This window comes from Ambystoma mexicanum, chromosome 5p, assembly GCF_040938575.1.
Source record: "Ambystoma mexicanum isolate Mex_15411 chromosome 5p, UKY_AmexF1_1, whole genome shotgun sequence".
In the NCBI taxonomy this organism is placed as follows: domain Eukaryota; kingdom Metazoa; phylum Chordata; class Amphibia; order Caudata; family Ambystomatidae; genus Ambystoma; species Ambystoma mexicanum.
Window position 1 is genome coordinate 1,121,693,206 of NC_090930.1, and position 72,089 is coordinate 1,121,765,294.

The window sequence follows — 72,089 nt, forward strand, 5'->3', positions numbered from 1 at the left end:
ATTGCATACAAGCATCTGCAAGCTTTAAAACAGGAACTCTGGCATTTTGTGGTTTCAGCACTGCTACAGTCAAGCTAATGAACAAACATAATAAACTATGTGTAAATGTATCTGTCCTCTAATCTCATAGAACTGACTCATGCATACTTCATGTATGTGGGTGTATGATTATGTGCCGAGGTGCTGTTGGCATATTCTTCATGTCTAAGGTGGCGATGTCATGAGGCCTCTAACATCACTGTGCACTTCTTCTTGGCACTTTCATTCAAGACTGTTAATTGTAGTGTATTTTACAGCATACAGAGGCTCTTCATCTACTCTGGGCAAGGTTTGTGTTGCTTTTAGGTTGTAGGGTTGATGGAGTGGGTACCCTGCAGCATAACTGTCACCCATGAGCGCATTGGGGACTGGTTCAGAATGTTGCGTGCAAGCATAGTTCTTTCTGTTTTTCTTCCAGCTCATTGGTCTGGGTCAGGGGGAAGCAGGGGTAGATTTTGACCTCCCCTCTTCAGTCCTCCCTCTGGTTGACATGTCAACCACATCACAAAAGAACCATTTGTTTTCTTCTGGTCACCATATCTTTGTCACTCCTCCGAGGTGTCCATAATAGTTTACATGATCATCAAAGGACCAGTACATGTAAGCGCATGCTCCTTCCGGGTTGCACCAAACCCACTTCCCTTCATACTTCCTTGGGTCATGGGGATTGTCCATCTTCATTCCTGCTGGAAACAGGTCACTTATTGCTATCTTCTCCCTTAGTCTGTCTCTTTCTTTCCCAATGTCATCCATCGCTCCTCCTGTGCTCAAGTTCATTAGGATTTGCATTCCGATCGCTTCTTCTGCTGTTTTCTTGCATCTTGCAATGCAGATCTTGATTCCGCACAGGGATGCTGCTCTTAGCACAATTGCTCCAGTTATCACCTTCAGTCCATCAGCTAGCCATAATGGCATCCATGACCATAGATACACTAGCCAGCTCTTGTCCTTCCCCATTCCTCGTGCTTCGTCCTCCATCTTCGCATGCATCTGTGCCAATTGTGCAACTGCATCTGAGAGCGTTACGTTATCTTCATCGTTAGCAGGAAGGAACGTGCAACATGAACTTCCTATTTTTTCACAAACTCCTCATTCCATTGCCGTGAGGAGGTCCATAACATATCTATTCTGGAGCACCACGAACCTTAGTGCTTGGAGCTCTTCTTTTATGGCGTTGAACCCATTTACTGTTGAATTTATGGTGACCATTGTTTTCCAGTGTGTAATCTGTAGCCATTTGGCATTTGTGTATGTCTTTATTACTGGTATTAGTGATGCAAAGAACATTTGTGTCCTGCTGAATAGTCTGTGCTCTGCCGATATTTCATCCAGGGCCACTTCTGATTTGCCTGAGAAGTCATTCCCTCCTCTTTTCACTCGTCTCAGTCCTGTCTGATTCTCTTCTTCCTTTATTTGGGCTGTTGGTGCTATCTTCAGTGATCTATTCTCCCTTCTGCTGTTCCCTGTTAGGGAGAATTCTCAAGAATGTGATAATTTCCCTTACCTTTTGAGACCCCCAGCAACTTTTCTGGACTTTCCAGGATTTTAGTTTTTACCTGGAAAGAGTGTGAGCCTTTTTTCCCACTCTTTCATGTATTTTGATGTGTGTTTTACTTTTGTGTTCTTTGGATATGGAGTTTTTAAAACAACTGCATAGGCATCATCTTTTTCTCGTGTGTCACACAGCACCTTTAGTGCAATTGCACAGGGGTGTCTTTCAGACTCCCCAATGTTTAAATACCTTCTCTGGGACTGACTACTGTCTCCCAGAGCATGTAAAGTTAAATTGACTTTACTAGTCCTTTTAAATGTACAGACCCAGCACACACTATCTTCCTATAGAGTGCTGGAGGGGTTGCTTAGCAAACTGAGTCTAAATACACATGTAAAAGTCAAATGTAACCCTTTCCTCTTGAAATGGCTGTTGGCAGTGGTTTTCCAATGAACTACCATGATTTTTTCCGACCGCGAACATCGGTAGCTAAAAATAGGGTCAGCCATGTTTTCCAATATGGTGCCCAAGACTTATCTGTAAAAACAGACTCCGGTCAACTTTTTTTTCTGTTTCTTTTAGGAAAGGTCCTTCTAGTGTTTGTCTCTGCACGCCAAACCAGGTTTGGCCCCTTTGTTCGTTGGCCTTCGGTGGGCTTCAGTGCTGAAGCCCTCCTCTGGCGCCTGAGTGTCTGGGGTGGACAGGATGTGAGGGAGGTGCCCGAAACTCCCTGTGCTTAGTCTCCTAGGAGACCTGAATGCACTCTGGTGTGATTGGCTGGCTGGCTGTCCGGCAAGGACAGACACCCTGCTATGTGAGTGACAGCTAGGCTGGAAGGAATGGGAGAAAACTGTTTAAAAGCAGGTCTCTGGGACTTGGAAAGCAGAGTCAACCACTGGAACAAAAGAATCGAAAACGAGCTGAAGGAAGATGACTGCTGCAACTCCTGGTCCACTGGTGAAGCTATGCTGCAAGTCCGAATTGCCTGAAACTCCATCAACAAAGAAGCCCTTGAAGGTTAAATTCTTCCCTTGAGTTTGGTGGGAAGAACCAACTCGCAAGCCATCTGGACACCATCCTTAACTGTTTGAATTTTCTTCAGAGTGCTGTTGAAAACCAGATAGCCAGTGGGAAGGAAACCAGCTTGTGGACCTTAAGGCACTCACACCTTAAACCGACATTTTGCCAAGCTTGTGGCCTCTTCCGTGGGCAGTGCAGGAACCTCCCAACGTCCTCCTTCTTGTCCCCACGACTGAAGCTCAGGAACAGCGAGATCTGCAGGAACTGCCAGGAACAACTGCCTCAGCTACAGCTTTTCTTCATTAAAAAGGTACTGTGCAAGTGCGGCTAAGAAAACCTTTCTGCCGCAGTGAAAGTTTGTGAAACTTTCCTAACTTTGGAGGCTTGCCCTCCCCTAACCTGAAATATAACTTTTCGTCTGACCAACTACTTCTAAAAACAGTGGCAAAGACTTAACCGTTTACTATCAGAACTGTGCTATCCTATCCAAGACAATGGACCATTGACGTTTCCCAGGCCAATTGAATTGAATTGCTGGTTGTAGTGAACTGAAACTCTTTGCCCTGCCTCTGAAAGTATTTGTGCTTTAATTCTTGTAACCTTGTCTTTTTACCCCTTTTAAAAGTAATGGAAGTGCCATTTTGCTCCCACTTCAGGGGAGCTGAACTTGTTCAGAAACTTATTGGTTGTGTATTGTAATGTATTAGATTGTGATATTGAGCTAATTTTTACTAGTGGAATGTTTTCCAAATGACTGTGTAAATAAATGTATATTCTTTTACCGAGAAACCATGAGTAAGTGTTTGTTTGAACCACTGTGATTGCTAGTCCTTTGTGTAACCTCTTGTACTGCTCACTTTACTCTTGAGATAAGTGTGGCTGCTCAGCCAATGCTACCACATTACTGTGTAGTACAGGCTTGTACAAAAGGTGAAATTGTACTTACACTTGTAGTCTTAATTTTGTGTAGTGTTCCCAAAGGGTACTGCATGTGATTCTGCCTAACATTCTCCATTTTGGGGAAGTCGTCAAGCTTCACGTCTTTCTTGGGTACCACCAACAAAGGCATGTTGATGTGCACCAAGGAACATGCTCCTCCCCAATTTGGTGGCAGTTTCTCGTATGCTTTAGATCCACATGCCCATAGTGGTGCATGAGTACTGCTGTTCCTGCCCCCATCGCCAGAATGATCTCAACCATCTTGCATCCTACATTTTCACCAACTTCTTCATCACCCTTGTGCTGGTAACACAGGGCCGGTGTCTTCAGGAGAATTATTGGCATAGGTCCAGCTCCATTCTCCACCCAAGTCACTAACTTCGCACTCCTTTCCCATTCTTTCAGGCACTTCTTCTTGTACTTTGCTCACTGGTGCTTTAGTTAACGTCAGTGCTTAGCTTCACACCACTATGTCTTCCCAGCCATCATCAGTGTATACACATCCATAGATCAATCAATATCTGTGGTCTTTCCCAACATCCAGGTTCTCTTCCTATCCCATTTACTCTCGTCCATGGGCATGGCAAATCCTTCAGTGTGATAGTCTTTGTTTCTCCTTTCTCTGGCCCTTCTGTTTTATACTGCAGTCCTTCATTGAGCGCCAGTAATTGTTCATCATGGGTATCGTCTTGATGTAACTATCTTCATATGGGAATGTTCCCATGGACATCCACCTTAATGTTGCTGTCTTCCCTTGGAATCTTCCTTGCGTTTGGAAGATTGTGAGATATAGCAAGCATTGTGGTTTTGCTCAAGGTATTTCAGTTGCAATGAATGTTCTCAAGGCACTCAAGGCTTAGGGTATAAAAAAGAGCAAACATAACTACGCTCTCCGGTGGTGTCCCTACTAAACATGTGTTTATACCACATGTTGTTGGTTACTCGTGCTGCATCTGTGAGATATGTGTTTACTCCCTTCATGTCTGCATCAACACTGCACTTACCTCTCCTTACCTTGGAAGCAGTCTCTCCTCTTCCATCTGAAACGGTAGGCCCTCCTGCCTGGGTCGGGGTAATATTAGTAGAGGGTACAGCGGTAATGCTCATCATCACAGATAATTGCCCTAGAACCATCCCCATGATTGCACTGATGATTAATAGACCCACCACAATGATTACAGTCTCTGTTAACTTTCCCATAACCACTTACGCTGCTGGATCCTGGCAGCTAATGATTTGATAAAGCTGCCCGCCTGCAAATCGCAAGAAAGGTGTTAATAGGTTAGTATTTGTCAGTAACTTCAAGTTCTGCAAACTAAATACTCACTAAGGGCAAAAATGAAAATCTCCTCCCAGTTCTATCTTATTGAGGGATCTCTCAACATGGGTAGGATGGGTAATACACTGTGTTCAAGTTGGGGAAAGGCTTGGTTTTGGTACTCAATGAAAACAAGGAAGTATACCTCAGGGGGCCGTGCTCAAAAGAGTCTGGATCTTCTGACAGAGTGGACAAACTGGTTGGAAAATGATTCAGGGCGATCAATGGGAGGTAACATTAGGATAACTCTCTAAACAGTTCTAACAACAGTCACATCAACCTGCATGTGCGAGAAAGAAAAGAGAAAACAACCAAAACAGTGTTACAGCTGTCAGGTGCATTAAATATCAGTTATTGCTTCACAACCTGTGTGTGCAGAAAAAAAGGGTTAAGTAACGTAAAATGTCTTTCAGCTGTCGATGCACACAACAGTTCCTATCTCTACTTTTGCTGCTTGGGAGCGTCGGACCATGGGATGGCCAGGTTTCCCTAAATCTGGAATGTTTATGCGCTCTTGCAGTTCATCGAGATCTGTTGCATTGGCCCTGTTGATCGGTGCTCCCTCGTTGCCAGGTGTGGCCACCGCTTTGTAGGGCTTGACGTCTTCAGCATCTAACAACGTCTTTTAGGACAATCAAGTCTTCTACTTGCACTCAATATTTTGATGCAGTCTCCAGTTCTCCGTTATTGGAATTTACTTGTTCGTTGTCTTCAGGCCTGCCCTGGGTCCTTTGTATCTGAGAGATAAAAGAGGCGCTTGAAACCAGGGAATTGACATAGTCGTATATTTCTTGACCTAACATCTCTGAGCTTCTTTCACAATCTTTAAGTGCCCTAGTGGGAAGAACCAGGGGTAGATGCATGTGCCATCCTGTCACCACCTTGTGGTGCGTTACATTGTCGGACCCTGGCTTGTTGTGCAATTCAGAATCTACCTGGAAAATAGGCAGACAACCCCTATCACGTAGAGGTATCCTTGACACACTTGGATCATGTCCACAAAGATGTGGGACCCCATATCTACACTTTTGTAGATATGGGATTTGACAAAAATTGGATTGTGTCTTCCACTAACTATGAATAGTACTGTATGATATGATCAACTGTACAAAAATGAAAATAATGGATGTGTCCCTTGTACATTTGATTACACATGAAATATTTGCTTGATTTTCTTCGATTGATCCTTTTTTGAAGACCACTATTTGGTGGCTTTTTACATTGCTTCTTAATAAATTGTATTTTTCTATCTTTCCGGTATCTACCGTCTTTGATATATGTTTAGAAAGATGTTTTTTTCCACATTACTGGTTTGATTACAAGTCCCCAACTATTGCTACATCCAAGGGTAGCCAACTCAGTCTCTGTCTTGTACTTACATTTTTGACCTCTCCCAGGTTGGCCCCCTATAAAAAAGAGGACCCCCTTATATATGCTTGTTTAAGCTATCTACTCCACTCACAACTCTCAGGTTGTGCCCAGCAGTGAACTGCTGGCACGTTAAACAGGTACTAATGAAGTTTGCTACATGCTCATTCAAATTTAGACAAAACCATTATTCTTCAACTTGTGCAGCAATTACCTCTTTCCGTGTGTGTATTTTGGGCAATGCATTTGCCAGTGCTGTGTTCAAAAGTGCAAGTGGCATGACCACTTTCCCTGTGTTATTCTTTTGCCACAAGGTGTCTTTAGGGGACATGGAACACCCTCTCTTTACCCAGAGTTCTCTCTCTCGTGGCGCAGCTCCCTGCAGTCCCATGATTTGTTTCTTTGGAAGGTTGTTGTACCCCTCTCTCATCACCATGTTTCTCACTCCTCCCGGGTCGTTGGGTCTCTCCTTCAGTTGTCTACGCTGTGTTCTAGTGACAGTATGAGAGCCACTAGTTCTGCTGCTTATGCTGAGTAATGAGATGGCAATCGCGCACCTACAACCACCCCATTTTTCCCGTCATCTTTTAGTCTTACTACAGCAGTTCCTGTCCTTCTGACCCGATCAGTCTGATCAATGGTCGATGAACCATCAATGTACGGCACATCTTCCCCCTCAAGTGCATATTTCTCCATCTTGTGTGTCTCACTGAATTGCTCTATGTTCTTTGCACACTCCTGAGCCCAGTCTCCTTGGTGAAGGATGTCTGCTAAGAATGTAGCTGAGGTTACTGTCTTGCAACGCACTATCTTCAGGCACCCCCCTCTGTACTGTGCTCCCACAATATGCCTGAACAATCTGTCTTATATTCAACATATGCATGCCTGGTGTTGAGCAAATTATGCCTTTGTCGGTGAATGAAATGGTCATGTTCAGTCTGCTCATGATGTCACAAATGTCCCTCCCCAGATGCATGACCTAGTCGCCCCAGTGTCAACAAGAAAGGAAATATTTGTGTCACCTATCGCCACCCGAATGCTATGTTCCTCTAAAGGATTGGGTGTCATTTAGAGGATGGGATACATCAAGTTAATCTGTGGGCTGTCCTTTTGTGGATATATGAATAATCCGTTCCCTATGAAAGCGTTGTTTGGGTGCCAACATCTTGTGCTAATGTTATCCATTGATGCATCGTCCTAAGTTCACGTTCACTCACGGTAAGAATACAGATCGCTCGCCCCACAAACTGACATCACTGGAAGCTTTTGCCCCTTTTTAACAATGTCAATGCCCCTCTCGTGTCAACGTTCGCTGTGAGCAAGCTATTGATGGGTCACCATAGAAATACCAGGACGCCTCTTTCCTCGACAAGTATAAAGAGACCCTTTCTGAGCAGACAACATTGCAGTTGCTTTTTGATTTGTCTCACTGTATTTAGTTTTAATCGCCCATGACTTGTTTCTGCTCTGTTCAGATATCTTCCTAGTACGACATCCCGTGATCAGATACTTAAACCAGCAGAAGTGCTTTAACTCGGTACTTGCATTTTATTTCTCATATTAGGCACTAATGTCTTCACTAAACCTTATTTAATTCCTATGTTAACATCTGATAATGCGATTGTGCAATTATTTGCTCTATTGGTATTTTGAACATTGCAATGTATTTTCTTCTCCTTCTTTGACAGTATTTGCTACGTACAAAAAAATCATTTTTATTTTTCTGACTGTGGATTTTTCACTTATTCTATTTTCAGGAACAACGGCAATAATACAGCCCTACCAGTACGAGCCAGAATATTTGTGAAGAGGAACTAATTAAAAGAGAAAGATGCGTAAATGATGGGGAATCAGATGATAGTTGGGAGGATGAATCACCAGAACCCTAGCCTAGTCGCATGCAAGACGTTTCAACCTGGTGTACCTGCAATCATTGCAAGGTCATGCAAACCAAGGTGGAGAACTGCTGCTGCCAAGAAAACTCTGGAGGCTTGGCCTACATTGCCGAAGCAGAAACACCACTGATGTGCGTTATCAAGCTGCTTGACTTTAGGTCAGTCTGCCTCACAAGGTCTGTTTTGCTGATTTTAATGGTGCTTATGCACAAACTTCACGCAACTGTACGCCCCTGGAATCCAAGTAACGAATAAGTATACTCTCGGTGTGATGTAATTTTGACCACTGAGACGACTAACATTTCATGTTGTTCTCCTACATTGTTGTAACCTTGATCAATCGCTGACGAATGCATTTAGTCTGTAAATAGAATGCATTTCTCATACTTAATGCAAATCAGAGTGTTCATCGCTTATGTGTCTTTCAATATTTCCCTATGGCCCAAACTGTTCTGGCTTCAATGTGTGTTCACTTTTGTAATTTGTCGATACTTCAAAGCACAAGTAAATTTTTTCGGAAAGCTACTTTTTAAGGGCAACCTTGCCATCAAATCTAGGAAGCATTTTCAAGTAAATTGGTACACTTGGCTGGTGAAGGAGTAGCTGGGGGGCTCTGAATAGCTGGGGGGCTCTGAATAGCTGGGGGGCTGTGAGTTACAGGGGTTTATTAGCTTAGTATGCACATGTAGTGTTAGTGTAGGCTCACATACAGAAATATAAACATATGCACAAGTAATACATTGGTTGTCAATGCAACCGCCGCGCAACGCCAGATGGGAAATCCACAGGGTGCAGAAATAGAGCGCATGTTTTAAAAGTGTTATTATTTCAGGATGATATTTCATTTGACTGGTTTGCACTAAACCTAAATACTAATATAAATGATCATGCTTACCCCTTCTCATTAACCTGTAACATTTTCTTAATACCAATTAGTGTAAATTGGTCCAAATGCAAATAATCAGAAGATGATTTTGAAAAATGTTCTTCTAAAATGAGGTTTAAATGTGCAGTTAGGAGTTTGTGTGGCAGGCTGAAAATGTGAGATTCCGCTCTGCTGAAAAGGGCCATTGTGGAAGCGAAAGAAAGAGATGTAACATTTGTTGTACATTAGGTCAGTTATTTTCAATCGGGAAAAACACTGAGCAGGTCGGATGATGTGGGCATGATCTAGATGGGAGGCATTTCCTTTTGAGTGGCAGCGAGAGGTCATAAAAAGGGCTGTGAGTGGGTGTAGTCAGGCAGTCATTCAGAAACATCCTGAGAGAGACATCCAGGGATCTTTGAATGCTGGGATGGGCTGGCAGGCAGACTGGGACACTGTCCAGAGGGACGGTGATTTGCAGCAAGCTGGCAGGCTGATAGACTCCAGAGATGAGGGCTGTTACTGGGCTTATCTGCGCGACCTAGGCTTCCCTGCCAAATTGGGACAGAAGTAACACCGTCAGATCTAGGTGAATATACAGTCAAAATTGAGGTGCAAGCAGTGTGCTTGGCAAGCAGTCAGATAGGGAGGCCGATCATTTCATGTGTAATGTTTATCAATATTTAAAGCGTAAGCATTGTCAAATGTTTATGTAGGAATTCGCACTGTTGTTCTTTCTTTCTCAAATTGCATTTCATGCCAGTTTCTTAGTGGCCAAGGTCGGATGGTAAGATTGTGCACAGCTGGTTGTGTGCGAACACTCTAATGAACAGCATTATGCATTCCTATGTACAAGCAATTTGTACCACATAATACAATTGTCTGAACAGCTTTGGATTTTCACGTTTGATAAAAACTAAAAGGTTTATAAACAAACTTGGTTGCATTCTCATTACATGACTGCATTTTATTAGTACATAGATTGAGGTCCAATAGGGGATAGGCTTATTTTACCATAGGTGGTAATACATATTGCTGCATGTGGGAACATCTGAAATAGATTGTTTTGGTAAGTGAGTTTTAAGTGTGCCAGACGTGTGTGTTTACAATTATTTGTGTATATATATATATTTCTGAGGCTTGTGGAATCTGCTTAGATCACATGCTGTGCATAGGCCGACATCTAGTGGAAGCTGCAGAGTATTACAGTTTGTTTTTCGAAACTCGAAAATGGGCGTCGACACAGGGCGTGCCAGTAATACTATCCCTAGTGTGACATCCACTGTACCCAAGATCCCTCACGCGTCTAGGATCCTCAGATTGTTTTTTTCCGCCATACTGGTCGGAAGCATTTTGCGGAGTCCCCTGGCCTTAGCCATACTTTTGCTAAAATATTTGCTAAAATATTGATTAATTGACATCCTTCCCCATCCCAACGTCGAACTTCGACACTCGACGCCGGCTGGAGAAGAAATCGACCGTCGGCTGCTGCACGACGGATTTGGGCCTCGGAAGGCCTCTGGCCTCGGCCCGGGCCTTGGAAGGCCTCTGGCCTCGGCCCTGCAAGTAGGGAGAGTGGGGGGTTGGATATACTCTACACTCTTGGTATATAGGTACACCTTATACATTTCCTACACTTAACAGCCCGCTGCCTCAAGGTGCGTATGGAGGGTACCCCTTTTCAATTCTACCCCAAGTGCAATCGCAAATACCCTTGGTTCAACAGGCACGTCACGTGCAATCTCTGCTTGCCGAGGGACCACCCTGAAGTGAACTGCAGAGCGTGTAGTAGGTTTAAACCTAAGACACTTAAGGACCGTTTGACGAAGCGTTGGGCCCACCACGCCAGGCAGGCGGCCATGGCAGCAGAGGGCGCCTTCAGCGATGGCAGCGACGCCGGGCTTTCGGACGGCAAGGGCATTACGGCATCGAAAGACAGCCGAGCGCAGGTCCCCGACCTCGGAAGGTCGTCCGACAGGGTGGCTATGGGGAAGACCCCCGGCGACACAGGCGCTTCACACACCACCCACACTAAACACACAAAGTCCAACCGAGACTCAACGACGTTGAGTGCTCGGGAAGAGGCACAAACAGAACGGTCCGAATCGGTGTCCTCTGGATGTTCGAGATGGAGATCGCCGCATGACTCCAGGCAATCATCCACTCTTGCCAAGAGTGCCTCGGTCCCTAGGCTAACGGAAGTTCGATCGTCGGAAGACGAAGACGACTTCCACCCCCAGGCCGCACTCCAGGAGTCGGAGCCCGCAGACAAGATCAGCACGGCCCCACGTTCGAAGGACAGGGACTCTACCCCCGTTCCTCGACGCCAGGCGTCGAAAACATCCAGAGCCACAAAGGGACAGGGCAAACACTTTTCCACTCACGGGGAGGGGGGAAAACAGCAGAAGAAGCAGCCTCTGCACTCTTCCACACCTGTGAAACACTCCACTCCTCCTAAACAGGCAGACAAGATCAGGTCTGCTGATATTTCAAAGAGCAAATCTACTCAAGATAAATCTCCAAAACTTTCTGAGAGAGTCATTCCCAGTTCCAAAAAATGGTCCAGTGATGACATAGATAGGGTCATGTCAAGAATGTCTTCTTTTGCAGACTTTTACGATAAAAATCCAGACCATTTCCTTTCATGTGATCCACAAGGGGCTACACCCTCAGGCTCTAATGATCCTATCCCCCTGAGTAAGAAGCCCCGGTTTGAGACACCAATGAGGTCTACAGACCCCTTTGAGGTACAACCATACTCACGACCATACTCACTATATCAAGGAGAGACTTCCTTTGGTGAGGACCAAGATTTTGGCATGGTAGAAGAGCAAACTGGGACAGGCTACTATGGGGACGATGAGGACCAAGAAGAGGAAGACCCCGAAACCTACAGAGTAGATTCCCCGGTAGAAAAGGAAGCCCCGGTTACCGACTCCCCTGTCGATAACCAACCCCTCCTAAACGAGGTTCTCGCACGTGCAGCAGAACATTTCCATATTGACACCCACGGTGTCCAGGAGGAGAGGGACTTCGCCGAGGAGTTAGTAGGAGAAAGGAGGCCTGTTGCCCAGACCATCCCTATCCTCAAGTCTATTCAGCGAAGAATAGACCCGCCCCTGGTGAACCCGGACCTCACCAGAGCAGTCAATCCCAGAGTTGAAAAACTTTTCAGGGCAGTCCAGTCTGACCCTCTCTATATAAGAGGACATCTGAAGCCAGACTCCCTAGTTGTGACTAACACTCGTAAGAGGGCTGGAACAACACCCTTGTCATCGTCCGAAGCTCCTCCAGACAAGGAGAGCAAAAAACTATATGGTTTCGTCAGGAAAGTAGCCTCAACGTCCGCCTATCAGGCAAGGATTGCAAACTCCACCACCCTGTTGGCCAGCTACAACTGCCATCAGTGGGAAGAAGTCGCGGCACTCATAGCCTCTGCACCAGAACCCTTAAAGGGCCAGTTAGCTCGGATTTCCGCAGAGGGTAGAGCCGTGTCTGGTTGCATTTTAAAAGCAACCTTTGACGCCGCGGACAACGCAGGCAGATTGATAGCAGAAGGTACTGTTATCAAGAGACATGCGTGGTTACGGCAGTCTGGTTTTAAGGCAGAAACCCAGGCATCATTGTTGGACAAACCGGTGGAAGCCGAACTGTTGGTTGGTAAGGTGGTCGAGGACGCACTGAAGAATGCCAAGGACGAATACGAGACACTCAAGTCCCTTGGCCAGTTAACCAATAAACCCCCTAACTAGAGAGGGAATAGTAATTTTCGTCACCCACGCGGCCAAAATTCCCAGAGAGGATCTAACTACTCCCAGGGGCAGGGTACACAGTGGAACAACAGTCAACAGTCTACCCAGGGTTACGGCAGGGGTAATAGGAAAGGACGTGGTAAAGGCAGAGGCAGCCCCAGCAAAGGAGGCGGCACGCCTCCACCAAAGCAGTGACGCTCAGTTCAGGGTCCCTTCTCACGCAACCCCAGTAGGGGGACGCATTTCCAACTTCACCCAGGCTTGGGAAGGGATCACATCAGACAGATGGGTGCTGTCAACAGTATCCACAGGGTACTGTATAGAACTACTGCAGCGTCCCCGGAACCATCCTCCACGACAAAGAGTACACTCTTTAGAACATCAAAAGATTCTCCTCGAGGAGATCGCCATTCTGCTAGCAAAGGACGAGATAGAACTCGTCCCGGGACACCAGGTAAACAAGGGTATTTATTCAACTTACTTCCTTGTGCCAAAAAAAGATTTGACAATGCGCCCAGTATTGGACTTACGGCCTGCCAACAAGTATGTCAAGCCCCAAAAGTTTCGTATGACTACGCTACAAGAGGTAATACCCCTCCTAAAAAAGGGGGATTACATGGCAACCTTGGATATGAAAGATGCCTATTTTCATATTTCCATGTTCCCAGCGCACAGAAGGTACTTGTGCTTCAAGGTGGATAGTCGGCACTACCAATTCAAGGTCCTGCCCTTCGGGATAGCTTTGGCACAAAGGGTATTCACCAAGGTATTGGCGGTGGCGGCTGCACACCTACGCAGGGAGGCAATCCCGGTGTACCCTTATCTGGACGACTGGCTCATAACGGGGGAAACCCCAGTAATTTGCAGGACAAACATTCAAAGGACTATCGACCTCCTCCACGAATTAGGCTTCTCAATCAACGAGAAAAAGTCAAGCCTGGTGCCAAGCACCTCCAAACAGTTCCTAGGAGCAATCCTAGATACTCAAGAGGGCTTGACCTTTCCTTCAGAGGAAAGAATTCGGAATATACTACTGCAAATTCCGCAATATCATTCCGGTCACCAAATAACGGTACGCAAAGCAATGCGTTTACTGGGCATGATGGCGTCATGTATTTACCTGGTCCCCCACGCGCGCCTGCGCATGTGTCCCATGCAGGAATGGTTGGCGAAACAGTGGTCTCAGGCAAGTGGTCAGTGGGACGATCTAGTGGTCGTTTCGCCAACACTAGTACAAAGCCTTCACTGGTGGACAAGAGAGAATCTTGCACAGGGAAAACCCTTTTACGATCCCGAAGTACAGGCAGTAGTCACTACCGATGCATGTCTGATGGGGTGGGGAGCTCACCATCTCCACCACACAGCTCAGGATCTCTGGTCTCCCTCAGTGGCCAAGAACCACATCAACCTGCTAGAGCTTCTGGCAGTATTCAGAGCGCTTCAAGCGTTCGAGCCCCACCTACTAAACCTGTCAGTGCAAATCCGGACGGACAGCACAACAGCCATGTTCTACCTGAACAAGCAAGGAGGGACTCGTTCGCCAAATCTGTCCAAGCTTGCCCAGAAAATCTGGATATGGGCACTCAGATGGAATATCTTCCTGTCATCACAACATGTTCCAGGGGAGCTCAATTCCCTAGCGGATGCTCTGAGCAGAGACTCCCTCCCAGAGGAACACGAATGGGTTGTACACAGAGAGGTCGTAGAAGATATCTTCTCTCAATGGGGTTTCCCCACTATAGACTTATTCGCCACAAGCGAAAACAGGCAATGCCCAGGATTTGCATCCAGGTTCCCCCAACCAGACTCCCAGGGGAACGCCCTGTGTATGAACTGGTCAGGGATGTTTGCGTACGCTTTTCCACCAACTCCTCTCATCAGGAAGGTGGTGAACAAGATGAACAGAGAGTCGATGACGCTCGTCCTGGTTGCTCCCATGTTGGCAAGACAACCGTGGTTTCCACACCTATGCAGGATGGCGGTGTGCGATCCCATCAAACTTCCAGCCTGGTACAACCTACTGTCCCAGCACCAAGGTCAAACAGTCCATCAGCAACCCAACTCAATGAACCTGGCAGCATGGCTCCTGAGGTCATAGAGTTTGGACATCTCGATTTACCACAGAGGTGTATGGACATCCTGAAGTGGAAGAGATTCGTTATCTGGTGCCAGAGTAGACAAATCAACCCAGTCCTTCCACTATTGTTACATACATGCTCCACCTGCTAGATGCAGGATTGGTTTTTAACTCACTGAAAGTACACCTGGCAGCCCTGTCGGCATACACCACTTCCCATAACAAGGTCTCGTGGTGGAAAGTACCAGTAGTTAAAGCCTTCATGGAAGGAGTAAAGAGACTTCACTCCTATTTCGAACCCACCACCAGGGTGGGACCTTAATGTGGTGCTATCTAAGCTCATGGGACCCCCTTTCGAGCCCATGCATAAAAGCAGTCTCAAACACCTGACTTATAAAACGGCCTTCTTAGTAGCTATTACTTCTATAAGAAGGGTCAGTGAAATTCAGGCTCTGTCAGTGCAGGATCCCTTCTTTACTGTCCATAAAGACAAGCTGGTTTTACGCACACACCCTAGGTTCTCACCTAAGTTTATATCTAAATTTCATGTGAACCAGTCCATCGAGCTTCCGGCTTTCTTCCAGGACCCTCAAAGCTCGGCTGAGGTGAAACTACACACCCTAGATGTGCGTAGGGTGGTCCTCTACTATGTAAATAAAACCAGACCGCTAAGGAAAACAGATCAACTGTTTGTCTCTGTAGCTACAGGCAGAGAGGGGGATCGCGTCTCTAAAGGTGCCATCTCGAAGTGGATTATTAACTGTATCCAGCTGTGTTACTCACTCTCTGAAAGAACTCTGCCTTTCACGCCAAGAGCCCACTCTACTAGAGGCATTGGGGCCACTCTGGCTTTCATTGCAAATGTACCTCTTGACACCATTTGCAAAGCAGCTACTTGGAGCTCTATTCACACTTTTACTCAGCATTACTGCATTGACACCCATTCCAAGGCAGATACACAAGTGGGACAAGCGGTTCTAAGACACTTATTTGCTCATGACCCTTTTCACATCCCACCTCCTTCTTCAGGTACTGCTCGCTAATCTATGCACAGCATGTGATCTAAGCAGATTCCACAAGCCTCAGAAGGGATACATTACTCACCGTAATCGTATTTCTGATGCTTGTATCTGCTTAGATTCACATGCGACCCACCCTTCCTCCCCTCTGAGAGAAGGCGCATGGTTGCTTGTAGTCTTACCTTTCTATCTATCTGCTTGGATTATCTGTACTCACGCTACTCCTCATGCTACCTCATGTCAGAAAAAATACAATCTGAGAATCCTAGACGCGTGAGGGATTTTGGGTACAGTGGACGTCACACTAGGGATAGTATTACTGGCACACCCTGTGTCGACGCCCATTTTCGAGTTTCGAAAAACAAACTGTAATACTCCGCAGCTTCCACTAGATGTCGGCCTATGCACAGCATGTGATCTAAGCAGATACAAGCATCAGAAATACGATTACGGTGAGTAATGTATCCCATATATATTCAAAATTCCAGCCATAAGGGCATACAGCAGCATTGTAGATAAAATGATGTATGCTGTGAGTGGAAATAATAATTACCATAATTACCATCACCCCACTGAGTGTATAAAGTCCAGTATCTGGTGAAATGAGTAACCCTGGTAATAAGTATAGTTGTTAGGCAATATTCTGAAGAGAGTATTACCACTGTAAAAGGGAATATACAAATGAATTACCACTCTTTATCACCATAATAGAATACCACAAAATGAGGTGTAGCTCCCCCAAAAATATATCTAACACTGGTTCAGTCAATTTAAATATTTCTGTTATTCTTACACAGGTGGTACAGGTTGGTGGCCTACCGTTTGTTTACTTGGTGGATTCATGGGAGGCTTGGATTCCGCATTCGATAAGTAATACTGAACTGTGACATTTGAGTCATTCGTGCCACATTCCCCAGTGCCCGCAGACAGTAGAGGGTATTTTTAAATACTGTGCCGCAGCCTCATGTATACAATTTGTAGTTTGTTTGTGCCATCCACATCACCAAACTAAATCAAATACAAATAAGCTAATTGGAATAGTAGATTGAATTATTTCACTGAGTCAGCAGAAGAGGCCCTATCATCTATGAGGGTGAAGGAAGAATGTTTGGTGCCCATTTGCGCCCGCCTCATGCCCATCCAACCACGCTCCAGTATCAAAGGCAGTTTGCACCAGTGGCTGTGTGCTCGCAAGGGGGTTGGGCGCGTGGGATCACTCCATGTGCCAAACAGCATATACATCTCAAATGGATCTTCCGCACAGTAACTATTGTTCACATGGCCACCCCAGACCCAGTGTCTCCAGACCCCTTTCAAGATCCCGTCCCAGTAATCAACATAAGTTTCTGTCCCTTGAGCAGTGTTTTAAGTCTTTTGCACTCACCTCATGCCCATCCATCCCTCCCTCCCTCCAGTATCAAAGTCAGTTTGCACCACTGGCTGTGTGCTCAAAAGGGGTTTGGGGGGGGCACTCAAGGTGCCAAACAGCATGTACATCTCAAATGGATCTTCCACACAGTTACCATTCAGGATTTTGGCCATGTGTGGTAGATGGGAACTTGAGTGACTGCTTTTTCGGGGATATGTTTCTGGAGTGCACCCTGCACTGTTTAGGAGTTGGATTACCTGTTTGTATAGAGACTTATTGCTCCATCTTTCCGAAAATGTTCACTTCGGGAACATGTGTCCCATGCAACGTCAGTGGCAGTAAGTCCATACTCTAAGGCTGTGGAATGACTCAAACTGTAACGGTTTATTGAGAAGCCACACTCAACACAGGGAGTTCCCTCCCCACTCAAGGTGAGACACAACAAACTATTTAACAGATTATTTTCTTCAGCCCTACTTCAGACACATATAATGCCTCTTGCATCACTCCCCCTGAGCTACCAATGAGCCAAGAACCAGGCCAGTGTACAGGAAATATATTTGTATTTCTTTAAATTAAAAGTAACAGAAATCCCACAACTACACATGCCACCTTCTTTGTGACTCACCATTAACTTCTTGTTGCACAAATCAATTATACAAATAAGTTAAGAAAAAAACACAAATCACAATTCTTTACTTTCTACCAATTCCACTTCAAGAAATAATTAAACTGATCAATAACCAAAACAATTATAAATGTAGTGCTGTGCAATGTTGATTTTCCTGATGGCTTAAAAGGCTAGCAGTAGGGTCTCAAGATTGGTACACATACAAATGGCAGTTATGATTTCACCCACACTTTTGGTTTCAAATAAACACAGGGTGATTTCACGTTTTTTCTTTTTTAGACCCCCCTACTTTGGTCTGTGTGTGTCAGGCTCCTGTTGTCTGGCGCAGAGGCAGCACAAACACCTGCCTCCCCGTTGGGTCTTAGCACCTGGGATGTAAAAACCACAGGCCACCTTGACCCGCCGGGGAAAGAGGGTTAGGGTCCGTTGGTTTGGATGGGTAGACGGAGTTCAGGATAACCGGAAAGAGGGTTAGGAGGCTGTTATGGATAGGTGGGGGTTTTTAGGGAAACATACTCCTCGGCTCCTGTGCGCCGCTCCGATGGACGTACTCCGCCCATGCACTCATGCACCTCACCCACACTGTGTGCCCTTCGGAGGGGAGCCTTTGTACTGGAGCTCCTGAACCAGGACACTATGGGCCTCATTACGACCCAGGCGGTAAGGGGTTTACGGCAGCGTAAACAGCGCCGACCCTTACCGCCTGAGTACGAGGTCCCTTAGCGCCATGGCGGATTTAACACCTGCTTTTAGCAGGTGTTAAAATCCATGGCGCTAAGGGACCATGGAGTTAATTACGCCACCGTAATTTACGGTGGCGTAATTAACGCCTTCCCCACTCCAATTATGCCCTATGGGGCAAAAATGGGAATGGGGAAGGGTAAATGGGGATTGGGGACTTACCGCCCTGCCAAGTTCGGAATGGGGCGGTAAGTCCGCCAACCACCATGGCGTAAACGTAGTTTACGCCATGGTGGTAAAGTCACGGCCCAGGCGGTAACTTACCGCCTGGGTCGTAATGAGGTTTTATGACGTTAAAGTGCTGACCATTGTAGCTGCTCCGCTACTAACTGCAGTGTCGCAACATAAATTACACCGGCATTTACTCATGCAGCACGCTTTCCCAAATCATGTGCGTGATCACCAACCCCCCTCGCATTATTCTCATACAGGGTACAAACAAATAACAGCACTTAGCTCTGATTGCTGGCTGGTGCCTCCGATCCTCCTGACTTGTTCGTGTGCTCAGCCAAAGTACGCTCAGCTTTCACTGCAAAATACCAAAACACATTGTCAGTGCGGGCGAAAACAACTCGTAGTTGACTTCACTCCGAGTTGCCTCAGTAATGTTTTCCCCGCATTCCGTGCGTGGGCAATTAGTCACGGCATTGCCCAAATCATGCGGGGTCTATGTATTGATTCCCAATTTACAGGGGACTCGTGCGCGATGCTTCTCGTGCCTCTGCCCCAGTTTGCGGTTCGGTATCTAAACCGTGATCCCTGCCGAAAGTACAGCTGACAACAAGTACTTCTAAAAGAGGAACTTATCTTTTAGTTGTGCGCGGGGCCTGAGGTGTTCAGGTGGGAGCTTGTGCCCCGCGTAGGCGTGCCTGCCGGAGCTCGGATGAAACACGTCTTCTCTCCTCTGCATCCGGAATTGCGAGCGTCGTCCCGATTGCGCGGCTCGCGCATGCGCATTAGCGCGGGCGTGGCATTTCCTGACAGCAGGCTCGTGCAAGGCACGGCCTGCTGGGAAATGTAGTTCCAAGGCGGTTCTCCATCCCAGGGACTTCTTTCTGCAAAAGGGATGGAGAACCCGCCTTGAGTACTGGGTAGGGCTTTTCGGGGGGCTCTCACCCCTTCTGCAGCCCCCACAGTGGCTGCAATCTGCCTTTTGGCCCCAACACGTGGCCCAGCCCTGACAGTACTCCCCCTCCCTCTCGCAGGCCCTGGTTTAGCGGGGTACCTAAGATGGAATTGGCGAAGGAGTCGAGGAGCATGAATGTTTTGTGCCGGTTCCCAGGATTGATCCTCAGGGCCGTACCCCTCCCAGTCAATGAGGTACCATAGCTTTCCCACTCTAAAACTTGAATCCAAAATAGCCCTTACTTCGTATTCCGGATAACCATCCACCAACATGGGTGGAGGCCGTTTTGTTTTTACAGAAGCCGGGGCTGGTTTTAATAAGGCCACATGGAATACCGGATGTACCTTCATATGTTGTGGTAATGATAGTCGGACCGCCACTGGATTGATGATTGACGTGATCGGGAACGGGCCAATGAAACGAGGTTGGAATTTGCGAGGCCCTTGTAGGTGGAGGTTTCGAGTTGAAAGCCATACGCGATCCCCTGTCTTGTAGGGTGGGCTCACTCTCCTTTTCTTGTCTGCATAATGTTTATATGATGATTTTGCTGAGTTCAAGGTATGTTGTATGGAATGCCAAAGGGCTTCAAGCTGTCTTTTTCGTTCCTGCGCAGCTGGTACTTCCGGTACATCAACCTGTGGTAATGGCTGGAAAGGTGGATGGTATCCATATGAACCATAGAATGGTGTTACCTTGGTTGACGAGTGGACAGCGTTATTATACGCTAGCTCCGCCAGCCAGATGACCTCCGCCCAGGTATTGTCTTTGCCTTGAATGAGACAACGCAGGTATTGCTCCAGTGTCTGGTTTAGCGTTCCGTTTGTCCATCCGTCTCTGGATGGTAAGCAGTGGACAAACGTATACTCATTCCTACAGTACTACAAAATGCTTGCCAAAAACGCGAAGTGAATTGTGGCCCTCGAGATTACATTATATGGGATTCCATGCAGTCGGACTATGTTCTGCAGGAACAGACCAGCCATTTCACTAGCTGTTGGCGTGCCCTTACAGGGTACGAAGTGAGCCATCTTGGTGAGGTAGTCTACGACTACAAGAATGGATGTGAATCCGTGGCTAAGGGGCAACTCCACTATCAAGTCTAGAGAAATGGTATGCCAAGGAGTTGGTGGTGTTGGCAATGGTTGCAAATGTCCCGCTGGTTTCTTATGTTCGGATTTGTTTCTCATACAAGTATCACAGTTGGAAATGTAATGTTGCACATCCCTCTTCATACCCGGCCACCAGAAGTGCCTCCTTAGTAGTTCTATGGTTTTCGCCGAGCCGGGATGACCTACAAATGGCGAGTCATGACACCACTGAATTGCTTGTCGTTGAAGTGGGGTAGTGGGTATGTATAGGGCCGTTTTGAAAAAGGGCAATCCATCCTTGATTGTCCGATCTGAATCCTGCGCCGTCCATTGCGCTAAATCTTGTACAGACATCGCTTTCCGGATATCTTCAAACATGTTGTCTACTACAATGCTTCCTACAATGCAACTTGGTTTTATTATTGGTTTGACTTCTTCCTTTGGTTCTGAGTGTTCAGTGTTGGGCTCGGGATATCGTGACAAAATGTCCGCTTTCCTATTGTCTATCCCCGGACGATATGTTACAACAAAGTCAAACTCTGAAAAGTACATGGCCCATCGTAGCTGTCTGGGACTAAGGGCCTTGGCCGACTTCAAGAATTGTAAGTTACGATGGTCAGTAAATATAGTGATGGTGTGTCGGGCCCCCATTAGGTAATGGCGCCATTCCCCAAAGGCTGCTTTGATGGCTAACAGCTCCTTGTCAGCTATTACATAGTTCCGTTCTGCGGGTAACAATGTCCTGGAGTAATAGGCAACGGGGTGCAACTGTCCGTTGTCATCACGCTGTGACAGGATGGCGCTGATGGCATAACTTGATGCATCAGTCTCTACTACATAGGGTTTGGTTGGATCTGGATGCATGAGAACCGGAGCTGTGATGAATGTGTCCTTCAGGGCTTGGAATCCTGCTTCTGCCTCTGCATCCCACTGGAATGGTATTCCCTTTCATAAGAGACGGGTAATAGGCTGAACCTTTTTAGCAAATCCCTCTATGAAGCGGCGGTAGAAGTTTGCGAAGCCTAGCACCGTCTGGACGTCCTTTACTGAGGTTGGGGATGGCCAGTCGATGATAGCTTGTACCTTCTTCTGGTCCATATTCACTCCTTGGGGTGACAAAACGAATCCCAGAAACTCTACCGTGGATTGATGGAACTCACATTTTTCTAATTTAGCGTAGAGCTGGTGTTCCCTCAATCTCTGCAACACTGCCCTCACATGGCCCCGATGTTCTTCCATACTTTGTGAATAGATTAGTATATCGTCGATGTACACCACCGCGAATACATCCAGATACCCTCGTAGAACCTCGTCCAAGAAGTGTTGAAATGCGGCAGGGGCGTTGCAAAGTCCAAAGGGCATAACTTGGTACTCGTATAGGCCGAATTTTGTGCGGAAAGCTGTCTTCCACTCATCCCCTTGTCTTACTCTCACAAGGTGATATGCCCCTCGCAAATCAAGCTTCGTATACACCGTCGAACCTCGCACCTGGTCCAATAACACTGGGATCAAAGGAAGAGGGTAGCGGTTTTTGATGGTAATGCGGTTGACCGCTCTGTAGTCAATGCATGTCCTGAGTTCTCCAGATTGTTTGGGCACGAAAAACAAGGGCGATGAGACTGGAGATGTTGAATGCCTAATAAATCTGTTTGCCAAGTTGGTGTCAATGTATTCTTTTAGATGTTCATTTTCTGACTCCGTAAGGGCGTAGATTCTACTGCAGGGGAGGATCGCACCATCCTCGAGATCAATCCTGCAGTCAAACGATCGGTGTGGAGGCAAAGTCTCAGCCGCCACTTTACCAAAAACATCCCGGTAATCTTCATATACTTCCGGCAACACTGTCTCCACGCCTCCTATGAAGTGAGACGAATCCCCCGGCGTTCCGCAGGTCCTACGGCAATGTCTTGACTGGAACAGCAACGTTCCCGCACTCCAGTTGACGGTGGGGTTATAGAGCCTTAACCATGGTAACCCCAAAATGAAGCCGAACTGTGGAGCGGCGATAACATCGAATTGTATTGTCTCTTGATGAAACTTTCCGCAATCCAGGCGTAAGAGATGGGTTTGCTGTGTAATGGGTCCTGAGATCAGGGGTGAACCATCCACCGATTTAACTTCTTCTTTCAGTGCCTTGTTGCTCAATGGAAGACCCAATCTTAGCGCTACCTGCTCATCTACGAAATTGTCCGTAGCTCCAGAATCTACCATTAAAGACACAGGAATGTGTTTACCTTGCCAACTTAGATTGCCTGCAAGCATGACATGTGCTGCCTGGTTGTGATGAGTATTGGCCAGTAGTCTCGGGGTGTTTTTAGTTTCGCTCGCCCTTGCCACCCTCATGGGCGAGCTGCAGCGTTTCCCGAACCCCCTTCTTTAGATGGTTTGGCAGAACATTCACGTACGAAATGGCCGGCCTTACCGCAGTACAAGCATAATTTTTCTCGTCTTCTTTTATCCTTTTCCCCCTTGGACAGCGGGCCGCGAACCGTCCCGATCTGCATGGGTTCGTCAGTAGCCCTTTCCACCGCTCTGTAAGTTTTCTGCTGATCCAGTCGTGCCAAGGGTTTAGTATCCCACTTACGTTTATCCTGCCGGCGTTCATTCTGCCGTTGATCCAGGCGGAGTGCTAAATCTATCACTGTAGAACATGTTTCAGGCTGCGGGTCCACCTGAGCAATGAGGTCTTTTAGATCTTCCCTGAGGCCTTGATAAAACAGAGCCATTCTTTTGTCCTGTGGCCAATCAGTCTCCATAGCCAATCGGTTGAAGGCTGTCACGTAAGACACTAGGTCTCCGTTTCCTTGCCTTAAAGTGAGTAATTCCCTGTCCTTAATCAAGGATGCTGAGCGTCGATTAAATATTTTGCCGAACTCCTCCAGGAACATGTCCCAACTCTATAGCAGGGCGTCATCTTTACGAACCAAGGGTGTGGCCCAAGAAGCAGCATCTCCAGGGAGGTAGGAGATTACAAACGCCGTGCGCGCTTGGGCTGTCCTGAACACAGCTGGTTTAGTCAGAAAGTGCAATTGGCACTGCATGATGAATTGGTTGAATTGTTGGGGGTCTCCATGGTACCTCTCTGGGGCAGCTAAGGGTAAGGGTGGCTCCGTGGACACCTGCACCTGCACGGGGGTTGGAGGGGAAGCTCTGGGTAAGGGGGTTGCTTTGACCTGAGTTTGAATCGTCAAATTGTGTACTTGCCCCGCCAGGTCTTGATAGTCCTGTCTAGTTGCGGCTAATTCCGCCTTTAGTTCCTGAAGTAGGGTCACTACGTCAGCCATGGTTGTACTGCCCGGGCGCCTAGTATACTTGGGCTCGCAATTCTGTCAGGCTCCTGTTGTCTGGCGCAGAGGCAGCACAAACACCTGCCTCCCCGTTGGGTCTTAGCACCTGGGATGTAAAAACCACAGGCCACCTTGACCCGCCGGGGAAAGAGGGTTAGGGTCCGTTGGTTTGGATGGGTAGAGGGAGTTCAGGATAACCGGAAAGAGGGTTAGGAGGCTGTTATGGATAGGTGGGGGTTTTTAGGGAAACATACACCTCGGCTCCTGTGCGCCGCTCCGATTGACGTACTCCGCCCATGCACTCATGCACCTCACCCACACTGTGTGCCCTTCGGAGGGGAGCCTTTGTACTGGAGCTCCTGAACCAGGACACTATGACATTAAAGTGCTGACCATTGTAGCTGCTCCGCTACTAACTGCAGTGTCGCAACATAAATTACACCGGCATTTACTCATGCAGCACGCTTTCCCAAATCATGTGCGTGATCACAAACCCCCCTCGCATTATTCTCATACAGGGTACAAACAAATAACAGCACTTAGCTCTGATTGCTGGCTGGTGCCTCCGATCCTCCTGACTTGTTCGTGTGCTCAGCCAAAGTACGCTCAGCTTTCACTACAAAATACCAAAACACATTGTCAGTGCGGGCGAAAACAACTCGTAGTTGACTTCACTCCGAGTTGCCTCAGTAACGTTTTCCCCGCATTCCGTGCGTGGGCAATTAGTCACGCGGGGTCTATGTATTGATTCCCAATTTACAGGGGACTCGTGCGCGATGCTTCTCGTGCCTCTGCCCCAGTTTGCGGTTCGGTATCTAAACCGTGATCCCTGCTGAAAGTACAGCCGACAACAAGTACTTCTAAAAGAGGAACTTATCTTTTAGTTGTGCGCGGGGCCTGGGGTGTTCAGGCGGGAGCTTGTGCCCCGCATAGGCGTGCCTGCCGGAGCTCGGATGAAACACGTCTTCTCTCCTCTGCATCCGGAATTGCGAGCGTCATCCCGATGGCGCGGCTCGCGCATGCGCATTAGGGCGTGGCATTTCCTGACAGCAGGCTCGTGCAAGGCACGGCCTGCTGGGAAATGTAGTTCCAAGGCGGTTCTCCATCCCAGGGACTTCTTTCTGCAAAAGGGATGGAGAACCCGCCTTGAGTACTGGGTAGGGCTTTTTGGGGGGGCTCTCACCCCTTCTGCAGCCCCCACAGTGGCTGCAATCTGCCTTTTGGCCCCAACACGTGGCCCAGCCCTGACAGTGTGGACAGAAAAATTGGAATGATTTGGGGAATTTAGATTTCAGACCCCCCCCCCCCACCATTGACAGGCCTGCGTTAGGGGAAAGTCAGACAACACAATTGGACTGATTTAAGAACGAAAACACCCATCTTCAATTAAATTATAGGCTATAGTTTTTCAGCGCACACTGGGAAGTGAGCTTTGTTAATTTTGAATTTTAAAAAAAATCACCCTGTAGTGTTCAACCAAATGAGGAATTAATTAAATTAATCATTTAGATATAAATGAAGGATATACACAGTTTTGTCCCCCACCCACTATAAAGGGAAAGGATTTAAGGCAAGCAGACTCCCCCACCTTTTGGTTACAAAGGGCTCAAGTCTATTTACATTGAAAATCTCTGGAAATATAGGGCAGGTGTCTGGTCACTCCACTCCTAAGGATGGCCTCCCACTCTCCATCAAAGGACCCAGTCAGCTCTTGGGCCTTCCTAGAAATAAACAGCTCCACCCAGATGCACTCTCAGCAATCTCCTCTGGTGTTTCCTTGCAGCTGTCAGATGGTAAGTTTCAGCAGCCCTCCTGATGGTACATTGTGACGGCTCGGTTTCTTCCTCCTAGTACAGTCCTACTTATATAGCAGCGATGACACCATCAATTTTACAATCTTGAGGGAAGTGCCCTGCAAGAGGCCACACAAATAGCATAGGACAGTTACCCTTCTCTCTCCTGCCCACTAGAGCCCCTCTCTACGGATTGGTTTAAGAGTATGGAGCAGACATATGGCAGCTTAATTTACAATCCCCATTTGTTCTCATGTGAAATTTCTGGTAAAAACTAGTTGCGTGGCGAACCTTCATAATTTTACTAATAACTGCCATAATACACATATTTTCTGTTTCAGCTAATCATGGGGAATTAAATAAGATCACAGCCAGGTCCACCTCCTTTTGCATGGCCGTGTGGCACTTTTCTGCCCTTTTCACAAAAAAGCATAACTTACGAATATGTGATTTATTACCCATATTCCTATTTTTATTCTCCACCCATTCACCAACTCTCACATTTTCAGAAACCTAGTTTAACTGTCCATTACAGTTCCCTCATTCGTAGGTGCATGAATTGTAGAGCTTCAAAATCGCCTGGAAATTACCCAAAACATGGTACATAAATGAAGAAAATCCACCTTATGGTTGTGGTGAAAAATGCCTAAGTTTTAATAGTTATTTTAAATTAATTCTAAATCGATATGCACAGCAAATGGACATCTGCTTCCTCGAACCATCCGTCACCCTGGGCCAGCCTGGGACCAGAGGTTTTTTATGAGTCACTTGGAAGTTGGTAGTTTGCTCTTTGAAGTTGTTGCCCCCAGTCTTTACACCTTTTAGTCATGCTCCAGCCAAGGGCAACTGTCCTGCTACAAATGCCTTCAGAGCCATTAAGTATGGGGAACACTGGGTTTTCTACATCTTCCAGACCACACTTTATTGCAGTTGTAATAAGATGGGGGATGTAACCTCCAGACCTGCAGTGGGAGGGTTTGCCTGGGGCCAACAGACACTTTTCCATGGAAAACAAAGTGGATTTTCAAATGTCACTGGTATTTTGTATGTGAAACATAATATACATTACTTTTTGTTAACAAGCACCATGTCTTTTTACTGGACATTTTCTGTTAGCAGTGGTACATTTTCCCATTTAAACTGCAGCCGTTTTTTGGGGTCAGTGTTAAAAATCATGCTTCTCATGTGAAAGGGACCTTCAGTATTCACTTCCAGTCAGAAGCAAAGCCGTTTTTGTGTCAGTGTTGAAAATCCTGCATCTCATGTGAAAGGGACCTTCAGATTTTCCTTGCAGCCACAGATGCAAAGCCGTTTTTATGCTATTGTTCCAAATCCTGATTTTCATGTGAAAGGGACTGTTTGGGGCCTTTGAATGCATCCCACAGAACACGCTGTTTTTGTTTTTGTGGTGACCTAGTAGATTGGGACTTTGAGTATTTCCAACTTAATGACGAGGCCTCCCTTCTTCCACAATGTGATCATAAGGTTTTTAAGGTAAACTGCAAAGTGTGAAATTATTGTGTGGACTGTGATGACCTGCACTGCAAGCTATCTGGGCCCAATATTTGGATTGTTGGGCAAGGAATGCACTTTGGGAATGAAGACTTTAACCATGCCATGCATTGATGAGATGGCCTAAGGGCGTGATCCAGGTGACAAATCTAAACCATCAAACAAACGTTAATATAGATCCACGTTAATACAGTAACGTTGACGACCACACGGCCCCCCACACCTCTCCGAACCAGCAGATGCAGGTCTGGAACAACATTATGATGCTGGCATTTGAGGAACAAAGTATTTATAAATATAGCTTCAAGTCTAGATGCCACATCCGGAAAGAGCATTCATTCACGTCTTTCAGCAAGCCAAGAGAAAAACAAGGTGCCTTGAAAGGAAACAGTGATTCTCCTATGCTCCAGCAATCCATGCGCACCTTATACTTTACAATGACAACAAAATGACACAATGTAATATTGTGCACAAATAAAACTTGCCTTCAGTTACATTGAACACGTTTCTTAGACAAGATCACACATGCAAAACTTCAGGGTCCCTGTCCCACCCACGTGCATGACACAAATGTGTTCTTGACTCCAGGGCCAGCAATAGGTTGCATGGGAGTAGACTTTTTTTTTCCCCAGGGGGGTGTGCAGGCATAGTAAAGGGGGCACAGGAAAAGAGCCAGTGGGCAAAATGTCAGGGAGCCCCATTGCAAAAAATAGGGACTTTCACGCAGATAGCTTTTGCTGTACTCTGCGCCTCTGGGTGCTACATATTTTTAATACTTCGTCGTCTGGCATGGTTCCAGCTAAAATTAAGAGAGATGTGATGACTCCTTTGATGAAAAAGGCCAACCTGATGCTGTGAGACCCATGGGATGTCATCTGATTTTCAAACCTCATGTTTTCAAACAACTGATTGTTCGGAAGCCCACCTTTTACCAAATTAGGCAGTTGCTATCTTTACTGGATTTCGGAATTGGTTTTTCTTCTATCATCCGGGCCTGATGAAAAGCTTGAATGACTGTGGCTCATTGTTTTATGTGCTCTGCCTTCAGAGTCTTTATGATTCCTAAGGCTGGTGTTCCCCTTAGTCTCAGAGAGAGGGCCCTCCCTTTTGGTAAGGTGGCTAGGCTGGTCGTGGCATTTTTGCCTGAGTAAAGTGCTTCCATAAGGTGGACTCCATTTTATCAGGTTGGGAGCTTTTTGACCCTGTATCCATTAGTTGAAATTAAGGTTGTCTTTATTTGCCCTTGTCCCTTGTGTATGAAAGAGGAGGTGGCCATCTTTGAGCACTGTATGTGTGTATTCCAGGACTGGGGTCGGTAGTCAGCCTGAAACCAGTTCTTACTGGCATATTCAGGTGACTGTCTGGGATTGTGAGTCTGACTACTTGTGACAGCATGCCATCTGCAAGGGTATGAAAAGCTTTGGCTTTTTTTATTGTTAGTAATAAAATGATGCCGGTAATTCTGTTTCTCTGGACTGCTAATCAGAATGACCCTTTCATAATGCTCCATGCCCAAAACGGTGCACTCACCTGCCTTTGCTGAGATTCTCTAGTGACGCACCAGTACCAGTCCCACAGTGGCAGCAGGGCAGGTTCAAGGTTTGCATAAGTTCCTAATATCTGCTGGAACACAGCATCGGTTAGCACTCTGGATAGTCGGACTAAGAAGCTCTGCCTCTCCAGAATGACTGAAGGAAACCACAGCAGTGTTCCTTTCCCCTCTTCTGTTTGGGACAACTGTATCACATCCCCTACTCAAATGCCTTGTCTCCCTAAAGCACCAGACTGTGCCTGCTTCACAGAGCCCAGAAGCAGGTGTCCCTGCATCTGCATACCTGAAATCACTTTCCTGCTATCCTTCCATGGCTGGCTCCTATCTGGTGTGACATCCTCAACCGTTATTCAAAATGCGTTCTTCTTTGGAGTATCTCTGAGCCAACCCGATCCTTGGAAGCCAATCCCTGTGCCGGAGGTCGACTTAGCAGCCCTACTTTTAGGACTTCCGGCGACCGCAGCTGACTTGCATTTCCGTTCCTCTGGCTCCAAGCCCTAACATGGGAATCACTCGATCAATTATAATCTCTCTTGTGGAGCGTTGGGGGATCTCACTTACACCATTGCATCTTCTCTGGAGCCTTTGGTGGTTGCTGAACACTGCACACAGCAACCGCGTCAGGAAACCGTTCACCTCCTTCTCCAGAAGTGCTTTATTGGTCCCAGGGTATTGCTTTCTTGACTCTCTGGTGCTGTTGGCCAGTCATTTCTTCATACAATTCTTCATCCCTGGGCCCTTCTTCTTCATGGGACTTTTGAGGGGGCTTTCATCCACCATAACGCCAGGGACTGCTTCTCTCGCTTTTTCACACAAAGACTACCCCTTTCAGCACTACTGCCCCCACTTGTTCTCCACTTAAACTTGCCAACCTAGATATAAAAGCCTTTACATATCTGTCACTGCTTTTTTATTTCTAGGCCTGAGACTCTATTGAAGCTAAATTATTCTTACTTTAAACAGTATTAGCACCTGGAGTGGAGGGAGCAGCCAATCGAGTTCCTTAGATCGTGGGCTGAAACTGCTAATCTCAGCCCACGGTCCATGGAACCCGAAGTCTGCTTCCCCCGCCATCTTCCCCCCACCCTCGCTTATCTTTTATTTTTGCCGTCCCCTCACCCCACTTACCGCTTTTCTTCTGAGGTAGTGGTCTACGTCGCAGCCGCCACGCTTCTGCTGCCGCTCAGTGGCCACCATATGGTACCCCTCCTTCCAAATCCATTGCTGACATCTTGAAACAGTATCTTCATTCAATGAATGGGATGCACGCGGCATCCCATACATTGGATGAAAATACAATTTTCTTAGCACCCCGTGTTTCTAGATTGGAAACCCGAGGTGCTAATAGTCATTGGGCCCTGGGCTGTTAACACCCATTGCAGGCCTTGGAACAGGGGCTTAACGCTATATCACGTACCGGACACATTGAGACATCTTTTCTTTTACTAATTTACTCAGCTGTGAGTATATTGCATTTTCTCTTTGCTTTTTCTTATATAAAGATTGTATTTTTATGAAAGTATAGCGTGTGTGGATGTTTTTTTTTACTTGATATTAATGCAAAATGTTTACTGTGCCTTTGTACTAACCCACCACACTCCACTGAGAGTTACACCTGGGCTGTTCAGTTACAACTATCACGTGGAGAACCTGATGAGCTGAGAGAAGCACTAGCAGTATCCAAGCCAGAAAGATGCATCTAAATCCTGTAGAGCTCTGGCTGTAATTTATTTTCCAATTCTTTTCTCATATGTACGCTACCAATTGTCATATTAAGCCCTGAAAAAGCCCCTTGAAGGCAAAACATCTGTCAGCTTTCTTGATGTTTAAAAAGCCATCCTCATTTGCATACATGTGGCTTTTTTGATGTACAAAAGTGTAGAAAACACCACACAAAAAACAATCCTAGTGGCATAAATGTGTCAATCAACCAGCTTGCAATAGCAGAGCAAGATGAACCCTTAAATGCATTAGAGATAGGATGTAACGTGCATAATCACATAACACTGGTGAACATTTTCTTAACCTTCCTGAATATGCATTCTCTGCACATCAGTTTAAAATCTCTTCGCATAATAGCTTCCTGTAATAATATAAACAGAAACGTGTCCATTCTACAACATTGACGGCATTGGCGCAACCAGTCGATCAAGTGCTAAATATATTGTTATTTTTTCTCAGGGAAGGCAAGATTAGCTCTTTCTTGAGTAGGCATGTAGCAGGGCCCAGTTGGCCAAAATAATTAGTTATTTTCTAGAGTAGAAAATGGGATGTAAAATACTTGGTATTGCTCAGCCGGGCAGCTTTCTTTATTCAGTCTCTAAAACATAGGGCCTCCTTACAAGTTAGCCGGTCTGGATATAAGTGTGCCGGTAAAACCGTACCGGCACTGTTTTCTGGACCGCTTAACTACGAGTTCTGTGGCAATGTGGTGTTACACCACCCAGGTCTGACCTGGCAGGCATAACGCCACCGGCCGCAGACGGACGTGGAAACACCGGCACTATTACCACATGGTGCCAGTGTTTCCACTTCCCCATTCCCGTGGAGTCCTATACTTCTATAGGACTCCACGGGAATGGGGATTTACAGAATGCCGGCTCTGGAATTACTGGTTCATCTGGGCTGTAGTGACCCGGTAATTCCGGCAAGTCCGGAGCCGGTAAATCCCTACGGGTCCGGCGGCAGCCTGCCGGTTTTAACGGCACGCTACTGCCGGACTCTTAATGAGGGCCATACTCTATTGGCAGCTCCATGCAAAATAGCAAAATTACTAATAGGCAATTTTAAAAACTAAAAAAATGACAACATAAAGGAGCCAGGGAGATGAAGACCTACATGCATTGTTTACAGTTAAAGGGAGAAGAGCCACAAGAGGAGAGTTTAAAAGAAACATTTATCAAATAGGTGAAACTATCCAAATGTGAAGCAAGTACATTTTGGGAATTAGCCACCTTGATAGTGAGGACGATGCATTTTTAACTAACCTCTGGGAAGAGAAGCTGAATAAAACCTTAAAGGAAATGCTTAAACTAGTGCATGCAAGTGTAGATGGAGAGAAGAACTTAAACAGAGAAATTGCTAATATGAATCGACAGGTGTCCATGGCTAATAACTGTTACATTTGACTGCATTTTGCAGGAATATCAGGATGAAATCAATATCTGCAAAGCAAGGATTTTTTTTAAACGTTGAAATTAAACTCACAAAAATGTTGGGAGGCGATGAATATGTCATCCATAGCTTCTACACCCCCCCAGCCCAATACAGTACAGGTGAGAAACGTTACTCACTGAGACAACCGTACCGCCCTTATCCCATTCAGGTAGAGCAGGGTGTGGAGACAAATGAAGCTGAAGATGGCAAAAGCATTTAAACTAACGTTGTAACAAGCACATGCATTAGATACAAAGCACACATGAAGAACATGCACACTAGGCAATATATGCTTTTAAACATGCAGAATATTAACATAGCAGACAAGAAGAACACTAACATGATCACTGTATAAGTTGAATGCAACATGAACAATGTGGTAATATAGCTTGCTAACACAGAACCAAGAGTGTAATTGGGCAGCCATCTTCTTAAAAATGGTAGCCGCAACATGCTTTTAAATAAGCAAGGGCCTCACGTCCTGGGGAAAACTCAAAGAGCTGAATCCACAGAAATACAGATCCGTGCAGAGGTCAGACGGTAGCTGACAATTAGTGCTAAGCTTAAAGTAAAATAAGGGAGGATGAGAACAGCAGAAAGATGGCATAAGATAATAATTCCCCAGACGCAAGCAGTGTGTTCACAGAAAAATAAGTCTTATAAGAATGCAACCAGTCTTCGTTAGCCAGGTGCAGTTACACAATAAGCCAAAAACCTCCATGAGAAATAACTCAAGAGTGTCCCTGATGGAAACAGAAAGCATGACAGACATGTTAATATTAGCTCAAATCAAATAACTAGAAGGTGATTCGATTTCATACATTGTCTCCTAACACGTCATCCATAGCTAGAGAACACAGACTATTCATCAGTGGCCAACATAGATGGGACACCTGCAATACTCCCCAAAGGCACACATAGACGCCAACTTCCACAAAAGGTAAATTACAAAGAGATTGCCTGGTCTCATGGCCTAGGAATGAGGGATGGTAATTTTAATTGAACAAAGGGCAGTCCATGGGCTTCTCTCTCCCTACTCCCTGTCTTGCTCATATATTGACGACCTGTCAAGTGTCCAAGGTTGGTTAGCAAGAAGCTAACCTATCAAAATCCCAAGTGTTGTGATGCCCATCAAGTAGTATACCAACCAATTATTCATTATATAGATTGTCATATGGGTGTGTTGTGTTGCCATCCCAAGCATTCCACGTTGACATGTGGAATCTGGAGCGCTTGGGGAACAGAGGTCAGGGAACACGGGTTTGAGAGAGGATCGAGGGGCTGCTGGTATGTTGCATTAGCCTGCAGGCTTTCAATAAACAAAGCTCCCACTCATCTCGACTACTACTCTCAATATTGGCGATGAGGAGGAAGCTGCAGGGGGTTGGCTAAAGCCTGCAGGACCCCCAAGCAGCAGGATATATGGTTCGCGATTGGGTAAGTTAACAGCGGTCAAGAGCAACAAGTGAACCAATGTAACATCAGTGGAGTTAAAATGAACCCAGTAGAACGAAGGACGAGAGCACCCAGGTCGGGTTACATAGCTGAATGCTAACTTACCTGAATGTTCACTCACACGCATAGTCTCTCATCCAATTCGGCTCCCTTCTCACCCTTTTTGTACCACTTCCATCCAACCTACTCTCCTCTTCACCACACTGTTCCTCCTCTCTGGTTCTTCCTCCTCCACAAGGTACCAACCTTCCGATTGACCACACCTCACCACCTTCCACTATAACCACTCCATTCCTGACAGCAGACATTTTCTTGGGTCCTACTCTCCAAACATTTGTGGTTCAACCTGGAATGGCGGATTAGCACCAAATCCCCAACCTTGCAGCCATGCACCCTCTGACTATTTTCATAATGAAATGCATCCTTAAATTGCACCTGTTCTCTCTTGATCAAATCTTGATCACATCTATGATTGCATTCCTGTCCACAGAAACCATGCTAGCAATCCCCAATTACTCTGGACAACCATTGATACCAGGTTCTCTACGTTTCCATGAAACAAAGGGTGATACTTTAGTCACTGAATGAGACATAGTAGGATACCCCCACACCATGTGATTTAACACTAACTCCCACAGCAAACCCAAGCTAGCTGGATATCACCCTTAATTAAACTATTAATCTGCTCCACCAGGCCATTGGCCCTGGGGTGGTAAAGGGTAGTGCGGGTATGCTTAATGGCATAACTACTCGGGAACAGACTCATAGGTTCTGAGCAAATCTCCACACCATTGTTGGTAACAACATCAGTTGGAAACCCCTCCCTCTAAAATACGCCCTCCAAAAGCTCAATCAAAGCCCTTGCAGTCACTTCTCTAATCGCTGTCCATTCCACCCACTTAGTGTGATAGTCAACTAACACAAAAAAGAATTTCAAACCACCATCCAGACCCTGAATGGGGCCCATAATGTCAATAGCAACCTTGCACCACGGCTGATCAGGAACACTGGCTTTTCTTGCACTACCTTGGTTTTATCGCTCAAACAGCATGGCAGACATTCTCTGACCAGTCCCTCTTCTAGACCATCCATTCCAGACCACCAAAAACTTTGCTTCAAACTTCTCTTTGTCGCATTTACACCCATATGTCCTTGGTGTGCTTGCTCAACCAATCTAACTCTCAACCCTTCAGGGGGAATGATACTCATCTGCACTAAAGGCTTATGATCTGAACACACAACAAACTGCTGGACCCTCAAGAAAAGATGCACCGCTCAAGCTTCCCTCTCAATTACTGAATAGTTATTCTCAGCACTCCTCAAAAGACTCAAAGCAAAAGCCACAAGCCGTTCCTCCTTTTCTCCATTATTCTGAGTCAGGGATGCCCACAACCCAAGCATGCTGGCATCCACCATGAGAGCAGTTTTATCCTTGGCACAAAATGTCCCAAGTGATGGCGCCTTCACAATGTCCTCCTTAATCCTTTGAAAAGCTTCCTTACAATCCTTGGACTGTACGCCCTTCAACAATGACCTCAAGGGTGTGGATATCATCACAAATACCCTGAACACATTTGTGATAAAATTCTGCTAAACCTAGAAATAACTTGAGTTTCTCTTTGTTCTTAGATTCAGGTGCTTTGCTGATTGCCTCAACCAGACTCACTTTGAGAGTGATCTCTTATCCAACACACAGTGTCCCAAGTGCTCCAAACTCTCCACAGCTATGCAACACTTCTTGCGCTGGACCGTCAACCCTGCCAACTTCAGTCTATGAAGAACCTTCCTCAATGTATTATCATATTCCTCTCTAGAAGTTGCGTGGACCATCACATCATCTTGAAAGACCACTATGTTGGGATCTCCTTCCAAGAACTTCTCCATTAGTCTTTGAAAAACTGCAGCCACTGAAACCAGACCAAAGGGCATCCTACAATATTTAAAAATCCCTTCCGTGGTGATAAATGCTATGAGATGCTGACATTCCAGAGTCAGAGGGACCTGGTGGTATGCCGCCAATAGATCAATAACTGTGAATAATTTAGATTTGCCCAAGGCTTTCAAAACCTCTGAGATAACAGGTAAGGGATGATGGTCTATCCAAATGTTTTTATTGAGATCTCTCAGGTCCACACAAATTCCCAGATTACCATTGGCCTTGGATACTACAACCACCGGGGACAACCAGACAGAACTCTCCACTTTCTCACTGATCCCCCTCTGAAGCAATGAATCCAACTCCTCTTTCAATTTTCCTCTGATTTGATGGGGGATCAATCTCACTTTGTGAAACACAGGACTGACCTCCACCCTTACTTTAATGGCATGCTCAAAGTCCTTGAGCCTGCCCAAATCATCGGTGAAAACTTCTTGAAGCTCCCTTTCCCGCTTGTCTTCCATTTCAGTTATTGTAACAAGTTCAGTTGAATCCGAACCCCAAGTTCATATTGTTCATCCCAGCCTAGTAATGAAGAGCCTTTGGTTTTCACATACACATTGGCAAGACACCTTCTCCCTCTGTATTACACTTGTGCCGGGAATTTCCCAAATAAATCAATTCTCACTTAACCATAAGCATACAGTTCAATTTTATTTTCTTGCAAGTCCTCGAGCTTTCCTCTCGCTCCTTTTTCATACGTCTCACACGAGATAATAGTCCAAGGTGACCCACTGTCCACCTTCATTTCTTCATGCTGTTTTATGAATCCTGTTTTTCAAGTTTTATAACTTCATGTAAACAGTTCTCTATGCTTCTTTTTGAGATACTATATGTGATATTATGCACATTTGCTTTCCAATAACTATTTTACATTGGACATTGAATGGCAATGTCTGCAGTGTGGACCATATTTTCTTGTGACCACCTTCATTGAGATTACTTTACCATTGACCCTAAAATCATCAAAAGGACCTTTCCTGATGCCATGAAGAGTGCTGATTTCTAACACGTGTTTGGCTTGTCCCAACCCTTGGGTCAGTCCTATTTGCGTTTCTTCTTGCTGGGGGCGATACCCCCCAAAATCCATGGCATCTACAGTAGTTTCTTGGCACACTTGGGCAAATTGCCCACTCTTTGTGCACTTCAGGCAACTTGCATTCATTGCCAGGCAGAATACGTTTGTCGAAAGGTGCCTGTTGCTGCCACACATAAAACACCTTAGTTCTCTGTTTTCGCCCCCTTTTCTGGGAGTTCTAATTGCCAATACCTCTTGACTTTGTTTCTCACCTTTCATGCTTCGCATATAAAGGGAAATTTGTTGCAGCCCTCTGGCCACTTCTATAGCTTGATCTAGAGACAGGTCTTTGGCAGGGAGTTTTACTTGGACTGTCCTGTTGTTAGTGCTTCGCACCAATTGATCTCTTATTAGAGAATTAGTTAACACACCAAACTCACACGTGTGGCTCAAGGTCCTCAATACTGCTACATAACATTCAACTGGTTCTTGAGGCTCTTGGAACCTTTGAAAGAATTTGTGTTGCTCAAAAGTAACATTCTTCTTAGGATCAAAGGGACTTTGCAATTTTTGGATTGCAATAATGTAGTCATCCCATCTCCTTGGCCACCATCCACCTCCTCGGGCAGTCCACCATAAACACTGCGGCCCTCCGGCCCAATGTTTTGTAGTAGAACAGCTTGCTTTCTTGCAGAAGCAAATTTGTCACCACCTATGGCCATCAAATATGTATCAAGTAATCTTTGCTTCTGTCCCACCTGATGGGGGTGCGCCTTGCTCAGCCATGAACTGGGTTGGTGGTGCCAAGCTTGCAGCTGCCATGATTGTGTCTGTGCTTCCTGAGGTTTTTCTTTCAAGTTTCACTCCTTTTAGCATTTTCCAGGGCATAAGAGAAACTAAAATGTCCAAAGTTACACTATTTACCTTACTGGTGACAGCTTTGCTGACCTACTGGCTTGGCACGCACTTGTTTGTGTACACACACAACGTGTTATCAGGGATGCTCCCTGTTGCTGTACGATGCTCCGGCACATTGTAGGGTCATTTTCTCTACGCTGTCATTCCTCCAGTGCTTGCAGGCCGCGTTTCCTCCCCGTTTCCTCTCCGCAGACCACACAGGCTGATGCCAGCAGATGGGTGCCACACAATCCTGGCAGCCCACTGGTCTGTTGGGGAGGTGGCCCACACCATCTCACTGGGTCTCGCAGATCATGATCCATATGTCCTCCTGATTTGGGGGTCCACAAGGCTCTAACTGACCCCCTGCAACTTCCTTCTCGTCGCCAATATTGGGAGTAGGAGCCGAGGTGAGTGGGAACTTCGTTTATTGAAAGCCTATGGGCTAACACAACATACCATCAGCCACTCGACCCTCTCTCAACAGCCGCTCCCCGATCTCTGTTCCCCGCGCGTTCCACATTACACATTCCACATGTCAACGTGGAACGCTCGGGATGGCGACACAACACATGAGTATTCCGGTAAAGTAACATTCAGCTAAGTAACTCGACCTGGGTGCTCTCGACTTTCGTTCTACTGTGTTCATTTTCACTCTGCTGCTGTTACCTTGGTTCACCTGTTGCTCTTGATCGCTGTTCATTTGTTGGTTTTGTTAGGTTAGATGGTCGCTTGTTAGCCTTTTCATCTTGATATCTAGCACTTTTTGTTTTCCCTTGCACGCGGCATGTAAATATGTGCAAATGTGTTGCAGTACTGTCTTTGAATCAGTGCGGTGCCTTCTTGTGGCCAGCGCATATGCATCTTGCCCGCCGTTTCTTTAACCCATCCTGTGTGGTATTTAAGAATTGTGTCCTTATATCAGGGCAATGCTTGAACAGGGATCATATCTGTTAGGCGGAAACCTGTGCAGTTCCCTCTGGGACCACTGCAAAAGATTTAGGACTACAGGTGTTTGGCAGTAAACCCACTTGGTAGCAGTCTGTACCACACAGATTCACTTGGTAGCTGTGGCTGAGCAGTCAGACTTCCCTCAAGAAGAGTTAGTCATTATGTGGAGTATACAAAATAGGGCAATTTACAAAGTAGAACAAGCAAACACGGACAGAGCTTCGGTGTAAAGATATATAGGTATTTATTTATAACAACACATCTATGGAAAACACTCTGGCACTAATACGGCAAACAACTTCAATCACAATTACTATAATTAGATCAATCCCCCTAACAATAGTTCGACAAGTCTAGGTTCAACGGCACCACTTATTTGCAGACAGAGGTGGATGCTTTAACCTAGATGGCACTCTAGTATTCGTAAGGACGGGAGAGAAAAGAAGGCAGGTTATGAAATCAACTCGGTACCAACACTGTTACGAACAAATGCAAGGCAATTAAGGCAGGGTCTACTGCAGATCACAAAGTTCAGAGGCCAGGCCAATTCGGAGAGAGGCAAGGCGATATGTCCCAAAAAGTATCACAGTGGAAATGCACTTCGAGCCTTTGTCGCAAATTGTTATAGGAAAATTGGACCAGTTCAGAACAGAAAGTTAAGAAAGCTTGGAGGCGAGGATTAAGACACCTCACTCTATCCGACACAAGGGAAGCCAGGCGGACACGGTACCTTGTTTGTGGAGAGACAGCTCCGGTGGGGGCAGTTGTTCCTGGTGGTGGATGCATGTCGAGGCTTTGCCAAGAGAAGAGATGATCTCGTCGTCAATGGAAAGTTGAAGATCGTTGCACCACCAGAGAAGAGACCAGCCGCGGAGTGCTCCGTCACAAGGCACCACCTTTTGGTGGCGGTACAGGGGTAGTGGCTATCCAGTTGCCGGGGTGCTCTGCACGGGCAATTCGACCACTACGTCCTGGAACGAAGAAAAAGCAAAGGGGGTCTGGTTGTTCCCACCAGTCAGGGGAAGAAGACTCTCCGGCCGGGAGATCTCCTCTGTCGTCGGGAAGTGGTGAGACGGTTCAGCAGGGCTCCACCGGAGGTGTCGTCGTTGCAGGTCGGCTCAGCGTTACCCTCGTCAGATTCTTAGGTCCTGTGGCGACTTCTGAAGATCCAGTCCCAAAAGCCCTGCTTTTATGCAGAAAACCCCCATTCATTCAGCGTAGCTGTCAATCAAAACACGCTAAGTGGTGAGCAGGGTGGCTCACCGCTTGGGCCAATCACACCATTGTGCGACTTGAGTTGGCAAGGCAACGCAGTCCAGGGTGCCTAAACCCCCTCCCACAGCCCCTGTGGTACCCAGACAGAATGGCACCACTTTGGAGGTCCTCTGTGTAGAGGCCCGCCAAAAGTGGAACAAAGGGCTCAACCTTTGGTTTAGGAGTCACAGAGACAAACACAGACGCCATTTTAAAAACAGAGTTCTGGCAGAAAATACCAACCAATAGATTTATTTAAGATAAATAAACCGGTGGTATGTTAGAGATTAACGAGAAAGAGTATTAACCTCCACCAATGGGAAGAATCCCATAGAGTTATATTCGGGGTCGAATATAACGAGTAGTTTCCACTGCCACCAGCCAAAACTCGACGAGGGGGGACGGGACAGTGCCCCCTCGAATAACAGACCCAGGAGTAATCGAATTACCCCTACTAGTACGTCAACAATAGGATGGTTTGTACTAGTTCTGTTAGTAAATTTAGGTCTAGTAAAACCAATGGTGACTTTACATGCCCGGGGAGACAGTAGTCAGTCCCTGGGTATGGAGTCTATGGTGGGGGTCCTCTAGGACGCCCCGGTGTTACGGCACGGAGGGTGCATTGTAACACACATAGCAAAACATATTAGACCCTATGGAGTAAAAGACCCCATAGGACACATTGACATTCAAAGGAATTACACACATTCATGTCCAAGAGTGGGAGAAAAAGAGTCTCACTCTTGGCAGGATGGAAAAAAACAAACTCCAGAAATCCAGCAAAGCTGCTGGGGGACTCACTAGGTTAGGAAATTCAGCCTAAACAGAGAATTCTCCCTAACAATATCCATTGCATGTATTAAAAGGAGTGGCAGGATACACTAATCCCACATATGCACCTCCCACATACAGCAGTGAAGTCATTATAAGTGGAGAGAAAATAGGTAAATAACGACCAGTGTCCACACATGTAGAATATGAGCGTTGCGACTTAAAAGCAAAGTTAAAGGGAGTCGAGGAAGAGGTCCAGAGACAGAGAGGTAGGCAGAATGACAGGGTTGAGACAGCAGCCATACCAAACAAATGGATAGGAGAGCAGATGATGCTCAAATTGGATGGAAAGGGCATCAATGACTCTGAAGGCAAATGACGTTTGAGAAAGACAGGAGCAAGAAGAAGAGAAACTAGTGGAGGAAGAAAAAGAAAGATCTAAATAGAGATGAGAGAGAAAGGGAGCAACAAAGAGAAGGAAAGGGAGGATAGATAAGACAGAAAAACAAACATGAGAAAAGAAAGAAAGGGCAAGGAAAAGAGAGGAAGAGAGAGAAACGGCAAGTTGTGGAAAAGGAACATGAAAAGAGCTTCGAGAGGCTCACATGAAAGTTGATGACATTATGAACAGACATGCAATGTCAAGTAAAGGGGAAGAAGGTGTCGTGAGAAGGAGAAATTACAGTCCAGACAGAAACAGAAAGGAAAACATTGGAAGTCGGAGAGCAGTCCACCATGGAAGAAGTGATGAATGGAAAGTATAGTGAACAGATCCAAAACAATGTGTAGTTGTGTAAGCACCTTATAAATGACCAATACAATAAAATAAATATAATCCTCTTAGGTGACTAGATTTTGAGGACAGAGAGGATAAGGATGAGGACCTCGTGTTGACAGAACGGGAAGATGACGAAGAGAAAGCTACACAAGCATGGTCTACGGTTAAGTGTGTGTTGAGAGAGGTAGTGTGGTCAGACCTACAAGAACCAGCGATCAGGCCAGAACCTGTTAAATATCGAAGACACCCTAGGGACGTGCAAACAGTTTAGAAGAGAGGACCCCATATTTGAATAGACTGAGAAACGTACCAGGGCGAAGGAGAGTTAAAATGATAGACACAGTGACAAAGACAAACGGTGCGGCCACCATTGGATGGGAGCCGAGCTAAAATAATTTCCCTTATTAGGGAAAGGGGGAGGAGTGCCACAATATATATCATGGCCACAGAAAGATAAAATAAGTTGATTAATAAATTACCATCACTTGTAGCAGGGAAGTGGAGCTATGAGTTGGAGAGAATGACACTGGGTATGACAATGGCTGTGAGCGACATAAGAAGCTTGTTTGCTGCCATATTGCGTCAAACAAACAGATGACATTTTGAAAAAGGCAAAGTATCCTGGGTTGACAGCCTAAAACACAAAACATGGCGAGTTACCTTTTAATAATTGTAGGGCAGATGTTTGGAGGGCTCTTAGAATACAATGGGCCTCATTACACGGTAGGTGGTAAGGGTTTACTGGTACCGGTAAGGGCACCGGTACCGGTAAACCCTTACCACCTTACTACGAGGTCCCTTTGCGGGACCCGACCTTAACGGCTGGTGTAGACCAGCCGTTAAAGTTGGGACCCGCAAAGGGACCTTGGTGCTAATTACGGTACTGCAATTTACGGTACCGTAATTAGCCCCTTCACCATTCCCATTGAGCCCTATGGGGCAAAAATGGGAATGGGGAAGGGCCATGGAGAAAGGGGGAATTGCCGCCCGCCAACCTTGGAATAGGGTGGTAATTCCACTTTTCTCCATGGTGGTACCGGTATGGTACTGGCGGCAACCATGGTGCTGATAGCACCATGGTTTACCGCATTCCGTGTAATGAGGCTCAATATCGTGACACATCAGATATGGGTGCAACCACAGCAAGGAAAATGGGGTCAGATGAAGACCCCTCTGCATATATACAAGACATTCAAGAGAAAGAGACTAGGAAATCATGCAACAAAAACATCACAATTTTTAACACATTTTGAGCAACGGACTCCCCGAAGAGGAACAGAGGCAATAAAAGAAAATTGTGGGGAATCGAGGCAAAAGCATAATCCGAGATACAATTGAACATTGTTCATCATTGTAGATTGAAACAAGAGAAGGACAGAAAGAAAGTTGAGGAAAGAAAGAGGAAACAAAATGATTGCAAAACAAATTATCGAAATTGACCACGGAGGGAGCTCTGTTAACAAGTGTGGGAGCGAAAGAACAACACAATGCAGGAAGCACTGCAGGCACAGCCAGGGCCCAACGTAAATTTTGCTGGATGAGAATATGTTTATTATCCCCAGGGATGATGGATTGCACCCAGAGGAAGAGAGTTCAGTTTCCATGCCTGCAAGGAGGGTTTAATATGGGGCAACCACGATTTGGAGGACCACCACAACAGTGTTGGTCATGTGGGAAGATGGGGCACATTTCACATGCATGCAGAAGTAGGGGAGGGGTACAACTGAATTGGCAACCAATAGACACAAGAGGGGGGGGCAGCATACATACCACCAGCATATTATGCCTTGGATCACACACAGTATCCTGCACAAGCACCACAAATACAGCAGACTCAACAGTGGATGCCACCCCAAACACAGCAAGCACCAATGGAAAAAGAGCAAGCACCAATTCAAACATAGCAAGCACAAATGCAGAGACATGCAAGCACTGATGCAGGTTCAGGCACCTGCACAACAGAACGCAGTGACATCATGGAAAGCAAACATAATGGCACAGGCACCATCATCTAGACTAGGGGGTGTGACAGTAGTGGGAGGGAATCCTTTTACCAGTATGGGACTGAATATGTATCCACAATAGGACAGCCCACAGAAAGATTTGATGTGTCGGTCGGGGTCTGATTGACCTAACACATTTGACCTAATCACATTTGATCGTATTTATTTGACCTTTCTTTGGTCTAAAATGCAGGGGGAGACCCCCGCAACCCCTCCCCCACTTTTCCTCAACCTAATCTATACCCTTAACCCACCCCATATATATATATATTGAATTAAATTTGAGTGAAAACAAGGTTAGAAAAATGTGATCAAATGTTTTTAGGTTAATTATGCTAATACAGATGTGTCCCATCCTATCGATTATACCAGACCCACAAGATTAACCAAGGGTTGGAGTGACCATAGGTGCCAAAACATTTTCCTCTGTAGTAGATACAGGAGCTACCCGATCCTGTGTTAGAGAGGGAAAATTCCCAATATCAGGTATATCCATGGACGCGCAAGGATTTTCTGTGGCAGCTACATGGTTTCCTTTTACAGACAGCTTACCCATAATCATAGGAGAATACAACATGGCTAGACCGTTGTTATATTACCACAAGACACCAGTTAACAAATTGGGGAGAGACTTGATGATTAAACTAAACATGACTATATCATTTACTGAAAAGGGATAATATTTTCTATCCCAGGGATCCATTTTGTGAATGCCCAAGAGTTCAAAAAAAGCATTTTGTGGTCAGAAAGCACCAAGAGGGGTGCCACTAAGCCCGGAAGTGTTTCGTTATGGAGTACACATAATTCTAGCAGGGCTACCAAGAATACACGACAAAATATGGAGACTACCAACTGGGTTTTTGTTTTTGTCCAGAAGTACCCACAGATGTGGCAGAAGGGCAGATAATTACAATTGAGCTAGAAGCAGCTATAGTAAGAGAAAACACTCATTTTACATGGAATAGATAATGAAAGGGTCAATTGGTGTATAGTGATAGCGCTTGATGAGGTTCATAGATTGACTGACGTGACAGATGAAGAATTGTTTACAGATGAGGATGACAAAGTGATTTTTAGCATCCGCCTGATCTTCAGGTAGTGGGGGTAAGACAGCCTGTATTCCCCTTTTCCAATACACCTAACCCATCCTATTTCATAGTATTCGCTGATGTCCCAACTCTCCCCCACCTTTCCACTCAAACAGTGGGCCGAGGAAGAGGGTGACTGAGAGTAACAATGCTAACTCTTAAACATCTCATTGGACATGTTCCGCTAATTGCGTCAGGCGAAGTCAGACACTTGACTCTAAGTGCATACGTCTGACACCAATTAGATCTTGTCATGTGGATAAAAGGTGGAACATAGAGACACACTCTGAGCAAGGTGGAACATGAGTAAGAGCAGAATTTCCGGGGCGAAGGCGAACCTACTGTAGCAGAGCAACGGACCAAGGGACAAGAGTCACAGTTGGAGAACCCCAGGAGTTCCCTGCAGGAGGCTGTTGTCTTCATACAGACGTGAAAGATACGTGGAGAAGGTCGAATCCCAAACAAGAAAGGTGCATTGTTTTCCAAGGATGCCAGTGACTCCCCCCGGGTGAATGGCAGAGTTGGGGAGGCAAGGCCAAGCCTCTGGTACTAACCTTGACTCGGAAATTGGAAGAACGTAAAAGACAAGAAAGAAACACACACATCAGTGAGTTGGCAAGCGACTTGAGAGACTGGTGTGTGCTAAAGACAGAAAGACTGAAGTGGCACCATTATATTGCAAAATTGAAGGCTGCATGCGTGTGGATGAGATGCAAAGAAAGGCAGACCGGCGAATGAACTTTGAAGTAATGATAGCTGAAAAATCAGAAATACGGAGTAACAGAGTGGTCTGGTGAAAGGAAGAAGCCCACTCAAAAGGCACTGTGAAAGGTAAAATGTTTGTATCGATAAAGTGAATGAACTGTAAAAGCATGTGATTAAAGTTAACTTAGAGCTTAGAGCCTCTTTACTCGTTACTTTAAACTCTTTAGTATTTTACATTACAATATTTCATCATCTTGACGCACAGGGTACCCATCCCCAATCTTCCTGCTTTCCTCATGCAATTTATGTCGAAGACTTTCTAAACGGCGCAGCTTTACTTATTCCCATGCCTGACCACTTCGACACTATTTCATTCTGGTTATCGTATGCCTTATACTCTGTTGGCCTTTCCTCAAGCGTGCCTTCAAGCACCACAGCAATTTCTACTTCTTTTTCTCTGTCTCAAATGTGCTCCTTAGCACCCAGACAAGTTCCACTTTCTTGCCAATTCATTTAATCACTCAGTTCTGTTTCATCCGATCCCCATCAGGATCTTGCTTCACTCAATATTCTATTCCGTAGCCTTTACAGTCAGCTTTCACTTCCATTAACTTTATTCAACTCGCTTTTCACTTGGGCGATACTTTGTTTAACTTTCACATTTCACAGAGACTTTCGACAATGCGGTATTCCACAGGACCACTCTGTTACTTTGTTTCATCAGAGTTGACAACAATCAAAGCTTTCTTTCAATGCTTGCTTCTTACGCGTAACCTTGCTTGAAACTTTGTAATCATTGCATCGTTACAACCGGTCTCTTTCATCACTTTGAACTCATCATCTGTACTTTAACAATGCATCCTTGTTAAGGAGAATTCTCTGTTTAGGCTGAATTTCCTAACCTAGTGAGTCCCCCAGCAGCTTTGCTGGATTTCTGGAGTTGGTTTTTTTCATCCTGCCAAGAGTGAGACTCTTTTCTCCCACTCTTGGACATGATTTGTGGTAGATTTCTTTGAATGTCAATGTGTTGGATGGGCTATGGGGTCTTTTACTACATAGGGCCTCATGTGTTTTTCTATGTGTGTTACACAGCACCCTCCGTGCCGTAACACTGGGCTGTCCTAGGTGACCCCCACCATAGACTCCATACCCTGGGACTGACTACTGTCTCCCAGGGCATGTAAAGTCACCATTGGCTTTACTAGACCTAAATTTACTAACAGAACTAGTACAAACCATCCTATTGTGGACGTACTGGTAGGGGTAATTTGACTACCCCTGGGTCTGTTGTTCGAGGGGGCACTGTCCCGTCCCCCCTCGTCGAGTTTTGGCTGGTGGCAGTGGAAACTACTTTTTATATTCGACCCCGAATATAGTCATATGGGATTCTTCCCATTGTTGGAGGCTAATACTTTTTCACGTTAGTCTCTAACATACCGCCGGTTTATTTATCTAAAATAAATCCACCGGTTGGTATTTTCTGCCAGAACTCGGTTTTTAAAATGGCGTATGTGTTTGCCTCTGTAACTCCAAACCAAAGGTTGAGCCCTTTGTTCCACTTTTGGCGGGCTTCTGCACAGAAGCCCTCCAAAGTGGTGCCATTCTGTCTGGGTACCACAGGGGGTGTTGGAGGAGATTTAGGCACCCTGGACTGAGTTGCCTTGCCAACTCAAGTCACACTCTAGTGTGATTGGCCCAAGTGGTGAGCCACCCCGCTCACCACTTAGCGTGGTTTGATTGACAGCTAGGCTGAATGAATGGGGGTTTTCTGCATAAAAGCAGGGCTTTTGGGACTGGATCTTCAGAAGTCGCCACAGGACCTAAGAATCTGACGTGGGTAAAGCTGAGCCGACCTGCAACAACGACAACCCCGGTGGAACCCTGCTGAACCGACTCACCACTTCCCAACGACAGAGGAGATCTCCCTGCTGGAGAGTCTTCTTCCCTTGACTGGTGGGAACAACCAGTCCCTTTGCTTTTTATTCGCTTCCAGGGCGTAGTGGTCGAATTGCCCGTGCTGAGCACCCCGGCAACCAGATAGCCACCAGCTCGTACCGCGACCAAAAGGTGGTGCCTTGTGCCGGAGCACTCCGCGGCTGGTCTCTTCCCTGGTGGTGCAACGATCTTCAACTTTCCTTTGACGACGAGACCATCTCACCTCTTGGCAAAGCCCCGACTTGCATCCACCACCAGGAACAACTGCCCCCGCCGGAGCTGTCTCTTCACTTACAAGGTACTGTGTCCGCCTGGCTTCCCTTGTGACGGTTAGCGTGAGGTGTCTTAAATCCTTACCTTTCCATGGAGTCGCCTCCAGACCTTCTTAACTTTTTGTTCTAAACTGGTCCAGCCTTTCTGTGACAATTTGCTACAAAGACTCGAAGTGCATTTCCTCTGTGATACTTTTTGGGACATATCGCCTTGCCTCTCTCCGAGTGGGCCTGGCCTCTAAACTTTGTGATCTACAGTAGACCCTGCCTTACTTGCCTTGCATTTGCTTCGTAAAAGTGTTGGTACCGAGTTGGTTTCATACCCTGCCTTTTCTCTTTCCGTCCTAACGAATATTAGAGTGCCATCTAGGTTAAAGCATTCACCTCTGTCTGCAAATAAGTGGTGCCGTTGAACCTAGACCTGTCGAAATATTGTTAGGGGATTGATATACTTATAGTAATTGTAATTGAAGTTGTTTGCCGTATTAGTGCCAGTGTGTTTTCCATAGATGTGTTTTTTATAAATAAATAATTATATATCTTTACACCCAAGCTCTGTTCTGTGTCTGCTTGTGCTACTGTGTACATTGCCCTATCTTGTATACTCCACATACTGCCTAACTCTTCTTGAGGGAAGTCTGACTGCTCAGCCACAGCTACCAAGTGAATCTGTGTGGTACAGACTGCTACCAAGTGGGTTTACTGCCAAACACCTGTAAGCCTAAATCTTTTGCAGTGTTCCCAGAGGGAACTGCACAGGTTTCTGCTTAACACTGGTGTACGGCGGTGGGATTTGTATCGAGTATACAGTTTAGAGTGCTTTTCAAAACTTTAGGATAACTAACCACAAAGCTTACCACTAAAAAAGCAACTTTCAAAAACATGTCTACTATGGAAGTTTACAGCCAAGAGTCCTTGTCAGGCGAAAATACTGAGAGTTTGAGAGCTCTCTGTAGACAAAAGGATCTTTCTGTAAGAGGCAAGAAAGTAGAACTGATAGCGAGATTGCTGGAAAACCAAAGACTGGGTACTGGTTCAGAGGAACCAACTTATCCAGCAAATGTAGAAAACAGTGATGGTATTGATCTGAATCAAAGTCTTGATAATGAGTCAGAAGAGGAAAGTGAACCTAATGAAGTTAGCCACTCTGAGCCTCTGTCTGCCTTACCTACTGTACCTACGGGGCCCATACCAGGTCCCACATATAACCCTGCTTATTTTGAACTTGAAAAAATGAAGCTTGAATTAGAGTACAAACGTTTTTTAGCCCAATCTGAAAGAAACCAAGAGCTAGAGTTCAGACGAATGAATGCCCAAGCTGAGCAGAAGCAAGCCGAGTTAAGACTCAGAGAAATAGAACTTAATCATGAGTTGGAAATGAAAAAGTTGTCTGTGGAAAATGCTTCTCTCTCCTCTGGTTCCTCTAGAAGTTCCAGTCCCAAAAGACCCCGGATGCCTAAGGAATTAGTGGGTATGTATGAACCGAGATTGGATGTGTTGGATTGGTTGAAAATGTTTGAATATAATCATGGGCTCCAGGACATCACAGGGAATGAGTTACTTCCCTGGTTGTTCTCTAGGCTTCCCCCTGTTGCAACTGATGTGGTAATGGAGTTGGGGGAGGTGGATAAGAAGGATTATGAAAGTGTGAAACTAGCTTTGATAGCTAGATTCGGGGAGACCCCTTCCCAGTATTTTAAGAGGTTTAGAACCCTCAAAAAGCATGATGGTATCCCTTGGGCTACCTGGGTGAGTGAAGGGTTAAAAAACTTAGAGGGATGGATTAAGGGTTACAAGGTGAACACTTATGAGGGTATGAAGAATCTTTTTATGTTGGAGTCGATATATGATGCCTGTTCTCCTGAGCTCAGACAGCACTTGGCTGATTCGAAGGAATTGGTTTCCAGGAAGCTAACTAAGGCTGCTGACTTGTGGGTTGCCAACAGGGCTACTCATAAGGATTCTGGGGCAACTCAGAAAAAGGATGAGGGAAAACAGCCTAAAAAAGACTCAAAAGAGAATTCTAATAACTCACATTCCAAAGAGGGCCCCAAACAAAACCAGAAGGGTAAGCCACAAGGAAAACCACAGCACAATAGTGTACTTTCGGGTGCCAAACCAGAGGGAGGCCAGAACAAGCCACCATTCCAGAAAGCATTTGGTAAATGCTTTGTTTGTGGCTCTACTGACCATGTGAAAGGAGATCCCAGATGCAAGGGTAAACCTTCAGGGGTCCAGCTTGTCTCCTTAGCCTTCGCTCCAGAGGAGGAAGTCCAAAAGGCAAGTGGAAACTTTCTACTGCTGGCTGATGAACCCACTGGAGTCTCAGCCAGTGTTTCATTAGTGTGTCTGGGTGTGTGGGAACAACAGAATTTAGATGCCTATAATTCTATCCCAGATAATACTAAAGATTATTGTAAGGACAGTGTCCAGGTGAATGATCAGGAGACTCCTGCCATTAGGGACACTGGAGCCAGCATAACAGTGGTGGATACATCTTTCTTTCAGGCTGAGGATGTTGCTAAGGCACCCAAACGCCTCACCAAGTTAGCTGGAGGGCCTGTGCAGATGCTTCTCCAATTACCAGTTCTCATCCAGTGTAACAACATGACTGTGAAGATACCCATCAGCATACTGAGTGAGGTACCAGGACGAGTTCTGTTGGGTAACGATTTAAAAACTCTCGGAGTTGTGTCTCATACCCCCAGACCTCCTAGTAAACGGTTACAGGAGCTAACCAGACCTGCAAGGGAGAGAACCATGAGAGGTACTCCCCAGGAGATGATGAAGAAAGATATCACTCCTGCTCCACTGGAATTGTCAGCTGCTGTTTCAAAGAAATCAGAAGGAAAGGGAAAGCTAAGACTTCTATCCCGAAACCAGCAGCCAGCATTTCAGTGCAGCCAACAAGGAGTTACCCGCGGTTGTCCAAAGTTACACCCGTAACTCCCCCTCCCGCTGAGGCTGAGAGGGTGGTACAACCCTGTGTGGTAGAATTAGACTCTGAGGAAGAGCTAATGGAAGGCCAGGAACTCATTGGAGATCTGGATCCTGTTGACCATCCTGAGCTGCAGTCTTTACTGACAGAAGGTGAACCCAACAGGGGAGACTTCAGTAAGGGACAGAGAGAATGTCCAACTCTGGAAGGTCTTCGCCACCAGGCAGAAGCTCAGACTAAAGGGCAAGAGCCTGGGAAATATAGGTTGCACTGGGAAGATGGCCTCTTCTACAGTGAACCGACTGAGTCTGCACCTGGAGACTACAAATGACTTGTAGTACCCCAAGAGAACAGGCATCAGTTCTTGCAGTTAGCCCACGAGATTCCTTTGGCTGGTCACTTGAGTTTCAAGAAGACTAAGGAAAGGCTCTCTCTCTACTTTTATTGGCCGAAGATGGGGGGCGAAGTAGAAAATCACTACAGGAGCTGCCACACCTGCCAGACCTCTGGTAAGGTTGGCTCCAAGAATGTGGCACCTTTAGTGCCTCTCCCAGTCGTGGGAGTCCCATTTGAGAGAGTAGGGATTGACATTGTTGGTCCCCTTGATCCTCCAACCTCCTCAGGCAACAGGTTTATACTTGCTGTAGTAGACCATGCTACTAGGTATCCTGAGGCAATTCCTATGAGGACTGTTACGGCTCTGGCTGTGGCTAAGGCCCTCCTTGGTATTTTTACCAGGGTCGGGTTTCCTAAGGAAGTAATCTCTGACAGGGGGTCAAACTTTATGTCCCACTACATGAAAGCCATGTGGAAAACCTGTGGAGTTACTTACAAGTTCTCAACAGCTTACCACCCACAAACCAATGGGTTGGTAGAACGGTTCAACCGAACCATGAAGAGTATGATAGGTGCTTTAGAAGAACCCCTTAAACGGAAGTGGGACCTTCTACTGCCATGTCTTCTCTTTGCTTATAGAGAAGTCCCTCAGGAGGGAGTAGGTTATTCTCCCTTTGAGCTCCTCTATGGTCACCCCGGCAGAGGTCCATTGGCCCTGATTAAGGAGGGGTTGGAGAGTGCTCCTTCCCCCAAGCCCTTCAGAGTGACTGACTACGTGATAGGTCTCCAGAGGAGAATGTCGCACATGATGACGGAAGCAAGTGATAACTTGAAAGCTGGACAAGCATTGGTCAAGCACTGGCATGATTAAAAGGCTAACATGGTTGAGTTCACTCAATCCAGCTAGTTATCGTTATGATCCCAATAAGGCAGAGGGCCTTGCAAGACGAATGGATGGGACCCTTCAGAGTTGTGGGTAAACTCGGAGAGGTCAATTATCTGGTGGACTTGGGCAATCCCAAGGAGGCTCCGACAGTCTTCCACACTAACAGACTCAAAGTGTATGTCTCGAGACCTGATGTAGGAGCTTTGCTTCTAGCATCATCAGAGGAAGAAGAGGAGAGTGAAGCTCTCACGGACCTCCTCCGAGGCTTACCTTTAGATGAAAAAATTGAAGGAGTAAATCTCTCTTCAAATCTGACACCTGAGCAACAAGAAGAGTGCAAATCTATGTTGAATCAGTTTGCCTCTCTGTTCTCACTTTCACCAGGCTTGACCCCTTGGGGCCAGCATGACATACTCACTGGTGACTGTCTGCCAGTCAAAAGCAGAGGATATAGAATGTCAGAAAATGTACGAACCCACATCAAAGGTGAGGTCAGCAAGATGCTTGATCTCGGGGTAATAGAGCCCTCTACTAGTCCATGGTGAAGCCCAGTTGTGTTAGTACCAAGGCAGGATCTAAAGAACTTAGATTCTGCGTGGATTATAGAGCTCTTAATGCAGTCACCAAGACTGATGCCCACCCTTTGCCAAGAACAGATGAGTTGGTGGATAAACCTGGTTCAGCCAAGTTCCTCAGCACATTTGACTTGACGTCAGGCTATTGGCAAATAGCCCTGACCGACCATGCCAAGGAGAAAACTGCATTTTCTACCCCCGTTGGCTTATACCAGTTTAAGGTAATGCCTTTCGGATTGAAAAATGCACCTGCTACATTTCAACGGATGGTAAACCAGGTTCTTAATGGGATGGAGGTCTTTTGCATGGAATACTTGGATGACATCGCAGTGTTCAGCAATTCCTGGAAAGAACATGCAACCCACCTTAGAGATGTTTTGAAAGCTCTTGGACGAGCCCATCTGACCATAAAGGCGAGTAAATACCAAATTGGACAGAGTAAGGTAGTCTATCTTGGACATGAGGTAAGAGGTGGAGAAATAAGGCCTTTGCTCAGTAAGATTGAAGCTGTGCAAAATTGGACAACACCTACTACTCTGACCCAGGTGAGAGCCTCACTGGGTATTACAGGAATTTCATTGAGAACTATGGGACCATAGCTTCTCCTCTGAATGTCATCTCCTATCCAAAATTCCCTAAAAAGATTAGATGGAACGAGGAGTGCAATCAGGCTTTTGAAAACCTGAAAAAGGCTCTTTGCCAAGCCCCAGTACTCAGAGCTCCTGATTACCACCAAACTTTCATTGTGCAGACAGATGCTTCAAATGTAGGAATAGGTGCCGTACTCAGTCAACTGGATGGGAAAGGTAGGGAGCACCCCATTTGCTTCATCAGCCGCAAGCTGAAGGATCCTGAAACAAGGTGGGCAACAATCGAAAGACAATGCTTTGCTATTGTGTGGGCACTGAAGAAGTTTAGGGGCATACTTGTATGGTTCTACTTTTGTCATTCAGACTGACCACCAACCCTTGGAATGGTTAATGCAAATGAAAGGGGAAAACCCAAAACTACTGAGATGGTCAATCTGCCTGCAAGGGTTTGATTTCACCATTGAGCACAGGTCAGGGTGTCACCACCAAAATGCTGATGGTCTCTCTAGGATGTATGTCATCGACTAGAGGTATGAGCTTCATCCAGGAGTGGATTAAATCCTCCTGTCCCTTAGTCTGGGGGTGGGGGGCGAGTGTTAGGGAGAATTCTCTGTTTAGGCTGAATTTCCTAACCTAGTGAGTCCCCCAGCAGCTTTGCTGGATTTCTGGAGTTTGTTTTTTTCATCCTGCCAAGAGTGAGACTCTTTTCTCCCACTCTTGGACATGATTTGTGGTAGATTTCTTTGAATGTCAATGTGTTCGATGGGCTATGGGGCCTTTTACTCCATAGGGCCTCATGTGTTTTGCTATGTGTGTTACACAGAACCCTCTGTGCCGTAACACTGGGGTGTTCTAGGTGGCCCCCACCATAGACTCCATACCCTGGGACTGACTACTGTCTCCCAGAGCATGTAAAGTCATCATTGGCTTTACTAGACCTAAATTTACTAACAGAACTAGTACAAACCATCCTATTGTGGACGTACTGGTAGGGGTAATTCGACTACCCCTGGGTCTGTTGTTCGAGGGGGCACTGTCCCGTCCCCCCTCGTCAAGTTATGGCTGGTGGCAGTGGAAACTACTTTTTATATTCGACCCCGAATATAGTCCTATGGGATTCTTCCCATTGTTGGAGGCTAAAACTTTTTCACGTTAGTCTCTAACATACCGCCGGTTTATTTATCTTAAATAAATCCACCGGTTGGTATTTTCTGCCAGAACTCGGTTTTTAAAATGGCATATGTGTTCGCCTCTGTAACTCCGAACCAAAGGTTGAGCCCTTTGTTCCACTTTTGGCGGGCTTCTGCACAGAAGTTACCAAAGTTCTTACCGAATTACAGAAGGAGCCAAGCCTCCTGCATTAAGAAACTGAATTGTGAAGCCACCAGAGACGCTTTGTAAGGTTTTGGCACCCTTTGCCATCGGACCCCTGCATTCTTCTTCGATCAAGAAGGTCTGCCAAGGTGCTTTGCCCCTTTGGAGTAGTTTAAACAACTACTGTCAGCGCCTCATGCTTACCCACTGAACTAGCCCCTTCAGAAGTGTTCCTGGTCCAACCAGTGAAGTGTCCCGCTCTACCTCAGGGTATACTGCAGAATCACTGCCGTTTTGAGTGCAAACCCCGAGACTTGGGTAGTCGCTTGCTTGTGGTCATGTGCATTTTCTTGCCAAATTGCGCACGCCTAGCTCCTCAGAGCCCGAATTAGGAGTATGTGTAATGCTGCGCACATCTGTGATTCCCACGTCACAACCTGGTGTTGACAGTTGCTGCACATCCCCTGCTGTTCTACTCTCTTGTGCCATGAAGCCTGCTGCACCGGAATTTTCTTCATACCTCCTTCGGAAGATGAGAAAAGGCAACTGTCCCATCACGAATGACCGTTCTCCCCCGCAGCAGCGCTGCAAACTGCAGGACTCAAACATACTAGTGACCTCGACTAAACTGGCCACGTTTGGTCCAGACTATGTTGAGGGTCGTTGAGAACCCCCTGGCACACCTGATCACTTTTATGCATGAGCACCCTTTAAAAGGTATTTGAACTTGGCAGGGTTAGTCTGCGCTCCCTAGTTATTCTCACCATTTGAAAAGTGCTTTGCCAACAAGGGCAGGGCCTACTCGAATAGTAGGAACCAATTCTTCATCGCCTCAAGCCCCTTCCTGACTTGCTACAGCCCTCCCAGAAGACCCACTTTTTGCTTCACTTGTTCGATTGTACATTTTTACGCACAACTGTACTGTTGAGCACAAGGCTCCACTCTTCTTAGGGTTGAACTAGAAAGTTAGAGAACAAACTCCAAAGAATTGCCTAATTCTATAACTATGTTAACTCACCCCCTCTTTACAGGTTGTGGCTAGATTTTACAACTGTACTGCATTAGGAAATATCACGTATATTTTGTATAGTATAAGTGTGTGATTCTTGTGTGATAATTGTTTTCGCATTGCTAAAGTTACTTGTGTATATTGGTCCGGCTGACAATAAATGTATAGATATTTTTCATATACAGTTGTCTAAGAGTAATTTGTGGTTCATTGCTGTTTGTGCTCATTGTGGGTTTCTGATCACTCTCACCCCCGTGAGACTTAGACTTGACTGCCTGCTACGCTACCTAGATTGGTCTGGCTTGTCTAGAAGGTTCCCCTGTTTCACTAAACAGATGGTGGCCTCCTATACTTCTGCCCACCAGGTCAGAGTTTAGAAATCCTTCTTAAAAAATTGGTGTACAGCGGTGGGATAAGATCGGAGGTACCCAGTGTTGCACACTGGTAAAATACCCAGGTTACACTTGCCCAAGAGACACAGTGTCCTTAAGTTAAAGTTAACTGTAAGCCACCTGCCTTTACTTATAACACTGAAGCAATTATAGACTTTCCTTTGAGTGCCTCTATATCTGTGACGCTAAGAAAGATTTGTAAAAAAAAGGGGCCGGTCGGCCACTGGTACTAAATCCGAAATGATCCAAAGGATCACAGATTGGCAAGGAATGCGGATTCTGGCTTTGCCCTCCTTTGATAGTGTAGAGGGTACTGTGATAATCCAAAGTAACAGTAGTGTTTTGACTAGGGCTGCTGTAGAGATAAGAAATGCCAATGATAGAAATGTGCCCTCTGTTTCCCTGACCAGCTCTGGGGCTGAGGCCATGCTGTAATTCAAGAAGCAAGAGCTGCTGTTGTGCATTGCTAAGCTAGATTTGGAGAGGGTGGAAAAGCAGAAGGACAGGGACCACCAGTTGGAGCTTGCAAGATTGCAAGGCACCAATGGTTCCACTAGAGGGTCTGGTAATGACTTCCAAAAGATCTGCTTAGTGTATATGATGACAAGAATGACATTATGGACTGGTTAACTGAATTTGAGTATGCATGTGAGGTACAAGAAGTAGTGGATGCTGATAAGATTGCATGGTTGCTCAATCGACTGCCCCATTATGGCTTCATTGCTATTATTGCTATGTCGTAGGCTGACAGAAAAGACGTTTGCAAAATTGAAACAAACTCTGGTCTTAAAGTTTGGGGAGACTCCTGCCCAATACTTGAAAAGATTTAGAGAACACAAAAATAAAGAAGGTAATACTTGGGTTTCTTATGTTGCTGATTCTTTTAAAAACTTGACTAGTTGGGTGGAAGGATACAAAGTCACCACCTTTGAGGGTATGATGTATTTGGTCATGCTTGAACATATTTCTGCTTCTTGTTCCCCTGAGCTTAAGCAGCATTTGGCTGACTATAAGGAGATAGATCCCAAGAAGCTAGCCATTGCAGCAGATTTATGGGTGTCGCACAGAGTGTTCCATAAGGACAAGCCTGCTTCTGGGAAGCAGGAGGAGGGGAACAAGTAGAAGGGTGTAGAGGGTGGGGGAATCTGAAAAATCTTCCTCTCAGAAGGGCCACACACATTAAAAAGGGTAAGTCACCTCAGAACAGTCAGAGTAGTGGTGTTAACCCTCCCAAGCATATGTCAGGTTACAGTATGAACACAGTTCACAGACCCAGCGGATCTTGTGTGGCTTGTGGTGTAAGTGACCATGTGAAGGGGGCGCCAGATGTAAGCTCACTTCCTTGGGGGACCACTCTGTGAGTCTGGCCTTCCCCTCCTATGAGGAGGAAACATTATCACAGTGGCATCCTTCGCTTCAGTTTTCTTCCCCAGTGGGATACAATCTCAGGTAGTCTTCGTTTTCCTAGGTCCCTGTGACCAAAGCTTATGCTAGGATACCTGACAATACCAGGCACTACTTTAAAGACAGTGTGGTGATCAATGGAGTAGATACTCCTGCCCTTAGAGATAGTAGAGCCAGCAGAACTGTGGTGGATGCCACACTGGTCAACCAGGAGGAGCTTGCCAGAGCCCCCTGATGCCCACCAAGTTAGCGGATGCTCCCCTCTCAAGTTGCAAGTAATGCCTGGTATTCTAACCATCAATGGTACAGTGGTACAGTAGTGAGAATTCCTGTGAACATACAGAGGCAAGTCCCTGAAAAGGTCCTGCTGGGTAAGGACCTCAGAGACTTGTGGGGGACACAGCAGAGAGACCCTGCTCAAGGTCACAACAAAGAGCTGCTGCCCTGGCCAAGTCCAATGCTGAGCAAAAGCCAAAGGGGAAACCCAAGGTTAATGGAGTCAGAAATCAAAAAGAGGGAAAGAGAATATTCCCCCAAACTCACCTACCACTGAGGTGGAGGTAGTTGGCCAAGCACCTGAGCCTGATGAAGAAGAGGTGCTGCCTGAAATACTCAACCCCCATGACGATCCTGAACTCCAAAGTTTATATCCAACGCTTTCCGTATGAAACAGCACTTATAAATTATATGCATTTTAGACTAAATCAATTTCATTTGGCTGAGAGGATAAAGCACTGGAAAGAGCATACTATCCATCTAGGGAGCAACCCTGATTGTAGATTTTGCGGTGAGAAGGAAATGTTCGAAACTCTGAAGGATCTTGTTACAGGATGCCCCTATTTTGAAAGTAGGCGTAGGCTATGCTTTAAAGATCTGGGTGTTGGCAACACAGGGGTGTATATGAAAATGCTTTGGTGTCAGCTGATGTGGGGTACTAATGTATCTCTTATTTTGTGCCTGAATAATTTAAACTATCTAACCAAAGAGTTGGATGCAAAGAATGGGACTAGTAATGTGCAATTACATTTTATTTGTGATGTAATGTGATGGATTTAATTTTCCATGTTTTCCTTAATTTTTTATTTTATTTTATTCATTATATGTGTATATTTTAATGTTTGTTTTGTCTTGTATGAAATATGAATTTTGTATTTTTTATCATTTGTACTATGTTGCGTAAGGTTTCTTGTAACCCGTAAATCCAGCAATAAAAACATTTAAATAAAAATGCCAAAGTTTATTGGTTGAATGTGGTCCTGACAGGGAAGAGTTTAGTAAGGGCCAACATGAGTGGCCCATCTTTGGAAGATCTAAGGCTAAGACCTTCTCCCACCTTGAGGGTGAACCTCCTGGTAAGCAGAAGATTTATTGGGAAGTTGGGCTCCTGTACAATGAGCCCACAGAGTCTACTGAAGGAGATCATAGGAGGTTGGTGGTCCACCTTCAAGTAAGACCCTTCCCTCTGTAATTGGTAAATGAAGCCCCCCCTTGCTGGTCACCTTGGGATCAGGAGAACCAAGCAAAGGTTATCCATGCATGTTTACTGGTTCAAGATGGGGGGGCAAGTAGAAAGCCATTGCATGAGTAGTGCCACTTGCCATATCTCTGGAAAAAGTGGTGCATCAATCCAGGCTCCATGGGTGCCACTCCCTGTGGGGGGGGAGTGTCATTTGAGAGGGTAGGGATTGACATTGTTGGTCCTCTTGACCCACAGATATCCTCTGGCAATAGGTTTATCTTGGTGCTGGTGGACCATGCCACCGGATATCCTGAAGCCATCCCATTAAGACATTGACTGCAAAGTCATTTGCTAAAGCTTTGCTTGGCATATATACTAGGGTTGGTTTCCCTAAAGAGGTTGTGTCTGACAGACGCAGCTACTTTATGTTCAAGTATATGCAAGGCATGTGGAAGGAGTGTGGGGTCACTTTTAAGTTTACATCAGCTTATCATCCACAAACAAATGGCTTAGTTGAGAGGTTTAATAGAACTCATGATTGGGGCTCTGGAAGAACCCCAGAGGAGAACATGGGATCTCCTGTTACCATGCTTACTCTTTGCCTATAAAGAGGTGCCTCAAGAGGAGGTTGGCTTCAGCCCCTTCAACCTTCTTTTTGGTCAACCTGTAAGGGGACCACTGACCATAGTCAAGGAAGAGTGGGAGCCTCCACTCCTCCTGTCACTACCAATGTAGTAGAATTTGTGCTGGGGTTAAGGAAGAGGATGGTCCTCCTGATGGCTCAGGCCAGTGACAAGTTGAAAGATGGGCAGGTATTGGTAACACATTGGAATGACCAGAAGGCTTCACTTGTTCACTTCACCCCAGGTCAAGAAGTCCTGATCATGAACCCTATAAGGCATCGAGCCCTAGAAGATAAATGGTCAGGCCCTTACACAGTTGTGGGGAAGCTGGGTGAGGTAAGCTATTTGGTGGACCCTAAAAGGCCTGGACAGGCCCCAAAAGTGTTTCAAATAAATAGGCTGAAGGATTTCATCCCTAGAGTTGAAATAGCTGCACTGCTACCGCATCAGACATGGAAGAGGAGGAATCTGAACCTCTGCCTGACTTATTCCATAGTGGTCCTTCAGATGGCTCCATTGAGGGTGTCCAAGTGGACCCTCACCTGACTTCTGACCAACAAGAGGAAGTAAAAACTTTGCTGAGGCAGTTCTCCTCTTTGTTCTCACTGACTCCAGGTTTGACATCTTGGTGCAAACATGAGATTGACACTGGAGATAGTGTACCTACCAAAAGTAGTGGCTACAGAATGTCAGGTGCGCATTGAAGCAAGTGGCTGAGAAAGTGGCTGTTACGGCTGAAGCATGCTGGGAGGACCTAAAGTCGAATTTGTTTACAAGCTGGTACGCTCCTATGGAACAAAGGAATGTTGTGGAATTTGACCAATAATATATGTAAAGTTATAGACCTCCCCTAATTTCACCTTTGTTTGTCATTTAGGTGTAAATATATACCTACAGAGCCAAAATACGGCCCAGAAAATTAGCCCCGCCCACTTTCTAATTTAAACAGCAGCGTGCGTGCATTGGAACACGCGCATTGAAGCAAGTGGCTGTTACGGCTGTTAGGGCTGGAGGCTGGGGCTTGGGCACCCTTACTTGGAGACTGGGTACATACTTGGTTGAGTTGTAAAGTTTCCTGCAGCCCTTGTAAGCGTGAACAATACTGACTTAACTTATAACTTTGTTCTGGCCTAGGACAAGCACGGGTTAAGCCGTTGGTAAAGTCGCCAGCTGGTGGCTAGGTGGAAAAGGCTAGCCCCCCCATTATAAATGAAGATATGTGCCTTTGATGAACTAAGAGCGGATAAGCTGTGATTTTCTAGCTCTTGGCTACTCGCCGCACGTTCTATGTTGATTGGCGTGCACAGCTCCTATTAATGCTTCCTCTACTGCATGATATTGAATTGCTGTTTTTTTTCTTATTGAATTAAATTGCTCTTTTATTCTATAATTTGTGTTTTTATATACTGTGTGTTTTAAATTGAATAGTATCGAACCGATCAATTTAAAATAAGTATTTACCAGATAGCGGTGGGATATCATTTGGAGTCCTTAAGGTTAACAAGAGAGGCATACTCTTATAGGAAAGACAGTTGCTTTGGTTCAATTAGTTTTATAATCTGTGTATGTTTGGACTATTTGTATTGTATTTTTGGGGAGATCTGGTAATTAAGAGAAGATGGTGCCTAAATTAAGATCGAATAACGTAAGAAAAAAAAGGGGAACTAAAAATAACACTCCTGTCATTACCTCGAACACTAAAACTCCTGTTTTGAGAGAATCAAATGAATATGAGGGGAAAAATGGATTCCCTGATAGTTACAGTGGATATCCTATTGGGGATTTGTACTAAACTCATAAATGGGCAGCAAATTGTGAAGGATTTAATAACTATGGTGAATGAAAATATGAAGGTAGTGTTGAATGTGATTCCATCAGAGTGGGAACTTTATATGGTACCTACCGTGCTTAATGGACCAATTGGAGAGCAGAATGGGGAGCTTAGTGAGTTGTGTATTTTGGTAAATGAGGAAGATAAAGAGCAGATAGGCATTGATGATGATATGATAGATTTGAATGATAAAGTGGACGAGGAAAAAAGTACCAAAACGTTTGAGGCAGACAATGAGAGAAGTCCAGTACAATCTCAAGGCCATAGACGTAGACTGCATTGTTAAAGAAATTATTAAAAAGGAATTAAAAGTAAAAGTAAAGTGGGAAAACCCAAAAGGAAAGATAGTATTAAGAAGAATAGCTTGGCTCTAGCAGATACCTCCTTAAATGACCTGGAATGTATTGAGGTTGCAAATAGATTTGAATTAAATCAGAATCCTAAAGAACAAGATGGGGGAAAAAATAAATCCAGGTTAAAAATAAAAGGTATGGAAAAATGGCTTATAGGAAAAGGCAAGCCCGTTGCCCCCGAGGAAATAACGGTTCCTCCAGATAGTGAGGATTAGAGTGATCTAGAAGAAAGAAACACATTAGTTGTAAAACTCTTGGATGTACCTGTTAATATAGAAAGGGCATGCCTTAATGCTAGAGAAAGGGAAGTTTATACTTCGGAAATGGAAAGACTGGCTATGAGGCGAAATAGTAGGGATAATGAAAAGGGTAGCAGTGGGGTAAATGGGGAACAACAACTGCTGGTAGGAACCAGAGGTAAAAGCATTAAAATAATAGAGAAAGCACCTAAGGATGATAGCCCATTCTTAAATAGAAATTGGCTATTGGAGTGTCTTAATTATACCTCAATTCCAGTGTATAAAGTGCTCACATATTGAAATAATTATTTTACCAGAGGTGGGGAGCTGGAATAATTGGGTGATTGTACAGTTTGGTACTGCAGTGATTGGGGAATTACTTAGAGAACACTCCAGCGTGGTATGGAATAATGATTTTGAAATAATTGTGTGCAATAACTTTGGAAATGTTAGTGAGGAAAAAGAGAAATTGCTGAGATCAAGAGAATAGTTGACCGTAGGTCTGGAAAATCAAAAGAAACCTGAGAATGGATTCCAGATGAGAATTATTTGGCATCACACTGAGATACGGAGCTGGAAACTGACATCACTATAATTTCATGGAATAGTAGAGTTTTTCAATCTTTCCTACAGAAAGAAGGCACACAATTGTTGAAAAGTAGTGATCTATTTTCCCTGCAAGAGACGTGGGATCGGGGTACTATAATCATGGACGGGTATGACATTCTAACAAAATCTGCTATAGCTGGGGACAAGGGATGACCGATGGGGTGGGGGCTTTGTATTGGAGTTAAAAGCCCTTTAACCATTAGAGAATATGGAAAATTTGGTTTGTCAGATTCTGTAATGTGTGCTATTATAGGGAAAATTGCTTTTCAAGAGGATGTGCTATTGATAAATGTATATTCCCAGCCAGGGGGGAGCTGCCTAGAGGGGGAGGGAAAGATCATTATGGATACAATAGATGGTTGGTTAATGGAATCTCCTAAAGCTCACGTCATGTTGGTCGGAGATTTGAATTCCTACTGTGACGTGGCTTTGGGAATAATGGAAGAATGGAATGATAGGTGTGGGGATTACAAGATAGTCCCACCTGTATTGTTAGGGAATATGGGCATTGGTCAAAAGCACTCCCCGCAGATTGCATTATAAATGCCATATCATATCAACATATCATATCCTATTATATCATACTAATGGGATAGTGTGGCTGAAAAGGTTACAGAGCTGGGGTTTAACCTTCTTAGCACCGGGTAATACTGGTGGAAAACATCCAACTTGGACCAATGGGAAGGTGAGTTACAGAATTGATTGTAAATTGTGGGTTGTTAAGTAAATTAAAAGGTTTTGAACACATTGCCACCCCACTTAGTGACCCTAAAATATTGAAATGCTGATTAACAGAGACTTCAAACGAGGAATGATAGAAATGGTGAAAGTTTGAAAATCCAATGTAATGGTGGGGCCAATACGATATGCTGGACAGAAAATAATTTAGTTAAATTTGATCAGATGTTTAACATATTACACATTAATGGACAAGAGATTGCCTGGAATGGTTTAAACGTGATTGGAGATCTATTGGGCATGATAAGTCAAAAAATATTATAATTACCCTGACCCAAAAGACAGGGAAACACATAAGAATATATATGATAGCCAGATAAAGAAAGGAAGTAGAGGATTAAGGCTGATATAAATATGATTTAAAAAGACATGAATATGAAAGAATCTGTGAAACTCCAAAGTATCATTAGCCTATGTGTGAAATGTAAGAACTTGTTTAGGGCTCATAGAAGTAATATACATAATGCCAAATGGAGGATTATTCTGACATTATCCCATACTCACAATTCGAAAAAATGTGGTATCTATATAGGCAATACTTAACAAGGAAGTGTCATGATTTACAAATGTTACGAACGAGCTAAGGCAGGTGTGCCACAGATTAGACCACTTCACTCACTGTGCATGCAGTGAATACGAAGTACACAGTTGCACATACGGCAAAGGCTAGTTTCAAAAGACAAAGTTAAGACTTCTACTGTAGCCGATATATTGCCATTGATGCTTGTGGTTTCAGCTAAGAAGCAAGTGGAGAGCTTCCTAACCACAGAATAGCAGCCTCTTGTCTTCAACGGCTTAATGCTGTGAAAATACACGATCATAGTAAGAAGCTATGGATGTTCTCTGAGCAAAAAACCCACATTCACACACAATGCTAGTGTGGCTTTCAAAAGACAGAATCAGACACTAACTGTAAAACTCACATAGCTAATATTGTGATCAAACACAACCCTTTGAAGTGGGCAGTGATACTGTTGGAGCTATATTCATGCATATAGAAAAGTGGCAATATCCCAGAAAGCTGGCGTAAGAAAATATTTATACCAATCCATAAGAAAGCACATAGAAGCTGTCCAAAGAACTATCAGTTGTTGGCGATGGTGGATTTGAGCTGTAAAATCTTTTGCTCGCTATTACTCCACATTATTAATGCATGGAGTAAGGAGAATAAGTTGTTACCATCTTTCCAAACAGGCTTTAGAACAGGCTTCAGCACTCTTGATAATATGGTGGCATTAAATTACATAATAGCAGGCACACACAGGATTAAAGCTGCACATTTGTATGTATGTTTGATAGACTTTTATAGAGCCTTTGATTGTGTGATCATGGATAAATTGTGGAGTAAGTTAGCAAATTGGAATATTAACCCATTAGTGTTGCACCTTTTAAGAGAAATGTATAGAGACACAACTGTCACTATTTCCTTGAACAAAGGGATTAATAAATCTTTACCGATTTCAACAAATGTGTGTCTGAAGCAGGGTTGTGTAATCTCACCTGTCCTATATAATTTATATGTGGCAGATATGGGGGGGTTTGATAACATCAATAACCACCCACTGAAGATCAGAGAGTATCTCATCTGCTGAATGTCATATGCGGAAGACACAGTTTTGATGGTTAAAACTCTGATTGGCCTACAGAGGTCCCTGGATGAGTTGCAACGGTAAGCTCTAGAGAATAACCTCAGCATTAATGAGGAGAAAACTAAAATCATGATTTTTGTGGGAAGTAGAAGAAAGAAGGAAAAATGTAAGTTTAAATGGAAAATGGAGACTCAGCCAATTGAGGTGATAGAAATATATCCATACTTGGGTATGTCAGTAAGGGATTATCGCACCACAATTATTACTATGAGATGATTAAAAGTGAGGCATTTAAAAAATGGAATGTAATCAGAGCATACATGGCAACTAAGGGTGGCCATTCCGTGGAGGGGTTGTTGGAGATTTACAAAAGTTGCATAGTCCTGGGAGCTTTATATGCGCTGGAACCAGTGGCATCAATATTCCTGGAGGATTTGGGTAAAATTGAAGGGAAATTGTGGAGACCAGCATTAAGGCTAGCCAAATCCACCCCCATAGAAGCAATGCAATGTGAACTGGCACTTACTTCCTTAACTACCCTATGGAAAATGTGTAAGCTGTATATTAAAATCACATCACAGGGTGATAGTGAAGATAGTTTGTTGAAAGTAATGGGAAAATGCATGTCTGGAAAGGAGAGTATGAATGCGTCTATGAAAGATCTGTCAGACTTCTCTGAACTTTTTAAGAGAAATTAATATGAACTTACCTAAAGAGATTGTGGACATGAAATGCTTGTACAAAATCTTGAAAAGAAAAGCAATAAAGTGGATCTATGTACAAATCTGGAGCTGCCAGGGAGTAAGAGACAATATGAAGGATACAGCCTACATGGTGTGGTAGTTTCTAAGCCCTGCAGTTATTTATTGAAGGTAGGCAACAGAGATCTATCTAGGTGTATTACATTACTGAGATCTAACATACTACCTTGCTATGAATATGTTGGGGGTTGGATTGGCATACCAAGAGATAAAAGAGTGTGCAGGTTGTGTCAAAGGGGGGTGGAAACAATAAGACACCTTTTGACAGATTGTGATAAATTGTCAGAATTGTATTATAAAGGATGAAAGGACTTGACACACGATATCAGGATGATTACATCAGCTCAATTTTGGTCAAGTATCTATATGACAGAACCCTTGATGTACAAAGGAGTGGCTTATTATATATGGAGGAAAATCTTAAGAAAGTGGGAAGAATTACCTGATAGTATCAGAGAGAATTAAAAAAAAGTGGATATAATGCCCTCTAAATTATATGAATTATAAGAATGAAGTTCTCGACTATTATAACATATTGTTTAACCCCCTGGCTCTTTTAAATACTGTATTGTCTAATGTAATGTCTTTTAGATATTTATAGAGATTGTAATGATTAATTATCAATCAAATTGTGATGCTTTTAAGTAGAGCAATGGAGTAGCAGGACTTTATATTAGTTATTTGAAGGAAATAACCTGGCACTTTTTTCAATTTTTTATGTTCATATTTTTATAGAACTGTATTGTATTGAATTTTGATGAGTCATAATATGAGAATTGTGATTTTGTGATTTTATCGAATTGTGTTTTTCTTAAAAATGATGATATTGTTATATTGATTTGTGATATGTAATTTGATAAGCTAGGATTGTTGAATTTGTATAAGTGTTTATGGTTTTAATTAACCAATTACACTATAAATACAATTTAAAAAAAGAATGTCAGATAAAGTGAGATCCTACATCAAGGCAGAGGTCAACAAGATGTTGGATTTGGATGTGATTGGGCCTTCGAGTAGTCCCTGGTCCAGTTGAGTGGTCTTATTGCTAAAAGTGGGTACCTTTGAACTTTGGTTCTGTGTGGATTACAGGGCTCTGAATGCTGCCACCTGGACAGATGATCACCCCCTACCTAGAACTGATGAGCTGGTGGATACCTTGGGTGCCTCAAAGTACCTGAGCACATTTGACCTCACTGCAGGCTATTGGCAAATAGCCCTAGTGGAGCGTGCCGAGGAGAAGATGGCATTTTCAACTCCAGAAGGCCTTTACCAGTTATGGGTAATGCCCTTTGATTTGAAAAATGCACCTGCCACTTTTAAGAGGCTTGTCAACCATGTGTATAGGGATGCCAACCCCTCGCCCCTCCACTGAATATAGATAACATGATAGGCAGATCAAATGGTTCAATCATTGAAGAAATCAGGATTAGATTGCCTTTATTTAAGGTAAAAGGTGCACATGGCCCTGCACATATTTGGGTTAGGATGACCGTGGAAATTAAGGGTGCTTTAAATATCACACACATACCATGACTGTATAAAGATATATTAGGAATAAAGGATACAAAGTGAGTGATGCTTAATTAAATAAATAATAGCTCCCTGAAGCAAAATACAGTGTCAGACAAAAATATATTTCAATATGGATAACTCAAGTGCAAAATGGCTTCCAGGCTTAAGCCAGGTGTGGAAGACTATGAATCATTCCAAATGGTTTCAGACAAGCAACAGAGGTTGATACATTGGACACAATTTTGGCAGGAAAAGCAGATACAATTATGATGAAGCCAGATAAGTAAGGGAAGTGTTAGATACATGTATCTGTGTTTTTATTGAAAAGGTCACAACATATGTCATGCAGACTATTCTGAGAGACCAGCTGTCTTATTTGTCACCATATAATGGAGTTTCTCTATTTCTCCTACAGTGTATGGCACTAACTAACTTGGAAGGACCTCAACAATCTGATAAGGAGTAGACATTGATGCGATGAAGGTGTTATTGGCAGGCGTTGAGCACTGTCATAGTTGTGTCCAGCCAAGTCTAAGATAAGCTTATGCATCAGAGAACATTTTGGATGCCTACTATGCTAATGTGGGCTTGGTGTACACCAGACAAGCCATCCAATGATAGTGAAGGCATGTTTTTTCTCTAACTAAGGGGGCCTATAAGAAGCATACTTTGACCAAGGTAATCATTTAAATAAAGATGTTGCATCATCCAAATAGACTATAAAGCAGGTTTGAGGACAAAATGTCTTTGCGAGAGTGTGTGTCTTGTTACAACAGTCATTAAAGACTGCTGAAAATGTCCAGGGATCTGATTTTGTCTGCTTCTGTCTGGATCAATGAGGTGTTCATTGATGCCTGGGGCTTGATGGAGGATAGGGATGTGACACCCAAATGTGGGCCCTAAAGTCTTTGATAAGATTCAGGGACAATGACCCTGGCTTGATGGTGATGTGCTGGTGGACAGTGGGAGATGCCTGAAAAAGATGAAAAGGTGAGTAACAAACTGCAGTATGATCTCATTTCTATCAAGATCGTGTCCTCATGATTGCCATCATAGCACACCTGGCATCTATGAATTATGGTATGTATTGTGAAAAACAGAGGCAGGAGAAAATGAACAAACATGTTTATGTACAAATAAAGGGGAATTGTAATGTTTTTGAATAACGGGAAATAAGTGTAGAAATCAGGGAGACAGCATAAAGATTCCCAATTCAAGAGAATTGGAAGAAGACATTTCAAACCCCAACGGGGGTAGGGTGAAATATAAAACATGTGGTCAGGACTGCATAAGATGATCTCTTAAACCCTGTACAGGGTAAAAAAGTAAAGGCGAGGGAAGAGGTGATCACAGTGTTTATAATGTGTAAATATCTGACTAGTCTAAATGTTGTTTGTCAAGTAAACTATTGAGGAGCGATAAAAGTGTGAAGAAATGCAAAGTACATTGAAATAAAAGGATTGAGCAGCAATGGATGGTGTTTGCTCAATATTAAAATGTTAAAAGTGGTGATTTAAGATAAAGTACCTATGCAAAAACACCATTTGTGTTACAAGTTTTAAACAAAGGATTGACTTCAAGTAAGGGGTTAAACATAAATAACATATACATAGAGATAAAGCTCTGGCTGGATTGAAAATCTAAGAACGATATAAATCTGACCAGCACACCACATAAACAAAAGAAAAAGACAGGACAAGAGTGAACACAATCTGCAAGCATTTCTCTGGCTAGGAAAGCATGCAGTTAAAATCATTCTTCAGGTTGGGTGTGAGCTAAAACAACAACAGTGACTGTATATTTTCTTTGAACAAATGAAGACAGGTTTAACATGGGATGCTCAAGGTGTGAAAAGAAGATAGAAATGTATTTATTTAAAAGCATGATGTGTGCATGGTTGACAGAAACTATTCATATTGCAGTGAGCTTTATGTTTCAGACGGATACAGCATTCAGTTGATTTGAAGTGAACCAAGGCTCTTTTCAAAGCTGAGATAAGAGCTGACACAAAGCAAGGAAGTGATTAATAGTTGCAGAAAAACAGAGCTGCTTACATTCCTTGTGAAAAACAAGAGACGAGCGGAAACATGAGATAGCTCTGGGGTTAAAGCAGCTATGGATCAGTTCTGCATGAGAAAGGTGGAATATACTGTTTTCTTTTAGTAAAGTGACATACTTTTATAAACACCAGCGAAATTATGGGAAGCTTAGAGAAATGACAAGTGTATGTATATATGTGTATTAACATTAAAAAAGAAAAATAATTAAAAAATCACGACAATATTATCAAAATGAGTGAGAATGAGTGAGACTGGAGCTTATGCATGTATGATCATGCATGGAATGAATTGAGATCAGAGACAGATTTAAAAAATGTGTGGCTTTTGTTTTTTGGAACCAGATAGTATGTTTTGTATAGTAGTAGAGTGATTTTGGATCAACGTTGTTAATAGAGAGAGTATTATAGTGATTGACTTGGGTATTTAATATTCATATTGAAAATATTCATATTTTGAGTGCAAGGTTGTAAGTGAGCCAGGGCTGACTCACACCCTTATGAAAATATAGCCTTGAACCAGAAATGATTGAACTGACTTTCGTTTTTCCAGGGTTTTTGTGACACACACATGTAATGCTTGTGTTTCATGAGTAGGGAAGCTCAATCTTAGGTACATATTACAAACACCAGTTGAAGAAATTGACAATTAATTAGGTTTTGAGGAAAGCATTTTTCGTGGTATTTGTTCATGTTATGTTGAAGCCAGGTAGGTGCTAGAGGAGCACTTGATTGGATTATATGAAATTATGGGGTGGCTAAGCCCTTGGTTTTTTAGTTAAGTAAAGGTATATATTTTGAAATATTGTTGTTTTGCCAAGGAAACTATATGTGACTAAACCATATTGTGAGTTTACTGTTTTACACTAGAAATTGCCCCTAGTCATTTCACATATATGAACTAGGTTGGTCCCCTAAGATCACCTTTTAAAATGGGTTTGTTAGTTATTTTGGAATTAATGCCAAATACTTTCTCTGTTAGGCACACACCAGAGTACCCCTGGTTTGTTAATCTAATTTTAAAGCAATATAAGCATTTTTTATTAGTGATAAATGGGTTATTTTGAAAGAGCATATATCATAAAGCATGCATGGGCCAATTACACAGATGAAAAAATGGCAATGGATAGAACACATCTTTAAAAGATCTAGAAACATTGATGGAAAGTAATTGGGAAAAATTAAAGGGGCTTCACTAAAACATTTCAGTGCACTACCAAAAGGAAGAGCAGATGCACACAGTTTATTTTCATAGAATTTGTAACAAAAGGCAAGGAAGTATGCCAGCAGAAGGAAATGTAAAAGTGATGCAGAAGGAGAGAAGGAGGCTGAGAAAGGGACACAAAATGATTGGTAGAGGAAAAATAAGACAGAGGTTGCAAATGAAAGCACAGGGGAGTGCTAGAGGTAACCAGAACAGTGAGAATATTGGTAATTAAGGATAGAGAAAGGAGGAATGGGATATTCACCACAATACAATACAGAGTAATAAGGATATTACACATGCAGACTCAACCATATGCACCAAAACCACAGCGAATTAGACACCCTTTAAGAGGGGGATAGCATCTGCTCCACTGCACAGCATTCAAAAAAGAAATAGAAAATAATATGCCCAAGATCACACAATTTGTGCAACATGCACCAAGAATAAAAATGTAGTTATGAATGCAAATTACATTTAAAAGTAGGTTAACACAATAGCAAATGATACTAGATAAAGCATTGTAAAAAGGTATGGGGAATAGCAAGAATTAAGAAAATAAAACACCTTTTTTCAGCAACAATGTTAAAGGTGCATGCATTTATGCAAACATTTGTATTTATTTTGGGAAAGCAAGTTTACAACACATTATAGGTAAGAAAGCATGATATATTTTATAACAAATTAACTGTTGAATTGTGGAAAGATCTCAGTAACTATGAGATAATATGCACACGTTTTAGGGATTAGTTAAGAAGACACACAAGAAATCACACTAGTATTTTTTTTTATATAACATTTTTTATTGTTTTGTGGACATCATCAAACACAACAACAATATGTAGTTGACATTTGGTCACCACATATAACCCTTTAAACATTTATAACATTTAAACACACAGGTATACATTTCTTCCTGGCATCTGGTTTGTGTTTGCATATATTGTAAAGTTGTTACATCTAGAGTTTCTCAAAGTCATTCCGATGGCTTATATCAGTTCACTGCTCAGCGCTCAGTGTCCCCATGTCTGTTCTTTACTTGCCTTCAGCTGTCCTCCCATTTTTGCCATATCTTGGCCGCTTTCTCTGGGCATCCTCTTGTAGTGTACGCTCTCACCTCCATTGGGATACACATGTCCACGTCTGCTACCCATTTAGTGTATTGTGGCGGTGTGGGCGAGCCCCATAGTTGGGCTATGTTTCTTTTGGCAAGACTCGTAGTCATTGTAAACATGAGTTTTTCAAATCTGGATAACTCTATATCCGCAACTATTCTCAGTATCAGGAGTTTTGGGCCCATCGGTATTTCACAGTCAAGTACTGCTGAGAGCTTATCGCAGCATTGTTGCCAAAAGTCTTGTATCTGTGGGCATTCCCATAGGATGTGGAAAAAGGTACCCCTCATCTGGAGACATCTCAACCAATTGGGGTCTGTTGCTCTTCCCCACTGGTGCAGGGCCTCTCTAGGATAGTAAACCCTATGTAGGATTTTTAACTGTACTAGCCTGATCCTGGCTGAAATTGCTGATTCCCGGGGGTGCATAAGTTCCACTGTCCAGTCTTCCGCTTGTATTTGACCCACATCTCTTTCCCATTTCTCTTTAAGTCCTGTGAGTTTTTTCGTGGCAAACGAGTTGATGGCATTGTACATTGTGGAAGTTACTTTATGCCCAATCCGTTCCATCACTATGTTCCTCTCGACCGGGGTGCATTCCGGTATATTCGGGAGATCTATTTCGCTTGCAGTAAGTGCATGCCTTATTTGTAAGTAGTGGAAGTGCTCCGTGATGGGGAGGTCGAATTCGTCATCCAGGATTTGGAATGTCTTGATTTCGCCATCCTGTACCAGGTCTTCTAGTGTCTGTATCCCCGCCTCCTCCCAGACCGCCCATTTGGGAATGTCTTTAAGTTCCGGGAGGTGTTTATTCCACCACAGGGGTTGTTTCAGAGTGACTTTCCCCTCCCATCCTAGGTATTTATGCGCATCCATCCAGATCTGTGTTCTCTGAGCCATCATTGTGGGTGTAGCTTGTCGGGTTTTCTTTTGATACAGGCTTTCTAGCGGGGTGACTCCATGATCCGCTTGGGCATCTGCTCTGTTGTGTGGTATCATTGGTTCAGCATGCAGGCTATCATCCACTACCGACATTTGGGCAGCCCAATAATACGTCTGCAGGTGTGGCAGCCCGATTCCTCCTTCCCACACTGAGCGCTGAAGGGTTCTGAGAGCAATTCGTGGGTGACCCCCTCCCCAAAGCAATTTCCTGAGCGATTCATCTATTTTATGAAATTCTGTTCGGGGTATATATAAAGGTGCGTTCTGCAGGGCATATAAAAACCGGGGGAGGGCCAACATCTTGAATAAAGCAGCTCTTCCCAGTAGGGTGAGCGGAAGGGCCATCCAGTGTTTAACGTAATTTAGAAATCTATCCCTTACTGGGTGCAGGTTCCTCCTTATATACTGACTTAGGTCTGTTGAGATTTGTATCCCCAGGTATCGGAATTGCTCTTTCTCGATCTTAAATAGGTTATTTGCTAAGGTCGCTGCATCTAGTCCTTTTATTGGAAA